This window comes from Mesocricetus auratus, unplaced genomic scaffold, assembly GCF_017639785.1.
Source record: "Mesocricetus auratus isolate SY011 unplaced genomic scaffold, BCM_Maur_2.0 Super-Scaffold_2245, whole genome shotgun sequence".
NCBI lineage: Eukaryota > Metazoa > Chordata > Mammalia > Rodentia > Cricetidae > Mesocricetus > Mesocricetus auratus.
Window position 1 is genome coordinate 30726123 of NW_024429180.1, and position 72089 is coordinate 30798211.

General features: G+C 35.8%; 1 long non-coding RNA gene across 3 annotated transcripts; it reads right to left on the reverse strand.

Annotated features, from left to right (window-relative positions):
* Nucleotides 1–6980: 6980 nt before the first annotated feature.
* On the reverse strand, nt 6981–21437 carry LOC121137992. Of its 3 annotated transcripts, XR_005875282.1 has the most exons (5): nt 21353–21416; nt 20666–20685; nt 11413–11541; nt 7775–7835; nt 6981–7065 (listed from the first exon to the last, which is right to left on the reverse strand). It is a non-coding gene; the product is annotated as an uncharacterized LOC121137992 (long non-coding RNA). The 3 variants fall into 3 exon arrangements; XR_005875252.1 differs by lacking the exon at nt 20666–20685 and having other exon boundaries at nt 21353–21437; XR_005875269.1 differs by lacking the exon at nt 20666–20685 and having other exon boundaries at nt 21338–21420.
* Between the last annotated feature and the right edge of the window lie 50652 nt (nt 21438–72089).

The following is a 72089-nucleotide window of genomic DNA, read 5'->3' on the forward strand; positions in this document are numbered from 1 at the left end:
AGTGAATACGTTCAGAATATTCTGTATGTAAAGCACAAAAATTATTATTATATTTCATAAGACATATAATGTATATTTTAAAATAAGTGGGTAAGTTGATGAAATATGTATATAAAAATACAAATTGTTTATTTAACCTTATTTTTTAGTCCAGCTGTAATATGAGAAGCAGGTATAATGTACCTCTATAATTTTCTTGCTTAATTTAATTTTTGAAATTGGCAAGTGTTATGGAATGTGTTTATGACATGGGAATAAAATTATTATGACACTTAAATACATGTATGCTTTCCATAATCATTAAAAAAACAAATTATAAATTTTCTGTTTCAACATGTTTAACAAATACAGAGATTTTTATATTTTTCCCAGGTGAAAAGACCCTCATTAAACATTTATTTTGAATCTATAATCACTGCAAACTAAGATAAGAATGTGAGAGGAGGACATGGGGGAGCAGGAAGGTTGAGTCAGGGGAAGGACAGAGAAGAGCAAGATGAGTGATGCCTTAACAGAGGAAGCCATTATAGATTTAAGGAGAGATCTGGCACAAGTGAGATTTCCAGAGAACTACAAGGATGATAACAATTGGCAAGCTAAGCAATAGTGCAGAGTCTACCTTAAATGCCCTTTCTCTATAGTGAGATTGATGACTACATTATACGCCATCCTAGAGCTTCATGTAGCGGCTGATGGAAACAAAGGCAGACACTCATAGGTAAACACTGAAATGAATTCCTGGAATCCAGTTGCAGAGAGGGAGCAGTGATGAGCAAAGGGGTCAAGACTAGGTGGGTGAAACCTAAAGAAACAGCTGACCTGAACGAGGGAGAGATCATGGACCCCACGTGCTCTTGCAATTTTGTGCTTCACATTTTTTTTTTTTTTTGGTTTTTCGAGACGGTTTCTCTGTGACTTTGGAGGCTGTCTGGGAACTAGCCCTTGTAGACCAGGCTGGTCACAAACTAACAGCGATCTGCTTGCCTTTGCCTCCTGAGTGCTGAGATTAAAGGCATGTGCCACCACCGCCTGGCTCTGCTTCACATTCTAATAATGTAAGTATACACAGTTAATAAATCTTGTGCATTTGACGTAAGCATTACCATTTTTAATTAAATATACATTTTTACTAAATTTTCTCAAATATTCATGATATCCATCTATAAGTGACATAAAGCTCCAATTGCACATGTATATAATAAGCCATATTCCAGAGAAAATTGGCCTACTTGTCTACATTGAGCCTTTACATATGAAAAATACATATAAAACTGTAAACCTAAGCCCCCTTTGGGACCAAGGTAAACTGATGAAGTCATGCAGCAGAAGAAGAATGTCAAGTGGGAAAAAGTTGCTCCATAGACTTTTATTTACTCAAGTTCTTATATATGCTGAATATCAAAAAACACATAATCATGGAGAAGTATCTAAGGAAAACAAACCCTATACCTATGTTAGGTAAAGAAATCTTGAATTTATTATTCATGAGTTTAAACATGAGGAGTATTTTCAAACATTCTCAAGAAGCACACAGGACTGTTGATTAGGAAGGCTGATTATTATAAATTAATATACTACATTTAAAAGATACCACTTAGGGATCAACACAGTACCCCTTTAGTAAAAACTCAACTGAACACAAACTAGTTCCACTACTGGAATCCTTGCCAGCTAATGCAATCTTTTGTTTACTGCCTGATTTCATGCCGAGCTAGTCCCAAATAAACAAACAGGGACTATACTATTAATTACAAACTGTTTGTCCCATGACTCAGGCTTCTTATTGGCTAGCTCCCCGTTAAATATTAACCCATTTCTATTAAACTATGTATTGCCAAGAGTTTGTGGCTTACCCATAATGCTCAAGCATATTATTCCTTTAGCAGCTACATGGATTCTCTGGATAGACTCCTCCTCTGCCTTTCCTATTCCCAAAATCCTCCTAGTCTGGTAGCCCCACATATATTCCCTACATGGCTACTGAACAATCAGAATTTATTCATCAACCAATAAGAGAAACATATATTCACAGAATATATGAGGATATCCCCCATTTCTTGCCTAGTTATAAAAAATGTTCAGTTCAGACTCTGTATCCTCTGTTACTAGGAGTGATCACTAGGATTAAACTCAGATTCCAAGAAGTCTCCATTGCACCAGGTTTCTGCTCATCCCAGATACCTGCCAATTCCAACTATCTCAACCTGCCCTCTCTCCCATCATCCTGTTCGACACACCTTGATCTCCACAATTCTCAACCCCAACTGCTTCCTGTCCAGTTGATGCTAAGACAAACGGTCACTCTCCAAAAACAGACACTGGCAGCCATTTTGACAATGACAACATACAGATTTTTGAACATAGAGAGGTTAAGTGGTGTCTGAAGGTAGCTTTTATCCCTATATTCCAGTCTTATTGGAGAGGAAATGTACACATTGCAGGCTACTAAAAGAGAAACCTCGACAACTATCCAGAGACAAATCCCTTGTCCTACAATCTGTCCTGCCTGAAAGAATTGCTTGTGACATGTGATGTCCTTCTTTATGCTTCAGATATGTTTTGCTTTTATTGGTTGATGAATAAAACTATTTTGGACTTTGGCATGGCAGAATATAGCTAAGCAGAAAATCCAAATGATGAAGCAGAGAAAAGGATGTAGAGTGGCAGAGTGAAGGAGACACCATGTAGCCACTGAAGGAGTTAAAGATCAGAATGTTATTGGTAAGCCACAGCCTACTGGTGATACATAGATTTGTAAAAATGGGTTAATTTAATTGTGACAGCCAGTCAGTAATATGCATGAGCCACTAGCCAAACAATTATACTAACAGTATACATGTTTATTCTGGAACTAGTTCATGAGAAAGAAACCTCCATTTACATATGGCACACAACATGGCTCACATACATCCACATAAAGCCTAAATATGTTTTTTAAAAAGGGTTTTAAACACCAACTTCCTGGTTCATGTTGGCAGCATGCACAGGTCTTTCAGGAGGTTCTGCTACAGAACACTTAAATGGGGTGTGTGGGCAGTGTGCTGCAAGTTATTTGGCAGATTTAGCCTTTGCTCATACAGACAAAAAAGTTTGTAGTCCAGCTGCACCCTATTTAGTAACAGCATTTCGGAGTAGGCATGCTACTTCTCCCATGTAGAAAAGCCAAATGGGGAGAAGCCAACAGTCAAAGCCACTGCTTTGATGCTAGCCATGACAGCTTACCATTTTAAAAGCTGTCATAATGAGAAAGATTACAGATACACAATAACAAGACCTTCAGACAAAAAAGAAAGAAAAAAGAAGGCCTCTAAACAGGTCATGGTGTGTTTGATAAATGTGCATGGGCTTCGGGGAGAGTGGATATAAGATAAACAGACTCATAGATAAAAAAATAATTGAAAGGTAATTAACTGAAGTTTTTAAAAGACAGAGTAAAAAATATACCATGTAACGATGGAAGATAGAGAGTCTAGATTATGTATATTATTTTGTTTAATTTGTTTGACTTAATGTGCTAACTACAGAGAGACATTTGATTGTGGAGGCCACTAAGCTAGACCAAAATATGTGTTTTCAAGATATCTTGACTTCAAAATTTGGGTCTAAGGATGTGCTGCTCTTCTTTTGTTTCCACAGAAAATGAGAAGCTGTGGGTTCTTCCCACACTAAAACAGTTTGATCAAGTAAGACCCTCTGAGAGTTCTCCTATGAGAGTGATGGTCCAGGTTATCCAACGTCTATGACAGCCTCAGGGCTGCTGGCTGAGATGGACCAACCACTCAGGCTACTTCATCAAGACCTGATGATTGTCAGTGCCCCCAATCATCTGGTAGTAGTTTAAAACAATCTATACCCAAATTCCAGAAATGGTTTCTTATGTTTGTTTTCATTTAAAGGGGGTTAGTTATAAATGATTAATGGTCACAGTCAATCTCTTTCTAAAGCAAAAGGAGATATGATATAGAAATGAATTCATTACATTGGTATGGATTTTGGTTTATTAATACAAATTTAAGGTCAATTTTGTTTAACTATATCTGTATTTCCACTCTTGTTTAAGGTATTATGCTTATGAAGTTCATTTATAAATTACATTTATAAATGTAATGTATAGTTAAGAAATAGAAATTAATAGTTATCAATAAGAGTAAACTTAGAGTTATGTTAGGTTTTCTAGACATACAGAGAAATATTTCAGATGAATAGGTAATCTTTAAATACTTCAAAGACTTACAGAATATGGTATTTAAAATATTTAAAACCTTAGATTTGCCGGGCAGTGGTGGCGCACGCCTTTAATCCCAGCACTCAGGAGGCAGAGGCAGGCGGATCTCTGTGATCTCTGGTAAAAACAAAAAACAAACAAACAAAAAAAACCTTAGAGTTTCTGAACAGTGAGACAGGTCTGTTCTTGACAGCATCAATTACTTCAAGAGGACGATGGGAATCAAAGAAGTTCCTTATTGAGTTTGCTTTTAATGTGGCAAGGATAGCCATTTGGGCAAGAAACTTTTGTTGTATGTAATTTTACTATATTAAAATTAAAACCATTTTTTCGTTAGGAAGAAAAGAGGACATGATGTGGGAAGTCCTTCTGTATGATGCAAATGAGTGTTGCTTTTATTGGATGATGAATAAAGCTGTTTTGGCCTTTGGCAGAGAAAAACTTATCTAGGTGGTAAATCTAAAGAGAGATACAGAGAAAAATATGGTGGAATGCTGAAGACACCATGTAGCTGCCGATGGAGTAATATATCAGAACATTACAAGTGAGCCATGGCCAAGTAATGGTACACAGATCAGTAAAAATTGGATAATTTAATTGAGAGAGATAGTCAGTAACATGCTTGAGACATTGGCCAAACAAGTGTAATTAATATGAAGCCTTTGAGTGTTTATTCATGAACTAGTGGGCAGGAGCGAAACATCAATCTACATGCTGGGAAAATGGTGGCACACTAATTATAGGAATACAAAACCAGTATTTGGTTTAACTGGAGAGTCACAACATCATAATAAATCTGTGCACTACATTGCTTGTCTGGATAGACAGGAATCTGATAATGGATAGCCCAAAGACCTAGGGCTGAAGACAAAAGAAAAAGAAAGAAAAGATTTCTGATAATATTGTGCTAAACTCATAGATTAGGGCCTTGTCCAGTCATCAACATTGAGGCTTCCTTCAGCATCAAATGCAAGAGGCTGCAGAGACTCAAAGCAAGGTCTTATGCAGTAGACATTATGCCAAGAAAGATTCTAAACTTGAGTTGTCCATTGGATCCCTCCCTCAGAGCTCTGGGAAGCTCACAGAAAATGGGCAAGAAAGACTGTAGGATTCATAGGGGATGGGAACACAGATCACTGAGTTAACTAAGCAAGGCTCATATGGTCTCACAGAGACTGAAGTGGTACAAGAGACAGCACCAGATCCTCTGTATATAGGTTATGCTGTTGCGTTGGTCTTCTTTTGTGAAACTCTTAATAGTGGGAGCCAGTGCATCTCTGACTCTTTGACCACTCTTGTGACTCTTCCTCCGATTGGTTTCTTTCTCCGGTGACAAAATGAGGACTTTTGCTTTGTCTTGTTGTATCTTGTTTTGTCATGGTTGCTTCTGATCTCTTAGAGGCCAGCTGTTTCCTGAAGGGAAACCAAATGTGAGTGGATTTAGGAGACAGGGAAGGTGCTGGGAGCTGGGAGGAGTAGAGGGAGGGGAACTATGATCAGGATGTCTTATATGAGAGAAAAATCTATTTTCAATTAAAAATTACAACTATTTTTTCAATATATGTTTTTATTTAAACTAGAAACATGCATGCTTCACATGTCAATCTCAGCTCCCTCTCCCACACCTCCTCCCTTGTCCCTCCACGAACTCCCCCAAGCCTCCCAGTCAATCACCCAATCCCCACATCATTCCCCAGGGACAGTGAGGCCCTCCATGGGGGATCTTCAGAGTCTGTCATTTCATCCAGGGCAGGACCTAGGCCCTTCCCCATGTGTCCAGGCTGAGAGAGCATCCCTCCATGTGGAATGGGATCCCAAATTTCATTCGTATGCCATGGTAAACACTGATCTACTACCCAAGGATCCAGAGATTTCTGAGGCCTCCTCACTGGCACTACATTCATGGAGTCTGGATCAGCTCCTGTTGGCCTCTTAGCCATAGGTCTGGGGTTCAAGAGCTCCCCATTGTCCAGTCAGCTGTCTTTGTGGGTTTCACCAGCAAGGTCTTGACCCCTTTGCTCATCACTCCTCCATCTCTGTCACTGGGTTCTAGGAGTTCAGTTCAGTGTTTAGCTGTGGATATCTGCCTCTGGTTGCATCAGTCACTGGATGAAGGTTCTAGGATGGCATATAAGATAGTCATCAACCTTATCATCAGGGAGGGTTTATTAATGTAGTCTCTCTGCTATTGCTTAGTTTGCTAGTAGGTGTTACTCTTGTAGATCTCTGGAAATCTCACTAGTGTCAGCTCTCTCCTCAAACCTATAATTACTCCATCTATTATGGTATCTTTCATCTTTTGTCCAATATATTTGTAATATATATTTAACATTACACCCCTGTAGAGCACTTTGAGCAAAAGAACAAATAATATATTACACAATAGTTAATTCATTGTTATTTTCAACAAAATAATTTCACTTACATTGCATTTGTCATTAGAATGCATATTAATATTTATCTTAATAGTGTAATGAAGATTTCTACTGCTACATCATGAAATAATTGTGGTACAAGATTAGTTTAGTTAAAACAAGAAACAAAGCCGGGCAGTGGTGGCGCACGCCTTTAATTCCAGCACTCGGGAGGCAGAGGCAGGCCGATCTCTGTGAGTTCGAGTCCAGGCTGGACCGACAGCCTCCAAAACAATACAGAGAAACCCTGTCTCATAAAACCAAAAAAAAAAAAAGAAACAAAGAGCAAACTTTGTTACTTAATGCTGGAGGAAGAATTCAGGACAGTGTGTCAAGAACAATGAGAGGTTTGAGATTTTATTGGATTTACAAGCTAATGCCTTAGCTTGACAGGTCTCTTAGATGTGAGCAGAATTTTCAAGACTCCTGTGTCAGAGATAAAAAGGAGTTTATTAGTCATTCAAGTAGTTCTAACCAGACCTTCAGCATTTCTTCTATTCTTTATACCCATTTCCCACAGTTTGATAACAAATGTTACAATGATTCCTGGATAAGATTCTATACAAAATGATTCTGTGCACTGTAGAAAACTCCAAGCCTAGAAGGTCCCAAATTGTTAATAGCAAAAACTTTGACATTGTTCTACCTTGGGAGTGAATATGATATTTCTCAAATAGAAAACCAATGAACCTAATTTGTTCTCTGCTCAAAGAGGATATTCCATCTTCTAGAATGCAGACCACCCTATAATTATCTATAAAAGTTAATCTATAAAAGACAATTTGAGTCTTCTTTTTTTCACAAAAATACAGACCCATTGAGAACTATCATAGCTAACAAAATTTTTGACTATTTAAAAATTTCTAAATTACTCTCATCAGAAATAATTTGATCTGTCTCCTATCAAAGACAGTTCATTTTAATTTTATAATAGGTAGTTTTCAATAGTAGTCTATGTGAAAGTTAAGTTTCTCATTTAATTGATGCTTTGCATACCCTACAGTGACAATATCGTTTCTCCTTACATTTTCATATGTCTATGACTCTCCTACCCAACAGTTACAATTGGCTCAAACGTTTCTAAAGTTCTAATGGATCAGTTTTCACCTAAGGACATTTTTAAAACTTGACACACCTTTAGGTTTGTTTGGAGACTTTTCATCTCCTACCTTCACAGGCCTTCTTGGCTTTTGTTCCTGAAAGAAGAGTATGCACTTCTTTTGTTAACTGTGAGTGTAGAGGGTAGTTACTATTGGAAAAGCTCCGATTGTCCTTATAAATAATGAACTCTAGTTACTATAATGACATGACATAACACAACCAAAAAAAATTCACACACATACACACACACTATATATATATATATATGTATATGTATATATATATATATAGTACATTTTTCAAAATAGTTTACTTTTGTTTTCTTTTATATATTGGGCATGGTGGCTCATGTCTGTAATCCCTACACTGGACAGGCTGAGGCAGGAGTGTCATTGCCCGTTTATGGAGACCTTTGGATATAGAGTAGATTCTAGGCTATCCTGAACTGCACAGTGAGACCCTATCTCAGAAAAAAAAAACAAAAGAAACATTAGTTGAGACATTCAATGATAATGATTTTCTATATGATATAACTCTAATAAAGTATGAATTTTGCTAAGAATTTTTTGGCACCCCAACAATTCTATTTTAGATATTTCTTCTTTCCATTTGATTTGCCAAGTTTTAAATCCCAGAACTCATCATACATGAGATGTTGAGAGTTGAAAGTAATTTAAGTTCTTTCCAAAGGGAAATAAGTGTAAGTTATAGGGGTAAAGCTATATTCACATATAGATATAGAGACCTAAAAAGCTCCTGTGTCAATATGATCTATCCATGTGATTTTTACCAAATTAATGAAGTGAATTAAAAATAAAAACACACTATCACCCTTCTTCTTTGATACAAATATAATATACCTAAGATGTCCTTTATGTACTTACCTATCTTCTATACTACTAGTAGTAATTTTTATAAATCTTTTATTTATATAAGTCTTCTATGAATGTCACTTATGCAAACCTCTTTTTTGGAAGTATTTGCATCTGCTACATGTCAGGGAAATTTGTATTATATTTTCCTGTTTCTTAATCAGTTTCATAATAATCATCTGGCTATTTAATATTTTATTTAGAGTTCTACATTGAACAACTCTATTGAATTGTCACAATTTTCATTATCCTAATTTATGTGACCAAAATTCTCTGCAACTACTATGATCATCCTGCAGAGTATGTGTAGACAGTTTTTTTTCTGTTACCAGAATCTGGGTTTCTTGACTGTTCCTTTGTTTTCAAACACTTATTAACTATATTTTAGGATGGTAGAACAAATTTCCATGTCGATGTCTTAATAATTCTTCTACAATTTTGATAGAGGACATACCAAAAGCAACTTGGGGAGGAAAAGTTTTATTTCATATTATAACTTGTAGCCTATCACCAGGAAACAAATCAGAAACCCAAAAGCAAGAACTAAACCAGAGATCATGTAGGAACACAGACTAATGACTCAGATGGCCTGCCCTTGGAACATCCATAACAATCATCAATCAAGAATATGTCCCAGGGGCTTAAACATAAGTCTATCTGGTATGGTCATTTACTCCTTTCACATTTCCTCTTCAGACATGACTCCAGCAAGTTTCATGTTGGCAAAGTTAACAATAACAACAGCAACAAAAAGTCAGCAGGTGCGGTGAGTTGAGATAGAAATAAAAATATTCCTCACAAAGGCATTTGAACATTTGGTCCTTAGTAGGTGGCATTGTTTATGGGAGGGGTAAGTGGGTTGCTATTTCTGGAAGGAATGTGGCCCTGAATCAGGACATGAGATTAAACATCTTCAACTCTCCAACCTCCAAAAACTATATAATTCATTAATTTATGTTTATCTTTTGTTTTCCCCTGTGTGTGGGGGGGGTGGGATGCAAGTGTACATGTGTATGTGCAAGCATGCAGTACATGCATGTGGGTATCATTTTTGCTAGTCTTTCAGAAAACAAAAACTGTAGTTGTTGAACAAAGCACATGCCTCACACACAAGAGTGGGAGGAATCAAACTAGGATGGGCTTTGAAGATTCTTCCCTGAAGACTAACTCTTCCAACACTTTTCAATTGTCTCCTGTGATTTTTGCGACCGTACAGTCACTGTTTCCTGCTCCTGGCTCCATGCCTGCTGCTTGCTGCCATGTTATCCACCCATTTATAGACTATCACGAGGTTCTTTTTTCTAAAAGTTGCCTTGGCCATAACTTTTCATCACAGCAACCAAAAAGTAACTAATGCAGTTGGTATTCTTGGACATCTGAAGTCATTTTCAAATGGTATTCTAACTACTCAAATAATGCTATATATCCTTTTCCTTCCCTACAAAGTACTACTTCTAAAATTCACTAAGAAATTCATTTCCATTATTTGTTGATCACTATAGTAAAGCACTGTTTCTCAAGGAAAAATAAAAGTTAACATTTTGTGTTGCCAAATCATGTAGTAGTTGGACCAGAGAATTGAATGCCCTGTATATTTTACTTCCAAATATGGTTAGCCTCCTTGATTTGAGACAGGTTCTCATGTAACCCAGGTTAGTCTTGAATTTTCTATATAGCGATGATTGCCATGATATTCTGATCCCACTCCCTCCTCCTACATAAGGCTAAGCTTAAAGTCATATGCCTCCAGTTTATGTACTATTGACAATAAGTCCTAGGGACCCTTTTATGTTAGACAAGTCACTTCATTATCCCTGAAAATTACTAGGCTTCTGAAATCTGGTTACTTCCTAATGCTATATACACCACTGACTCAGAGATCATGTTTCCTCTGTGATTTCTCTAGCACATAAAAATGCTAGAAAAATGTGTGTACCCTACAGCAATATTGCTATGGTAAACTAACATATATAGAGCTCGGATGAGATACAACATGAAGCTCTGATATAATTTTAACTAACAAAAGTGTATGCATATCTTTAATGTTAATTTATTCAATGGGAATTTTCAATAAACCATTTTTTTCAGTTTCTGGAATTTCTGTTGCAAGCTATACCTGAGCATTTTTGAGGTACATCTTCCAATTGGAAAATCCAACAAATATTCAAATGCGTTTACAGTACTTAGCATAAACCAGTTGCATATTTAAATTCCAGAGGTTATTCAGCCCTAATGGATACCTTCGGACTTCACTTTAACTTAGAAATTGGGTAACACAGTCTATGGTTCAGCTTCTAAATTTTTTATTCTTTCTTTACTATGTTTTTTAATTTCTAAAGAGTGTTAATATTCTCTTCCTTGTACTATTTGAATCTTAAGATCTTTTTTCCAAAGAAGTTATATAGTTCTAAAGCAACTGGAAACCTGATATAAGATATTTATATTATTTATAATTTTCATGGATTTTTTTATTTAAATAAAAATTTTATTAGCACTGAGAATTTGACACTATGGTTTATTATCCTATCTGGACCCACTCTCGCAGCACTTTCTGTTCTTTCTCTCCTTTAACAAATGATGTCCAATTGGTGCTCCCAAAATTGTGGCAGATGTAGAACATGTCTTAGCACTTGGTAGGCCTTCCAGGAGACATGCCTTTAAGGAAAATTGAGGCTCCCTCTTTTAAAAGTTAGTAATAGTTCTCCAGGCAACATGCCTTTAAGGAAAATTGAGCCCCCCTCTTTTAAAAGTTATCAATGATTCCTTCTCCAATTTGGGAATTTGTATGGCTTGGACTTACCAGACTTGCCTATGATGCCTCAACAGTGAGTTCACATGTAAACCTTCATTGTGTCCAAAGAACTATTTTCTTGTAGTCATTAATATTGTGGATCTTACAATCTTACTTTCCATTCTTTCACCATGATTCCTGAGTTTGGAGGATAGAGGTATGACATACATGTCACAATTATGGCTAAACATTGTGCAACCTCTTTTTCTCTCTGACTTTACTAGTTGTGAATATTTGTATAAAATATTAGGTTAATATTATGTCCATTTAGCAGAATAATAGTTGGGAGTCCTTCCTGGGAGTCAAAGATCTTTCTAGTCGCAGGTTCTTGGTTTTAATACCAATTTTAGATATGGGTTCCCACTCTTGGACCAGATATTAAATTCAATAAGAAAGTTTTTGGCTCCACTCTTGGTTATGTTTTCCACTTCTGTGATGAAACATCATGACCAATAGCAAGTAGGATAGGAAACATTTATTTGGCTTACACTTTCATATTAGCTCATCTTGCTTTCTTATAGAGCTTACGACCACCAGCCTAGTGATTGCACTACCTATAACAGGCCTGGCTTTCCCCTGTTTTCACTGATTAAAAAAATGCCATAGAATGGTTACATACATCCTCATTATTTGGAAGCATTTTCTTAACCGATACTCTCCCCACCCAGATGACTCTAGCTTGTGGCAATTTTACATGAAACCATGCAGCAAAACTGAAATCTTGTCAGCATGAAGCATAGCACTGTTAAGTCAGAACTTCCTTGCTCATTCCCAAGATCACACAATAATATCAACATAATAATATAAAAACTTTTATGAAGTTAAAAAGCCCAACAATCTTTAGATATCCAAATACTTTTAAATTGAGTTTCCTTAATAACTATATTCATAGCAGCATTATATGTAATAGCTAGATCCTGGAAGCAACCTAGATGCCCCACAAGTGAAGAGTGGATAGAGAAAATGTGGTACATTTCACAATGGAGTACTACTCAGTGGAGTAAACAATGGAATCTTGAAATTTGCAGGCAAATGGATGGCACTAGAGGAAACCATCCTGAGTGAGGTAACCCAGACACAAAAAGGTAAACATGGTAGGTACTCACTCATATGTGGATATTAAATATGGATCAGGGGAGTGTCAGCCTACAATCCCAGTTCCAGTGAGTCTGGGAAAAAAGGAGGTTCCCAAGAGAGATGCATGATACCCCAGAGAAGTGGAATGAGGCAAGATCTCCTAAGCACATTGGGAACATCGGGGGACGGGAGAGGAATCCAAGAAAAAGAGAGGGGGATAAGAGGAAGGGAGAAGAAGGCTTGGGGGAGCAGGAAGGTTGAGTCGAGGTAAGAATAGAGGAGAACAGGATGAGAGATACCATAATAGATCGAGTCATTTTAGGCTTGAGGAGAGAGCTGACACTAGTGAGGTCTCCTGAGATCTACAAGGACGGCACCTACTGGCAAACTAAACAATAGTGGAGAGACTACACTAATAGCCCCTCCTTGATAATAGGGTTGATGACTATCCTATATGCCATCCTACAACCTTCATCCAGAGACTGATGCAACCAGAGACAGATACCTACAGCTAAACACTGAACTGAACTCATGGAACTTAGTGACAGAGATGGAGGAATGATACACAAAAGGGTCAAGACCATGATGGTGAAACCCACAAAGACAGCTGACCAGATAAGCTCTTGAATCTCAGACTGATGCCTGAGAGGCCAACAGGTGACTGATCTAGACTCCATTAATGTAGAGCCAGGGAGGAGGCCACAGAAATTACTGGGGCCTTGGGTAGCAGATCAGTGTTCACCATGGTTTATGAATGAGCTTTGGAAGCCCATTCCAAATAGAGGGATGCTCTGTCAGCCTGAACACATGGGGAAGGGCCTAGGTCCTGCCCAGAATGAAATGACAGATTTTAAAGATCCCCCCAACCCTCCCTGGGAATGATGTAGGGACTGGGTGGGGGGCTAGAGGACAAGGGAGGAGGGTTGGAAGAGGGAATTGGGACTGACATGAAACATTCACATTTCTAATTTAAATATAAACATATATTGGGAAAAATTATAGTATCTTTTAAAATCCAAAATCTCTTTAAAAATTCAAAGTCTTGTAAATTTTTGGTTGTGAGCCTAGCCTTTAATGGCTGAGCCATTTCTAGGCCCTGCCCTGAAGAAAATGACAGACTTTGAATATACCCCATGGAGGGCCTCACCCACCCTTGGGAACAGAGCAGGGATTGTGGGACACTAGGAGGGTTGGTAGGAAGGCATGCGAGGAGGGGAGGGAGAGGGAGGTGGGATTAACATGGGAAGCAACCTTGTTTCTAATTTAAATTTAAAAATTCAAAGTCTCTCAACTGTGGACTGCTAGAATGCAAAATATACCATTTCTATTTATTTTTTTACTTCAAGATTGAAGAGCCAGTACACATTTACAATCAGTACAAAACAAAACAAAATTCCAACACTGTAAATAACAGAATTCCAGTATTTGGAATTTACTCAATATCTTTTAATCTTCATTAACATTAATGGTGAAAGAAGAAATGTAGTTACATGTTCCGTACTATATAATTACCCTACATCCTTGTCTTACTGTTCTTAAAGAAAACCACCAAAGTTGTTTTGGAAGCAAAAGAGAGAAAACATGTACTGGGTTTAGTACAAACTAACCTGAAATAAGAGGCAGACCTGATCTAAAATTTCCAGTCTACAGAAGCTCTTTTATAATCCCCCAGAGGTTCAAAGTACAAATTCAGCCTTCCTAATAGTCCAGAAAGAAAAGGAGAGTTTGTTGAACCTGATGTTATCTTTTGTGATAGTGAATTGGTATCTGTCTTCACTGCACTGTACTCTACTGCCTATTAAATTCGTTCTGCTAATTTCTATATAATTTCTGTATCTTCAGATTTCATTCCATACTAAAATGTTTCCTTCCTAGTGGCATTGTTTCACTTATTTTCCAAAAGGATATTATAAGTGAAGCAAAGAGACCATGAGAAGCTGAGAGTAACAAAAATACAACTATATTAGACTTGACTACAGCTACTGCAGGAGTGGACATCTGCTTAAAACAAAATAAAATTCCTGTGAACATATATTGTCATAATTAAAACACATTTCAAAGATAGTGTAGTTAGAAAAGATGGCCCCAAAGAATTTATATCTGAAAAACTATTTAGGATTATATCATCTTATGCTAATATGTTCCCTACGATAAAAATATGTGCTTTAAAGCACAGCACCTAAAAATTCCCTCCTGACCACTTATCTCTGTGTTAAATGAGATTTCTGGATGATAAGCACAGAAACTAGAAATAATTTCATTATTTGGCCTGGTTTGCAGGACAGAACTTGAGATCAGTATTAATAAATACAAATTAATCCCTGAGTACTACTTCCATGTGGGGATTTTAAGTTTGCTAACAATGTCTAAACAGCAAATTTAGAGTTCATTTAAAAGCTATAATCAGTGTGTTATGTGGGCTTACTCATGAGTTAAAGGTGTGAATGTGTTTTCCTGGTTGAAAGGTCCTCTGACACAGCTCCTGCTGCAAATGTTCACTTTATCACTCTTGCCAGTGGCTGTGCATGCAAGAAACTAATTTCTCTAATTTATTTCTAAATCCACATTAGAGACATTATCTCACTAAGCTTCCCCAAATCCCTATTATATTTATATTACTGATGAGGTAAGTCACGCAGAAATCACTAAAGGACTTTCCAAGGTTACAGCTATAAAAGTGGTGCAGATGCCGGCCCCCACAATGTCAGGTGCCTGTTTTAGCAATACAATCTCTTTGGTTTAGTTATTTTGCCCAAAGGAAAAGGTGTCCTTTATAACAGACACCTAAACTTTTCCCAGGAGGGAAAACAATTTAATAGCCTCATTTTTTAAAATACTGGTGCTTTCAGATCCAACCTTCCCATATCCTACAGGAGAATGCGTTATCAAATGTCTAATCTTTCCATCATGCCATCAATCAGTGGTCTGACCCTCAGCTTTTGATCCCATTTTCAACAAAGCAATGGTCTAGTAAGTAAATACCTGCTCAAACTTCTCTTTAAAACAGCTTTTATACACTGCTTTCTTTTCCTATGCTTTTTCATAATTGAATGTAAAAAATGATTCCAGCCTATACATGATTATTACTCTCCCACTCTTCCTCATATTATTGTATTAACATAGTCTCTGTGGTTTACAGTGAAAAATTTCCAATAGAAACACCTCTGAGCTCTTAATCACTAGTATTATTAGTTTTTAACATTTCACACATCCATTCCCTTTCTTTCATGTTTTACCTTTCTCCTCCTAAAAATCTTGTCTTCCTTTTCACCATTCCATTTATTTATTTAATAACTGCTTGTGAAATTGAAAATAACCTTAAATATTTGGGAAAAAGTATGATAAAGTGCAGTTAAAAATAATAATTGAAATCACAAGCCAACATATGTACCAAAAGTTGAGTGACCAATACTGCATTCATCAGTCCAGTTCCTGTTTTCATAATACATTCACGGATGCTGTGTACAGTATATAGTCAAAGAACTTCATAGAGGCTACAATCCCAGTTCTTGAGCGATGTCCAATGCACACATTCTGGAGAGGCCTGCCTTGACTGGCTCATAAAGAGGGTTGAAATACAAAGTGAGGAATTATATGAACAGGGATTCATGTGCATGCACTTGTCTAATATCATCTTACTATTTTGAGACATGTTAACCCAATTACTGCTAAGATAAAAAATAATTGTCAGTGAGGAGGCCTGGGCAACCTATGGGGCCCTGGGCAGTGGATCAGTGTTTATCCCTGGCATACAAACAGACTTCGTGTGCCATAACACAAAAGGGATGCTTTCTCAGTCTGGACACTAAGGGGAGTGCCTGGACCCTGCCCTGAGTTAAATGACAGACTCTAGATATCTCCTATGTAGGCTGGGGGGTGGGGGGTGCGGGAGGAGTGGAGGGAGAGTGAACTGGGTTTGACATGTGAAGCAAGCTATTTAAAATTAAAATAAGAAAATAAAAAATAATTGACACAATAAACTAATGGAAAGGAGAGATTTATAAGTCTTGGTAATAGAGACTTCAGTCTATGATTGGTTGGTTATCCTGTTGCCTTAGATTCTGTGACACAGCAAAGCAGTGTGGTTGGTAGAAAAAAATGATAGGACAAACTTCTCACTTGTAGAGGCCCAGAAAGGAGAGAAAAATTAGGCTGTGTCAATTTCTTAATGAGTATGGTTCCTTCTACTATACTCCAATTCATAGAGTATATCAACTCCTAATAACATAAACTAGAGAGCAAGATTTTAGGAGATAGCCTTAGGAGAGATTTTAGGTTTAAACTGTAACAGAGACGTAGTATTGCTGTTATAAGAGCTAACAAAACCATTTTGTCAATATTGTCTATGATGACCTTGTTGTGTTCTACTGTGCCCCCCCAACTAAAGAAGTGTCCACTACCTACCAACATCGCTGTGCATAGGCCACTTCCAATAAACACATCCTACAGGACACAGAAACCATGACAGGAAGATGAAAGTAAAAGGCAAATAATTGAAGCAAAAAGATCTAAAATAATATCTAAAATATATCTAAACTTAAAGGGATAAATATGGGACATTTCTTTGGGGACATGTTGGGGAATAAAAATTTCTAAAGGTTGTACCAGTATTAAAATGATTCTCTCACTTAAAGGAGACTCGTTTTCAGAAGTCTTAAGAGGCTGTAATAGTAAAGTATGGAGAAACAGTACCCCCTGCTTTGATCAATTGGTTGAGAGAGACTATCATTTTTAAAATATGCTTTTTAGAGTGTTCTACCGCCTGTTTAGATCATACCCATCTTCCCTCCCAAACTCTTCACAGATGCTTCCTTCACCACTCATTCAACTTTTTAAAATTTTAATCCCTAAAGAAACAATTTTTAGTGCCCAATCTATAATGTGTGATCTTCCAAAACGGTCAGCTTACTAGGAGCTACACTCATAGACAAAACAATTATAGTTTTTCCTTTCCCAGGATCTAAAAATTGCCTCTAGACAGCTGTTATTTCCATAACTTGATTTAGATTTAGACAGGCTAACCACTTCAACCATGTGTTCAGCTGCTCAGAAGTCTCTATTTCCTTGTAATTACCAATGTTGTCTTTCTCTTACACTCTCTATACCTTATCTCTACAATGATGACCAAGGCTTCAGAGGAGGAGGGGAAATGAGCATTCCTCAGTCTCTTATTCTCTATATCTTTGCCAGTTGTGAGTCTCTGTTAATCACGATTCACTTCAAATAAAATTATATCAGACAAGGAATGAGATGTGCATTTAAATAGGGATATATCATTGTCATTGTGAGTTGGTTTAGAGGTCTTGGACTAATAATTCTCCAAGTCATAAGTTTCACATTACAAGGTAGGACAAACTCCATTGTGAAAGTGGTTGGTGATGCCATTATTGCTCCAGTGAACATACCTGCTCCCATACCCTGCAAAGTTATTATAGTAGCTTCCAGGGTTCATATCAGAATATGACTAGGTATTATTTCCTCCTCTACTATACTACATAACACCATCCAGCACTATGAAAGCTAGTAAGCAGGGTTAAGGGTTCCAAGTCAGTACCAGTTTTAACACTCATATTCTATGACTGAAACTCTGATATCCTCAGCAATAGAGTTTTACATTCAAGTTACAAATGGTAAACAATAGTAAGTTAATAGGTTTTTATGCTTGTAATGTATAAGGAATGGTGCTGACACCAACAACTCTGAAATAATTAACACCTTCATAGAAATGGACTATTTATTTATTAACCTATTGTGTCTAGTGGGGGCATTTTTGCCCTGGTTTGGAGACCTCATTTTAATTCTTGTGGTGATATCTTGTTTGTACTGTATCAAATAAAGCTTGCATGAAGACCAGAGGGGGGAACCAGCCATCAGCAAACCATAGAGGATGGGAGGTCTATACAGACAGACAGGAAGTGATGTGGATTGATGGAAAGAAGAATATAAGGTGGGAGAACACAATAGGTTATGTCCCCTTTGGCTGAGAAGTTGGTGATGTAAGGTGTGGGTATGGCTTCTTCCCTATATTTCCCTATATCTGACTCTGGACTTTTATTATTAAAACTAATTTGAACTCATGCTACAAATTCTTTATATATATATATATATATATACATATTTAACTTTTTACACATGTCACTTTCAGTTCCCTCTCCCTTCTCTCCTCCCCCAACCCCAATACTCCCAAACCCTCATCCCCACTCTGTCCCCCCTCTGATCCCCAGGGAGGGCAAGGGCCTCCATGAGGCATTTTCAGAGTCTGTTACATCATCCCGGGAAGGGCCCAGATTTTTCCTCATGTGTCCAGGCTGAGAGAGTATCCCTCCACATGTAGGGGTTCCCAGAGTCCTTTTGTATGCCAGGAATAAATACTGCTCCGCTCTCCAGGGACCCACAGATTGCCAAGACCTCCTCTCTGTCACCCAGGTTCGGTGGAAGGGATGTCTGGATCAGTCCCATGCTGGCCCCTCAGCCATCATCCTGGGGTCTATGTGTTCCCCCATGTTTAAGTCAGCTGCCTCTGTGGGTTTCGCCAGCCCTATCTTGATTCCTTTGCAACTCTTCTTTGCAACTCAGTTCCAGGAGTTCAATTCTGTTCTCAGCCACTGGATGAGAGTTCTAGGATGGCATATAAGGTAGTCATCATTCTCATTATCATGGGAGTGCATTTAAGACAGCCTTAATGCCAGTTGGTGTTATTCTTGTAGATCTGTGAAGATCTCACTAGTGCCAGATCTCTCCTCCAATTTATACTGGTTCCCTCTTTTATGGTATCTCCCATCCTTTTCTCCTCTATGCTTACCCATGCTCAACCTTTCTGTTCTCCCATGTCCTCTTCTCCCCTCCTTCCTTCTCCATCTCTTTCTCCCATCTCCTTCTACCCTCCCCTTCTCCCCCCCCCATCCAATTAGGAGATCACATCCCCTAACCCTTCTTCGGGTTACCATGCATATCTCTCTTAGGCTCCTTCTTGTACCCCAGACTCTCTGGTAGTGGGATTGTGAGCTGACAATGCCCTACTCCATGTCTAAAATCCACATATGAGTGAGTACATACCATGCTTGTCTTTTTGTACATACCTCACTCAGAATGGTTTCTTCCAGTGCCATCCATTTGCCTGTAAATTTCAAGATTCCAATTTTTTTTCCTGCTGAGTACTACTCCCTTGTGTAAATGTACCACATTTTCTCTATCCACTCTACAGTTGAGGGGAAAATAGGTTCTTTCCATGTTCTGGCTATTACAAACAATGCTGCTATGAACATAGTTGAGCAGATGTCCTTATTGTATGAGGGTACATTTTTCGAGTATATGCCTAAGAGTGGAATTTTGCTGGATCTTGTGGTAGACTGATTTCCATTTTTCTGAGGAATCTCCAGACTGATCTCCAAAGTAGCTGCACATTTTACTTCTTTTTATAGTAGAGGTTTCCCTTTGAGGCTTTTCAAAAGGAATTTTATGCAATTTATCCCTTCACATTCTCTCTTCTATATACTGCTCTATGATCACCCAAAACATTTTCCCCTTTAACTCTTTATGCCAGTGTATTCTATATCCTCTCTCTTAAAAGACTCTGTCCATGGTCATTTAGTAAATCCTGAAAAATATGGTAATTCCAAAAGAAGTATACCTGTCTGTAGACTCAAAAAATAGCATCTATAACTCAGACAAAACATGTGTTGTCTTTTCCGTTGGCTCAGAATGATCACTTCTAGCTATCTTGACTTACTTAAAAATTTTACTTTTATTTTTAAAATACAAAAGATACTTTTATTGGATATGATCTGACATTCATATTCTATAAAAATAATTATTTGAAATACATCACCTTAAAGTAAGGAACAATGTTATCAGCTATTTATTTAAAGAAATGTCAAATGTTTTACATGATTCTGTTTATAAGTATGCCAGATGAGAAGAGTTAATTAAAACCATACAGGAATATTACTGTTGCTCTTGGTATCTCAAGAGGTATAAAGTAAGTTCCCATTGCTGAACTGCTGGACTGGAACTGACAAGAATGCTTCCTTACCAGGAAATACTTTTCTTGGTACCAAAACTCATCATGCAAGCTTCCAAAGGAAGAAGACAACTAAGAGTTCTATGCAACTATTTTACTTCTATGATTAACACCAATGACCAGAATGGCACAATAATCTTCAGGGTGAAATAGTGGCATACATACCTTTGTGGTAAACAACAGTTCTTTGTTGGAATTAAGATACTCTCACAAGCAGGAAAGCACTCTTAGTACTGGCAACCTAGCTAACTACTCAGTGATAGTAAAATCATTTCTATTAAAAGAGAACTTATAACTCTTGGCTCTGATTCCCTTCGTAGTCTCTGTGAATCACTGGTCAATCAACAAGTACATCCTGTTTTCCAGTCCAAGTGCATCTTGTTATCTAGTTCAGGCTTACTGACCCGTCCTTGCCCCACTGACATCAACATCTAACACGAGGAAAACATGATCTCTTCCACCTGGGGTTTCTCCACTTTGCTCTAAGTCTGCATACAAGGCTACTCCCTCTCTACAAGGAGAGAGACCTCTTAGCACTTCCAATAAAGATGTACAGACACAAGCATTCTCTTAGCACAAACGGCCAGTCATCTTGTCTTTCATTTCCCAATACTTTGGACTTGCTCATGGCATGGGCGCCACATATAGCTGCCATTTTACTAAATGAGCACAATTCCAAACAGCATTTATAAACATTTGTCACTATAGTTACATAAAAGTGTCATCTTCAACCCTTATCTGGGAAATTTCTCTTTGCAATAGATGGAGACCATTACAGAAAACTACAATCAATCCAAATGCAGAGTTGTGGAGCTCACTCCCAATGGACACACTTACAAATTACTCCTGTACCTGAAGCTTGGGGAACACAGCTGAGGAGGGGCAGAGAGACCATAACATCCAGAGGAACAGGGAATTAGTTTACCAAGATAGTCTGTCTCCTAGCAATGTCAGAATTGTAAGGTTTCACCAACACAACTGCCTAATTGTGATCTGAACAGGGGCCATACCAACAGACATTCCAAAGGGGATGGGGAAAGGCCCACTTGGTCTCAGCCCTATGTAAAGACCACCAGGCAACTGATGAGAGCTGGGTGCCAGAGAAGTGGTCAGTCCTGAAAACATGCATAGGCGTAACATTATACAGACTGATTAGGAATATATATGCATATACATATGCATGTAGTAGCCATTAATGAAAACTCTCCAGGAACTTGAAGCAGTTTGGTTATTGGTACATGGAGAGTTTTAAAGGAAGAAAGGGGAGGGGAAAATATAATCATATTATAAACTCAAAAATAAAATTAAATGAGAAAAATATGATGTACTAAAATAACTAAATTATGAACCATATAATACTCAAACATACATCAACTTAAACACATGCAATACATACCTTATTTCAATTTTTTCATATATTTTGATTATATTCTTTCCCCTTACCCAATTCCTATCAGTTTCACATAACCATCTTACCCATTCAAGTTTAAGTTGTTTATCTCTTTCAAAAGAATGAAAACTGAAAACAAAGATTAAAAGACCAAATTAAGTCAAATCAAGACAAAACCAAAACATACAAATGAAAAAAAAGAATGCATTCCATTTTGTTATTCACCTAATCCTAGACATGAGACCTGTCTTGGTCTTTCAATTGATATACCCAATTATACTCCACTGGAGAAAACTGATTTTCTCTTTCCCAGAAGATATCAATCACAAATAGCCTTTTGGTTTGGAGTGGACTGTGTCTGCTTTACTTTCTCTGTGGTGAGACTCCATATGTTTTGGAACTGTGGAGGTTTTGTGTATACTGTCAGAGCATCTGTGAGTTCATATGTGCATCACCCACTTGATTCTAGAAGATGCTCTGTCATTGGCTCATGTACCACCTATGACTCTTATAACCTTTCTACCTCCTCTTGCACACAGATTCCAGAGCCTTGAAAGAAGACCTTTGATAAAGACATTTGATTCAGGGATGGATGCTGCAAAGTACCTTACTTTCTGCACATTTTCCACTTGTGGGTCTCCGTGTTACTTACTACATACTACAACAAAGAAGCTTCTCGGGTGGGGGTTGAGCAAGACACCGTCTATAGAAATAGCAATATCTCATTAGGATCCATTTTGATGTTATGTCCTTTGACTAAATAATAGTAGAAGGTTTTCCTTGGGCCTATGACCAGGGGAAATCATTAAGTTTATCTAATGTTTTCTGAAATAACATCATTTCAGAATAACAAAATTGTTTTGATTAATAACTTTCTGCATAAGTCTAGTAAACACCTGGAGTCCATGAAAAATAATGAGTTGGAAAACTTGAAAACAACACCAATTCAAGCAAACTTTATCAAAGAATAAAACGATTTCACAAAACACGAATAATAGCAAAAATTTTGCTTATTTCTGCTAGCTAAGATACTCAGTTACTTAGGAGGTGATATAATATACAACAATGTATATAGCAAACCTACACTGGTATTTTAGGCAATACACTTGAATTAAAAACAAATTCATCCTTTAGAAACAACTTTTACTTCCTTCCCACATCAATTCCTTAATTTAAATTACAAAGAATCAAAATATTTCAAGCAAGATAGGAATAAATCAATATATGAAAGCATATTTTCAACCATCGCAAGCTTTGAGATAAAATAGATGTCAATTCACAGCAAGAAATTACTTGTAACTTAGTTATGACTGACGACAATACTTCTGACATGTAATAAAATAATCATTATTTTTTTAGAATCACAAACCAATAGTTGGATTACGAGGGTTTAATATAAAAAGTTGATTAGAAAAATATCAGCAAACTCTGAAAATATTATACTAAAGTTCTACTAAATGTATAATTAATAGGTCTGGGTTTAATGTCTTTGATACTATAAATTTCATAACTAAAAAACAAGTAATAAGCTTAAGTATAGAAATATAGCCAAAGGCATTGAAGTAGATTTGTGGAGAGAATGAGAGTCACAGTTCAAAAGGAACTCTGAAGCAAGCAATGTGCAATAATAATTTGAGAAGAGCTCAAATTTAGGAATAAACTAAATTAAGAAGCAGAGGCAACAGTAAAACTCTGAAGTATAACAAACAACAAAAGGCAAATTATAAACGTAGTAGACTTTGGTCCTCTCGCACTTTGTTACTAGTCAGTCACAGGGGGATTTGTAATACCTTTAAGAAGTACACAGGTGATGCATGCATTATAAACTCTTAATTTGCCTAATGTGTTTAATAAATCTCAGTGTTATGTAATGAATTCTAAGTTAATTCTGGAAAACCTCACTTGATAATAAAAGGATACAGAGGCAATTAAGACAGAGCAGGAGACACTGAGCATCACCACCTTGGGCAGGGAGGGGAAATATGAACTTTCTAAACTCCAGTAATCCTGAATGGTAGAAGAAGACCCACAAACCCACCCAGGCCTCCACACCAGTGACAGGGAGGAGAAAACACTGCAGTCCCCAGTGGCACTAATATTGAGCAGTAGAAGACTGACAAGCATCCTAGCCAGGGAGGAGAAAAAAATATCTTGAATTAAAGACAGAACAGGAGAAAAAGACCAACAGACATGCCTGAGCTGTGTACCCTAGGTAGGGAGGGGTAAATAGGAGCCTGCACACTGCCATTAAGACTAAGCAGGAGGGAGGAAACATGGAGGGATGGACACTTAGCTGGCTTTTGAGAACCTGTTCCCCATGCTGGATTACCTTGGCCATCCTTGAGGCAAGAAGAGGAGCTATTTCAACTGGCTGTGCCATGCTTTGTTCAAGCCCAGGGGAGGCCTGCCCGTTTCTGTATATTGTGCTGAAGGCTGGAAGTGGAGGCCAGAGCGGGGCTGGCAGGAGAGAAGAGAGGGAAAACTGCTGTGATCCATACTTAAATACATGAAAACGTTTTTTAAATAAAATAAAATAAAATGAAATAAAAGACTGAGCAGAAGAACCACATGCTCTCCTATGGTTATCTGCCCTGGGCGAAGAGGAGAAAATACAGGCCTGCCTAGCAACTATAGATGTGGATAAACTTACCCCTCTGTATACAGATGTTTCTACATCCAACTACCATCTATCCACTGAATATTCCAAAGTCTGCTTCCCTTACTGTCATGAAGACAATATTTCCCCAACAGTTTTCTCAAGAGGAAGTTAACATTTTCCTAGCTTTAACAAAGATCACTATTATAATGAAGACAAGCATAATGAGAGTTAACGGTGATTTATATGTGTGTTAGCCATCTATAAAGTGATGTTGGAGGACAACCACAGTGAGGAAACCACAGAGTGGTAAAATTCCAGCAAGGAAATAGGGAATGAAGTGAGAAATCTTCCCAGCCTGGAAACAGAGGAATGGAGAGAATGGCATTGATTTCCTTTAGTTAATTTGGTGCATCGGATATAATTAATAGCCCTTTCATTAATGAACCTGCATGTCTACAAGTACATCAGAAAATGCACATTAAAAATTTAAGGACACAAATATTTGCAGTCATTATGATTCTTAGTGCATTCTTGTCATTGCAAGTATGACTTCTCTTGCCATCTTCAGTTTGTGTTATAGAATCCTTAACAAAAAATATAATCATTAAGTTAAAAATAAAAAAGGTAATTTACCTCCAGTGGAAGAGTGTTAATTAGAAGCAAATGAAATTAAACATAGCAATTGCAAAATACATAATAGAAATAAAATGAAAAAAATAGTACTATCTTGTATTAGTAACTAAAGTCTTAATATTTTAAATATTTTTATATAGGAGAAATTATTATTGCAATGAATAGCAATATGAGTGGAGATGTCAAAAAATATACTATTTGAACAAAAGTCAATTATACTTTGAAAATTCTTGTGATTTTATCTAATATATGGAAATAAAATGAAAACTACTACCATGATATAATTTAAACTTTGTAATAGCAATTATATATGCAAGAATTTGATAATTGATTAGTGTGAATGTAAAATACTATTGTGAAAGAAATTTTTCCACAATTTAGTCAAATAGAATCAAAATATAAACTACAATGTATAGTGGTGTTTCTGGAAGAAAATGTGTTTATTTATTTTTATTTTATTTTCCAGTTTAAATTTAGATAAGAAACAAGGTTGCTTCACAAGTCAGTTCCAGGTCCCCCTCCCTTTCTCTCCCCTCCTCCCGTGCCCTCCCCCCACCCCCCCCGTTATCCCTCATTCCTCCAGGGAGGGTGAGGCCCTCCATGGGGGTGTCCATAGTCTGTCATTTCATATAGGGCAGGGCCTAGACCCTTCTCCAAGAGTTCAGGGTGAGAGTGCACCTCACATTGTTCTATGGGAGTCCAAAGTCCGTGTGTATACTTGGGATGGGTACTGATCTGCTGCCCAAGGCTCAATAGATTACCTAGGCCTCCTCACTGACACCCAGATTCAGGGGGTCTTGGTCAGTCCCATGCTGGATTCCCAGGCTGATGCCTGGGATTCAAGAGTTAACCTTTGTCTGGTCAGCTGTTTCTGGGGGTTAAACCAGCCCAGTCTTAATCCCTTTGATCATCAGTCCTCCCTCTCTGTTACTGGCTTTCTTGAGTTCAGCTCAGTACTTAAACGAGGGAGTCTGCCTCTTCCTCAATCAGCCACTAAATGAAGTTTCTGTTTCCCAGACTCTCTGGCCATAGGATTGTAGGCTGGCACTCCCCAGATCTATGTCTAAAATCCATATATGAGAGAGTATTTATGAAGGTAAAAGAATCATGTCATCAGTGGTATTTCAAAGGAACATAGAACATAAATACTCTCAAAGTTAATTTTACATATAAGAAATGAATATTGGCTATGTTGAATAAACAGGTACTTCATGGTATTGTAGAAGTATACCATATGACTAAGTTCTTTCTAAATGAATCATTACTTACTATTTTTTATTTAATATTTTTATTTATTTTACATCTCTAGTATAGTTTCCCCTCCCTCCTGTTCTCCCATTCCCTCTTCCCTCTTCCTTCTGCCCCTCTCCTCAATCCATTCCTTCCTTGTTTCTGTTCAGAAACTGGCAGGCCTCACATGGGTATCAACAAAGAATGGCATATCTAGTTGTGGTACTACTAAGCACCTTGTCTTGTATTAAGGCTGGGCAAGGCAATCCAGTAGGAGGAATAGGATATCAAGAGCCAGACAAGGCACTAGGAACAGCCCCTTCTCATCTTGTTAGGAGTAGCACAACTAGATCATACCACACAACTGTCATTTATATGTGGAGGCCCTACGTTGGTCCCATGCAAGTTTCTTGATTGTTGGTTCAGACTCTGTGAGTTCCTATGAACTATGATATTTGTTGCTGTGGGTTTTCTTGTGATGTCCTTGAATATTCTAGCTTATACAATCCTTCCTCTCTCTCTCTCTAGTAGGATTTCCTGATATTTCCCTAATGCCTGGCTATGTGGGTCTCTACATCTGTTTCTGTCAGACCCTGGTTGAAAGCCCTCTGATGACAATCGGGGTAGTCACTAATCTGATCCCAGAAGATGGCCAGTTCAGGCTACACATCCACCATTAGTAGGAGTCTCAGCTGGGGTCATCCTTGCAGATCCATGGGTGTCTCCCTTGCATTAGGTTTGTACTTGGCTCATAAACCCCCCCCCCAACCTTTCCAGTCATCTCATCCCAACTCAATAAAATAATGTTTCATCTGACATTTGGCTTACCTCTTCATCTGAAAAGTATTTTCTTCTTTTCATCAAAAGTTTAACGTGTTTGACACACATAGGAAATATGCATATGAAGCTAATAGCAAGAACATGTTAGACAAGGCATCATGCCTGAAGCAGAATACTTCTAACTTGGCCATTCCCTTCTACCTGGAATAATTCATTTTAATTAATTACCTGTCTGTTCTTGACCCAAAAGTAAGTCTTCTGAACAAAAAGCAAACCACCTATGTAACTTATTTCCTTCAATCTTGGAGTAAAATAAGTAAATGCTGCAGGAAGTTTGTGTAAATAATTGTGATGGTTGATTTCACATATCTTCTTGTTATGTTCTTTTATACCATAGAATTTCTGAAGTCTGAAAACTGCATTCTCTAAAACTCTCAGATCTACAGTAGTGAATAAAAACTGGACTTTTAACAATGAAAGTTGTAAAAACTGGAGGGATGGAAGACATAACTGTTAGGGATTAATTTAATTACTTTTGAAAATTTCTGAGGGCTAGGGGGATATTTCAGTGTAACTGATCTTGAATTAGACCTGAGAGTTCATTCCTTGCCCCCACATTAGATGGCGCCTAACCGCCTGTAAATTTATCTACCGGGGATCCAATACTATCTTCTGGCTTTTGCAGACTCCTGCACTCATGTTCACATACCATACGTACACACTCCTTTATTATAATTTTAAAGTAAAACAAGTATTTTTATGAGAAAATCTCTGTTGTTATTCAATGCAATGTTTGGTATCATTTATTCTATTACAGTTAAAATAATGGTGATAGAATTGGCTTATGTCTAAGTTTTGATTGCTTTATAGCTATAATAAAAGGCATCTTCAAATGTTATGTAGGCTTGACAATTAGTACGTTGCTAAGGCAAAATACATTTTACAGGACAGATTCATGGGATCATTGCCTAAAGCCTAGTCCTTTGTCATTTTAAACAATAATTTGAAATTTACAATGCAATATTTTATTCTGAAAATCCTTAAATATGATGTATAAAAATTGTTTTGGTTTAGCTTACTATTTAATAAATAATACTAAGCAAGCTGAAATACATAAAAATGGCTAATTGTGAATAACAAAAAGTATCAAACTCTAGTTTGTTATCGAAAGAAAGTATTTGGTGTGCCATAATGGTAACCAATATTCTAAGTGGCTACTCACAATACTCAGAACTTATTTATAATAATTGTAATAGAGGGTAAATATAAAAATGTAGTCCTTTACTGGCTAGTTTCCTTGTTCAGAACAATTTATCATGAGGAAATTGTGTTAATAAACCTAGGGGATGTTCAAACTTCATGGGTCTTTGCAGGAGCCTGTGTAAGATTGACGAACAACAGGAAACAGTCCAAGGTGAAACAACAGATTTCGCATGATGTCTTCCTTCTTATCAATGCCTGTAATATTCAGAGTACACAGACTCACTACCATAGGTTTAAAGGGAGTAGAAATCAGGAAAAAAAAAGTTGTTCAATTAGTGCATTGTCTAGAGAAGACCTCAAGCTGTGCTAACTGATCTACTGAGTTAAATCAAAGAAAACAGGTTCAAAGCCAAGTTAGTTTCTAGAGTCTTATACTGCCAAAGAAACCCCAAACCTGGCCTGGAAATTAGGGTGGTGGTTCAATTCCTGACACAAATGCTGGGCTCCAAACCTGCACCAGATGGAAGCTGTTTGTGAAGTCTGTGCCTCTGTCTTATACTTCTGATGTGCTTGGAAAGAGACTGAATAGGGAAGCTTGAGTAGGTATTGCCAGAGGCTATAGAACACAATACTATGTCAAGTCACCCAAGGAGCAAACCTAGTTTGTCCACAAATACACAAATATCTTCCTTTATATGGCAAGAACTCCTGAAAATTCTTGCCCAAGGATAATTTTAATTCCCAGTGGCAGTGAAAGGCTGTAAATTTCACATAAAAAACTTAATCTAGGATTTTACTGAACCTGTATACAGTCAGTGGATGCTGGCTATTGTTTTTGATACAATTTCTATATTAGATTTTGAGTTGCAATTCCACAATTATTCACGTTCACATACATAACAACTTCTGCTCAACATTTAGATGTGTGTGTGTTTGTGTGTTGTGTATGTGTACTTATGTCTACATCCTAATATGTGAATGAAAAGTACTCTCCTGTAAGAATGTATTTGTCAGAAGACATCAGGTGTCGGGTCTCCTTTTTAAGATTCTTTTGAGACACGTTCTCATTGTTGTTTTTCTGGTTAAATGGGAAAAGCTAACGAGTTAACAAGATTCTATGGATTCTCCTTTCTTTGCTCACCATTTTGCCAAGGAAACTTAAGATTATAAATATTCCTTCCTTGGGACAGGTTTTGTATGTGTTATGGAATTTTAACTTGGATCCCAGTCTTATGGCTTTCAGTTAAGATATATCTCTAGCGCAATATTTTGAGGCTCTGTACTTAGACAGAAAAGTTATTCAAAGGAGATTAGAATAACTTTATTTCAAGCTCAGAGATTTCAGTTAAACCTAAATGTATTCAGCAATCTACAAAGGTCTCCTCTCTCACAAATAATAATGAAGCTAAAGATATCTTGTGATTTTTCCCTGAGAGTTATGATCAAATTATGATGTTTAAACATATTGTTAATATTTTAAAGATAAACATATAATTATACTTTCATTATGATATTTCATTAAACCTGTAGCAATATTTAATCACTCAAATGACTCATAAAATACTTTGTAAATGATCTATTTTCTAATTTTGTAGATATGTGGTAATGAATGAGTTAATAGTGAAAGATAGGTACAAAAATTGAGTAGGAAATCTTGAATAGACTTTTTGATATGTATGGGTATATGTATGTACATATGTGTACATGTTTACCTGTCTGCAGAAGTCATTTTAACTGTGGCTTCATGTGGCTGCAGAGATGACTCAGAGGTTAAGAGCACTGGCTACTGTTCCAGAGGACCTGAGTTCAATTCCCAGCAACTACACGGTGACCACAACATCTACGGGATATGGTACCCTCTTCTAGCATGCAGGCATACATGAAAATAGAACACTGTCTATATAATAAAGGAATAAGTCTTTTAAAAAAAAGAAAAAAATGTGGTTGCATGTTCACTTGTTAAGGGGTACAGGTAGAAACCAGAAGACAAACTCTGGAGTCATCATAAGGAATACTTTCCATGTCTTTCGAGACACTAGACATGGTTCCTCCATGACTTGGGGTGGGTCATCAATGAGGTTAATCCCGATATTCACTGAACACCAAGGATCAATTTTTCTCCATCTGTACCTTGAAGTTATAAGCTCGTGCTACCATGCACAAATTGTGGCCTTGGATTCAAGATCCTTTGCCTTTCAAGACAAACATTTTAGCAATCGAATTAGTGTCCTAGCTCTGATAGCAATTCTATTATTATTATCATGGGAGCCTAAAAGAAATTTATAGACAAAAGGAATCTACTGAAGTATAATTTTGGGGGGAATTATGGAGACTTACCTTTTAAGATGAAAACTGACATATTTAAATCAGAGTGCCTGCCATATAATGATTCATTGTTATAGATGTCATGTATAAGGTGCAAATTAAAAATTCTTTCTATGTCATTTTTTATTCCTATTGATTGAAGCATAAAGATTTTTATGGCATAATTATATTTGTGGCAATAAAGTACAAATCTTTGATGTCTGACTTTTCTTGCAAAAACAAATACATTTTCCTGTTTAAAAAAATCTGATCTATGCAAAACTTGGAAATAAGAAGGCATTTTAATACCCATAAGGGTGTTGTGAATTTAAGGTATGAATATCATTGTAGTTCTGAAGAACAAGGATGAAAGAATGGCTTATCATTCAATGCCACTTAGCAAATTCTAACATAATAATGCCAAAAAATATAAATTGTGTGGAAAGTGACTTGTATTCTTGACAGAAACTGCAGAGCATTTACTAGTCTGTATATATGTATAAGCAGCTTAAAGTAATTTGTGGTAAAAGCCACAGTGCTAATAAATTTCCGTATCTTAAAAGATTCCATGCTGGTAAATTTGTAGAGTCATTTTTAAAATTTCAAGTAAAAACAGTTTTATCTGCTCCTCGTTTCTTTACTCTATTCCCAAGCTTAGTATATTTATTGTTTTGCTTCTTCACAACTCACCCTTTATTTCTGCAGAAAGCCTAATGGATGCTTAAAACACCACAATAACTATGGAAAGCTAAAATGAAGATTTTTTTTCAGACTAGCCTAGTGAGCACAGCAATTGTAGTAAATCTACCATTTCTTTAACATTCTAGTGACTCAAAAATATTCTCACAGGGACATTTCTTTTAATATATTCTGGTATGTGAAGAAAAATACATTTAAAAATTTTATTTATCATGCATTATTTGAGTGAGGATAATATGCAATTAAATATTAGCAGTTTCACATTTGTCTATTAGAGTATACATGAACTTCTGTAACCCAACAGAAAATCAAGAGGATAAAATGATATAATAATGGATGAGAGATCAGAATTTGCATATGTTTTATCCGGTGGCAGGTTAAGATGAGGACAATTAAAAATGCCAAATAACTCCAATATCAAGTCAAACAAAACTGGAGTCCTCATAAACTATTGTTAAGTATGGACAAAAACTTGTATAAAAGAAGGAATGCAAGCCGGGCGTTGGTGGCGCATGTCTTTTTTCCCAGCACTCGGAGGCAGAGGCAGGTGTATCTGTGTGAGTTCAAGACCAGCCTGGTCTACAGAGCAAGCTCCAGGACAGTCACCAAAACAATACAGAGAAACCCTGTCTAAAACCAAAAACAAACAAACAAAAAAAAAAGAAGAAGAAGGAATGCAAATGAGCTAGCACACATAGGAATGGTGCTCAAACTCATTAGCGATCAGAGAATGTAAGACAAAACCACAATGTGTAATGAGCTGAGCAAGCCAATTGTTTACAACCATGCTGATGAAGTCAATTATAAGCTTTAACACCTTCTCATAGGTTACCAGATGAAGAGTGGGTTTGAGTCTCTGCAAGTTCTCTTGGTGTCCAAATTTAGGGATTCGGAGTTGGAAAAGGTAAACTGACAACAACACATCAAAGTTAGACAGTGGTCACAGTAACCTTGAAACAGTCATTCTTGGCAGAGCATAGTAGATATTATATACAGAACACGGCAATTATTTTGGTAGATGCAATTATTTGGTTCATAATCTGGACCATGTTCAAGGCCATAGAAACATCAAATGAGTTGCCAAGGCAGATGTAACCATGATGGGTGGAGTGGAATAAAGGGCTGAGACTGTCTAAGCAAATACAAATGGAGACAGAACATTAAAATGTTACATTAGTTGTTTCACTATCCTACTTCTTTAGTTATTTTGGAATCTTTCATCTTTCAAGAAGTGAATACTGAATTCTGAGGATGATTCACCTAACTGAGGCAATTCTGTTTCTGATGAACTTTAAAAGACTGTTTAATATAAATGATTCCAGAGCAAGACCTGTAAAAGGACAATGGCAGTAAAAATGATCATGAGTCAGGATTCTAACTGAACATTTTATGGCACCAGAAATTATTTGATTTGTGTTCTTGTTGTCTTTTATCTAAGTTATGTATAGCTTTGTGTAAGGTCTCTTCGCTAACTCCTGATTTGCAAACATAGGAGAAACAAACCTCTCCCAGCATCACACAAAGTCCTCCACGGAATATGAAAACTAATTATCTAACCCTCCACAGTTTTGGAGGGCTACTTCTGCCAGAGACACTGCCTGGGAATGAAATTTATCAAGAACACACTGATGGTGTCTGATATCTGCATCCTGTGACATATTTTTTAGATCCATTTATCTTCTAATTATGTCCATTGTACACCAAGTCGCAGTTCTAGTCACCCACATTCCTACTTTCACTGGAAAGAGGAAAGGGCCAGCCCTCTTGTACCATTAGTGGGGAACCCAAAGGTGAATAACCGATGCCCCCCCTCTGGTCCTGAATAAGCAAACACTTGGGGGAAGTACATGTCCAATCACATATAAAACTAACTTATTACACAGATGTTGTGAGGTCATACAGTGGGTGATACTGGTGTTGCTGGCAAACCAAGTACCTGTGGAACAAAACGAGCTTCTGAGTTTAAAGCAACCATGAGACTAATATGCTAAGTAGAAAAGGGAGGATTTGAAAAAGGGAAACTGCATTTTCAAGACATAATGTGTTTCTCATCATAAAGCAATACAAATTTCTGGGAGCAGACAGGCTGACAGACTGAAGAACATGATCACTGGGAATTTTGCTCATAATATAGTTGGAGGGCAGAACTGTTAAGCGGATCCAGCAGTCTTGTGATAACTCAGGCCAGGTGTATATTAGGATGTGACACATTCACTTAAGCATGGTACAAAGATGCCCGAGACCTACATGGGAGTATAACCAACTAGCATAGATAGCCAACTAGCATAGATAGATGGGAAATACAGGGGGCAGAGCAGGAGTTTGGACTCCACTTTACTTGAAGGAAAGGGGACTGAGAGAGAGGAGGCAAGGATGAAGGAGAGATAGGAAGGAAAACAGAGGTTTATATGAATGGCCTATCTGCTAGACCACTAGGGAAGAGAAATGTCCAATACAGTCTGCTTTGAATGATAGCACCCTGACCATGCCTAGTTTAGTATAATCTCATTCTTCTGGTGGATTCAACAACCCAAGTAAAATGCTGGGGATTATTTTTTATAATGATATGATACAGTATTACTCATTGCAAGGTTGGAACAAACACTGTAGTTCTCCTCCAAACTGATAAAAATGTGATGTCAATTTAGACCCCTGAGTAGGTCCCAATAGCATCAAATATCCATCTGGGACAGAAGTATTCCTCTTTTCCATTACACTCGACCTTTTGTCTGGGGCATTTTTTTATCTTCTTATTTACCAGGAAATACACAGAAGTCTGTCACCTTTAAGCTTACACAATGATATGGGATGCTAGAAACATTCTTTCTAAGCTTGTCAGAAGATAATCTCCAGCCAGGGTTTTAGGTGATCAGTTTTAAACACAGGCTTATTTTCTCTCTCCATACAATTAGTCTCTGCTAGGATTTTTCTAGTGAGGAGAAAGGTGACAGTAAAGGAATAAGTAGACAGCCAAGTAATATTAAGATATGAACAAACATGAGTCTTATTTGTGAAAGAATCTTAGATTGAGTAGATCTGGTCCAAGTGATATGTCCTCGTCTGGAACAGATTTGTCAAGGGAGTGATGAATTCAGACTACACTATCAAAATATGGGTTTTCTGGATCATAAATAGCAGAATATGTAGTCTATGTTGGATCACTAAGTAAGACATGCATATAGTATTTTCCTTTCTCATTGAAATTCAATCACTTAAAATATTCCTGTGTCTTACACATACTGTTTCTATATGCATTTTATTCTCTTTATACCCTTTTGTAATTATATATGGTGTAAGGAACAAGATCCGTAAAGTAATACATTTTATCATTATTAGAAAATTTAAGCATAAATGTAAAGAGTTTTGAATGAGGAATGCTGTAAATTTGTTGACATCCTAATAATTTTTCGCAAACTAAAAAGATCTACTACCTTAAATTTCTGTGATAATTAACTGGGAATCATTTCATAGTTGAAGTAGTTTGAAGTGTGTGTGTGTGTGTGTGTGTGTGTGTGTGCGTGCGTGCGTGTGTGTGCGTGCGTGCGTGCGTGTGTGTGTGTGTGTGTATGATACCTCAGTGTGCATGTATATATGTATACATGCACAGTGCAGGTCAGCTTATAGAATTGTCTGATCTTTCCTTCCCATTTCTGTGAAGGAACACTAGGATTAGAAAGGTATGTGCTGTTCTCAGATTTATTTGGGTTTCATCTTTGCAACAAAAATTCTTGTGCTTATTACATAAGTCTACTCCCGGGTCTGGAAAGTTGCTGCTCATTTGTATTGTGGAGTTATTGGACAGAGGGTTTAGCAGCTAAGATTACTCAATGCTCTTCCAGATGACTATAGTTCAATTCCCAGCACCCGCATAGTGGCTCACAACCATTTGTAACTCAAGTTCCAAGAATTCGATGTCCTCTTCTGGCCTCTGAGCTACCAAGAATTCACGTAACAGGCAAACATAAATGCAAGTAAAACACTAATAGACATAAAATAAGATAAATGCATTAGTTTTTTTAAAAATTTAAAAATATACACATTGTGGAGAAATAATGAAAATACATGGAGCAGAAATTATTACATTGGATAAGCATTTTATATGTGAATAACATTAATTTATACCTTCCAAATTTGATACAGTCATAGTTATACCTTTATGTGAATGTCATGTTCAGAAAAGTAAAGGGTAGTAACAAAATATTTTTACAAGTACAATGATTTGCCTTAAAAGAACCTAGAATTAAGTTTTGAAAAAAATTGCACAATGATCATTTAGTAAAATAGAAAAAACATGACAATAATTAAAACTTTCAAAAGGGATAAAGAGGCAAGTTATTTTTCTATCTTTTAAAATAATTTACTAAATAAGATATGTCATTACAATACCACTTGATGGCTTAAATCAGTGAATAAATAGCAAAAAGAATCATACATGCACACATACACATATTCGTATCCCCACAAAACATAGTTAAATTTAAGAACCACATATTTTGTAAGCTCCCAAACTTTATGTCTGACACTATAAGCTGAATATAAATGTTATGTATGAAACAACACAAAGGAAAGGTTGAACTGATTTTTCAATTAGTGTATACCCTGGATAATAGTCACATCAGAGGTAAAAATTCTGTGTGATATATTTTTAAACACACTACCAGATTTATTTTAAATAATACCACTTGAATAAATAAATTATCAAAGTCATGCTGTAGGATATATTTTCTTTTATTCACAATATTTAGAGTTTACTTTTGTTTTATGAAATTGAATGCTATACTTAAAACTAATTGGCCATCTGCTGCCAAAAGTATTAGATTCTGTTCACCTGGAATTCTTTTTAAAGAAGATCTTGGAGATGCCATGCCAGGATGCCCCTTGGCAGTACACCTCAATATTACCAAGGCAGTATCCTTAACATTAAAGAGAAATAAGCTTTTACTTTTGGTGCCTGAAGGTGCCTTCAACAAGCAAGAACTTTTTCTTATGAAGAACCATTTCATGTATTTTTTCATTTCTCTTTTATTCCATAATATGTGTCTTTGTCTTAAAATATTCCCATGTTATAAAGTAAAGGTTAACAAGAGTTTATTAGAAACATTTAAAATTTTTAAATAATGATAGGTTGAAAAAGTCAAAGGAAAGAGAAAAAGATGTTTACACAGGCAAGCATGATTAAATTCACACACACACACACACTAAAATGAATAGCTGTAACATTGGACAAATGTTTCTGGGTTTTATTTAATACTGGTACAACTATGCACTCTTTCCTTACAAGGTGAATTTATGATGAGACAAGAAACAAAAGCTGATTCCCCAAACTTCAGCAATCACACACAGTCTAATTGGTACCTTGGAACCTGACTCTCATTGATTTAAAAGTTTCTCATTTAGACAACTGAGCCTAACTGCCAATGAATAGTGGAACCTTCTCCAACTCCTGTTGTAAAATTTACTATGCAACAAGAAAGTGAGTTGCCCAGACATCTATGCAGATATGGATCCACAAATATAGCCCAGGATATAAGAGAAGCAATTGCACTCTTATCTGTTAGGAAGAATTCTTTCTCCCTCTCAGCCTTGTAATAGGAGCTGTATTACTACATCTATTACAATACATTAAAACAGACTCTGTCTTGTTCTCTTTTCCTGCCTTAGGTTAATTAGTTACATCACCCAAAACAATGGTCTTCCAGATACCAATTTGGGTGGTACACTAGCATCCTCTCTAACCTTGACCTCTCTTCCTTCTGGCTCATGTAGTGGTTGACCAACTAGCCTTTTGGCTGGGATGCAGTTCTAGACTGCTCTCACCTACAAGGGTACAAGCTATTGAATGTCTTTGTACCCCTTTTGTAAAACCATTCTTCCTTTTCACAACTGACTGGGATCACAATGACTCTTTGGTGGTACCAAAGACAAGAAAAGGAGGAGAACCTGCTATAGTCTCTGGAAGAAGGGCTCCTTTCCTCCCTTCTGAGGGTCTTCTCATTCAAAATGTGTAGAGCAATTTGGCATAGGAGCACACGGATCCACATATTGTGAGGACACATTCTTTACCTTACCTGTTTACTTCTAGGTCTCTGAGTCAAATGACCAGGAAAACTTGTGAGGTCAGTGTTTGTGCCTGGTAGTCTGGTAGATGTTTCTCTCCTAGTATTTGCAACCTCTCAGGATGCAATGACAGATTTTTACAACCAACCTCTATGGGATTCAATCCCTGTTCCCTTGTTTTCCTAACCCGTCTTCCTCATGTTAGAGAATTATGAATGGTCAAGGTATCACTGTTACAGGTTGGTAAGTCTCCCATTTCTTCTAATTACCACTTTGTGACTCAGTTTTATTTGTGAATTTACTGTTGAGTAGTAGTCCATTACAACCCAATAGGTATCTTAGGTTCCACACCAATCCCGTGTAAACTATGTTCATTTACCAAGCTCACTAAACTTGCTTAAGGCATTCAAATTAGCATTTGGCCTAACCTCGGATGCTGGTTATATTATTCTAACAACAAGGCCATGCCTCTTAATACTGCCACTCTCTTTGGGGGCCATTTTATTTCAAACCACCACATTCCAATCTCTAGCCCCTAAAGACTATAGTTGTATCATGATACAAAAATGTTTTCAGTTAAACTTCAAAAGTTCCCATAGTTTATAACAGTCCCAACCTTGTTTCAGAGGCCAAAGTCCAAAATCTCTTCTGAGACTCATGCAATCTCTTAACTGCAATTCCCTGTAAAAATAAAATAAAAAAGCAGATCACCTACTTCCAACAAATAATGACACATAATATACATTACTGCTCCAAAATACAGTAAGGTAGCATACAAAGGAAATACTTGACTAAACCAAGACTGAAAACCAGCTGAGCAAATTCCAAACTCTGCATCTCCATGTCTGATGTCAAAATGCTTTTCAGATCTCCAATTTCTTTCAACTGTGTTGACCGGAGCACACTTCTTTCCCTTGGGCTAGTTCCACTCCTCTCCTCAGAAGGTATCATATGACTCTGGAATCTCTAATATCTTGAGTTCTCCAGGGTGATTCAGGCTTCTATTTCATAACTTCACACAATGACTTCTCTACTAGACCTCCATTCAGGGACATCCCTGACACATGCCTGACGTCAGTAGCTTTTTTAGGCACTGAGAACAATTCCATAATCAGTTTCTTTTATACTAAAGACTGAACTATATGACCAAAGCTGCCAGTTTTGCTGCTTATAGGGTCTGGAACATGGCCCCCTCATTCAATTTCATCTTCACCAGCATTTTGTCTCTCACTGCCTTGGTTTGGCTGTCCTGAAAATTGCCCTGTAGATCAGGCTAGCCTCAAACTCATATCTGCTGGCCTCTGTCTTCCTAGTTCTGGAATTAAAAGTGTGCTCCAATGCACCTGGCTCTAAGCTTTTCTTTAGTTCCTTTTCACAAGCTTGAAACTTACCTGGGTACCATCTTGCCTTGAGGTAACCACTCTCTGTATTCCATTTTCTTTAACCAATTATCTCCTTGGTCATAGGATTTAGCTCCATTCCACTTCCTGATTCTCTTTTTCTCCACAAAATTTGAATTTTGTAATTTATTCAGCTCAGTTAGATCCTTTTCATTATATATTTTCATTAGAGTTATGATTAAAAACCACAGGAGAGAGTGTTTTGAGATTTCTTCTGCCAATGGAATTAATCCAAAACACTTCATTTTTAGCCTCAGGCAGACTGTTCAAACAAGGGCAAAAGGCAGCCACTTTCTTCACCAAAATATCACCAGAACAATATTTACACAAAATACTAAAATAATTTTCCTCTGAAATTGCTTAATCACCACAGTTCATCAAATCATATTCATCAACATTGTCTTCCATGCTCCTACTAGTATGGCCCATTAAGTAACACTTAAATCTGCTTAATAACAGTGTTATTAAGTACAGTATTAAGTACAAAACACCAAATTATGGTCAGACCTATCACAAAATACCAAGTCCCTTGTACCAACTACTATCTTAGTTTTAGGTTCTGTTGCTGTGTAAAGACACCATGACCATATCAACTCTTATTTAAAACAAATGAAAACAAAACAAAAACAAAAACAAACAAACAAAAACGTTAACTGGGGTGGTTCACTTGCAGTGTTAGAAGTTTAGTCCATTATCATTATGACAGGGAGCATGGCAGAAAGTTGGAAGATATAGTAGCTAAGAGTCCTACCTGTTACAGACAACAGGAATTCAGTTGACTATCACACCAAGTGAAACTTGAGAAAAGAGACTTCAAAGGCTATCATGGCAGTGACAAGTTTTCCCCAGCAAGATTACACATACTCCAACAAGGCAACATCTCCTAGCACTGCCACTCCCTTTGGGGAAAATTTCTTTCAAACCCACATTACCCAAGAATAATTTTGAGTTAAAAACCTTAACACATTCTCCTCTGTGCAGAGGGCTGGATATATATATATATATATATATATATATATATATATATATATATATTTGTCCCAGAGGAAAACTTAAAATTTGAGCCCATGACTATAATAGTAATCAGTGCTTTCACAGAGACAGATTAAACAGCTTATCAGAAATCCACTAAGTAATATGTTAAAACCCTGAATCTTTGAAGTCTTAACATCATGCATCATCTCTAAGTTGTATAATCATGATTTTTATTTTTCATAGACCCTTATAACTTACATAAACCTCAAACCATTTTTATTCAGTCATTTACTATGAAACATCAGCAGTTGATTACTGAAAGCAGTCTTTGCAAAGCAAGATTTTTCGAATAGGAGAAGAGTAAAAGTTTCATGGATTCCTGTTTTGCTAGTTTTGTTTCCTCACCAGGAAACGTAATAGCTCTAGAAAACACAGGACATGCTTTCCATATATGAAATGCATTGACCAAGAGTCAGCTGCTAAACTGATAAAGCTATAGATATCCATGAACACTACCAGAAATCTGAGGACAAATTTGAGCAGAAGCTTTAAAATGTATGACCTTTGTACCAACAAAATGACCAAGACCAGCTACCCAGGATCTTCATGGATGGTCTCAGGAATGTCCTCTAAGGCAGAATGGCTTCAGTCTCTACCAGTCACACAGGACAACATTAAGGGAAGCATTCACAACTGCCTGCCAGACCTAAAAGATAGGAGACTTTCCTATGAGTGAAGAACTTGAGAGGTTGGCCTACCTTTGCAAGACAAATGGGGTTGTCAATTCTCCAGTGTCCTGCTTATTTATAGTTTCAGTAAGGCATGGTACAGTATTTCCCATTGATTGGCCTCACCATAGTCCATGTAGAGTAATCTTCTTTGAAAGAAACCTTATGTATGCCTCTAGAATCTGGCTTTTGTCTAACATTGGAAGCTTTTCTCATTAAGTACTATCAATGCCATATTAAACAGAACTCTGAAGAATTTTTAAAGCCTATTTAATATGTACATCTGACTTTAAATAAACTTTTCTTGCTTTTAGTTACATGTTTTAAGCTTAACCTTGGAAACATATAATTTAAACGATCTTATTCCTGTCAATGAATAACATTTGTTTTTAGCATGATTACATGCATAGTTCTGATCAATTATAGTGCGAGTGACTTAATTTGCATGTCTTAATTATAGCCTTAAACATTATAATTCTTGAATTGCAGCTTTTTTAGTAACAATGTGAAACTTCATATCATAAATTCAGACCATAGGTTGCAAATCTTAATTTTTGGTTCCTTTTAAATTCATCATTATAGAATATCATACTTTCTTGTATGACTCAATTTATCCAAGTAACTAAATGTTAAAGTTAGCAAAGACAGAGAGGGCAAGCATAGATTTTTCAAGCTGGAATATGGTAGCCTAAATAGACCTTAGGTAAGAAGAGGTATTCCATAGTGGCTTCCCAAAATGCTTAGGATACATTATAAAAAAGGACTCTCAAGTTTTGGTGGTCATAGCTGTGGCATGATCTCCTTAGTTTCTCATGTCCTTTACCATATTTTTAATTTTAAGTTTTGTGTCTTTACATCTTCAACCTATTTCTCAAACTGCTGTTATTTGTTATCTAGAATAATACAACTCTGCCATCTTAGTCTGTCCAAAACTGTGGTCAGATTTTATCTCATGACAGCAAACCTATGCTATTTTTTAACTCATATTTTTAATCAAAAGATCTAAATAAGGATGCACGGGTCTGATAGTGATTGTTATGTTGGCATCAAAACCTGGCCAAAGGCAAGTAACCCTAAGCCAGGAGATAACCTGGCCTGATTTTGTTTTTCTAAGACCTCTTCAGTATGATGCTTTCCTACTTGTTTCGGCTTCTTGCAGTATTTTCTGCCTTGGTCTTTTTGAATAAATTTCTCAGGCCTAGTCCTCTGTGTCTTGAGCTGGTATATTCTATTAGGTTCAGAATGTATCTGGTCATAGTCCTTTATTTAAAGAAAACCTAGAATTGGCAAAATTAATAGAGGAAATTTTGCATATCTCAGAACAATGAAGTTTTCCGACTCAATGACTTTTGAGAACATCTAGAAACAAGCATTTTTCCTTAACCCATGAAACTATTCTGAGCTAAAGCTGACATTCAGAAGACTGGTATTTAACCATGTTTTTAAAAAGAGTTAATGAACACAGTCAGCAAAACCTCATTTATGTTGCCTTGATAGAGGAATAAAAAATATTTCACTTTTAATCATCAGAGACTTTCCAGTGTTGCTTCTCTTAATTTTTTAAATAAATCTTGTTTTATGATTTCTTTCCTCTTCTGTTATTCTTATTCTCAGGGCAAGAATCACCATGCAATAAATCATCCAAAACCAAAATATCTTGTAGACACAAAATTATTCAAAAACAGTCATTTCCTTTAAAATAAGAGTTGAATCTATGTTACACATACAGTATGCTGTACTGAATTAAGATTACCAATGCACACTTTTTCAACCATCAACCTTCTTGCTGCAAGTTTTAACTCAACTTTTTGTTAAAGATTGTACAGCCCTTTAACCATATTAAATAAATTTACAATATCTTGAGATACAGAAACTTTACATAACAGTCTTACAAACCTTGAGGTAAGACCCATACTTTAGCAAAAGTTTTAGGGAATTAAAACAGAACTGAAAGGAGTATGAGATGAATAGCAATAATCCTCAATTGGAATAATCTACCCTTTTGTCTTGCTTTGCTCTGCTTTCTCTGTCACACAGTCAAATTGCCTGCCTGACATAGGGTGGAGAACTTGGAGGAGACCTTTAAACCAGGCAAGCTTGGGGCTAAGGAAAGGGACCATAATCCAACACCAGAGCAAGCTTTTCATTGAAGTAGAACAGCATAAAATAACAATTTAATATTACCCATACCTAACACACACAAATCTCTGTAAAATTGAATCCATTAAGCAAGGAGAGGGAGCAGAGTAAGTTGAGAACAAAGAAGGCTTACAGATAAGAAGAATTTAAGCCTTGGATATAGACAGATTGAATTGCACGAGGGTGTTGAAAGATGAACCAGACAGGGAGAAGTGTGCACCAAGTGTGTGCACACCACAGTAGGACTACTCCTTCACCCTCTGCCTCGCCTGCTTGTTTGTACTCCTACACCTGCAACAAGCTTATTGCCAGACCAAAAGAAATGGATCCATAAGTCAATAACTTAGAACAATCTCACAGTTGAGAGAACCACATAGAGACAAACATTTGTTGGCCACATTCATTCATACATTCCACAGCCTGGTTTCCATCTTGGCTTTTCCAAGAAAAGTCAGTGATGTCTTGGTGGTACCTCCAACTTGTAAATTGACACCATGTCGAACTTTTCCAGGAGTCCCACTAATTCCTTCCACAAAAAGCCAAAATCCTTACCTGCAACTCCAGAAGTTTCCTGATGCCTCTTTTTCTCACAGTCTAAGCATTGAGAAGTGCTGGACAAATAGGATTTTTCAGCTCCCAGCCGGCTAGGCTAGGTGCCAGCAGGGTCTCAGCTCTGAATAGGACAGATAAATGTGTATCTTACTGACCTCCAAAATCCCGTTTGAGTCCCCAAGTGTTACGGTTCTGGAGTCCTTCAGAGATTTACCAGTATGATTATTAATAAATTTTAACAACAGCAAAAATTAAGCTTTTATTAAGGTACTGACCTCAGATCTACCACACCTGGGATTTGGGAAGCCAGAATGCAGAGACCATCCGGCTCTGTCAGGAGTTTCTAAAGGCAAAGAATACTAAGTCACAATTTGTTCTTGTGAAAGCAGAAGGTCCTCTGGTGCAAAACAAGCTTGCTTAGAGAAAGCCAAACAGCAGTAATTTTTAAGTTTTAAAAGTACTTAATATCTGTAGGTTTTATAGAAATTTTAAACTTCTAAACATAAAGTAAGCCATCAATATAACTTTTGCCATCAAAATGGCTTTTCTCTTGTTGCCAAGAAGTCTCCTGAGCAAAAGTAACTTAGGTGGGGGGAAAGGATTAATATCATTTTACATTTCCCGGTCACAGTTCATTTTTGAGGGGAGGTAACACAGTGGCAAAACCATTCCATTCACAGCAGCAAACAAATCCAACTATATATATATATATATATATATATATATATATATATATTGGGTTATGTTTAGAGGATTTTTTGATTAACAGATGATGTTAATAACAGAGGTAAAGTTTAGGTTTCACTATTCAACTTACAATGTTGTTTTTTTCTTTTTAATTAAAGCATTTTGCCATTGCTTAAAGTACAGTAGGTCAAATTATGTGTGCCCATATAGAAAATCTTAAAACTATACGCATTTAGTGAACTACTTCTAAACATGCACAGCAGATGCGATGTAAATATGGATGAAATCATTCTCAAGTACTACAACCTTTTTCACAGTATTTAACTACAAGTAGGAAATTATCACATCCCATCTGCTCTGTGTTATATCTATATGCCAGAGACGCTAAAGTAAATTGTTCAAGGTCAGTGTTTCTGTAGGTTCCATAATGATCAAAATCTAATATAAGCTTAACATTTGCCATGGAAAGGCAATTAGCATTGCTTGTATCAGGAAAACGCAAAACAAAGTTTAAATTTTCAAGCTCTCTTTTCTCAACACTTTTATCATTTATTATGGAAAAAAGCTGTCATTGAAATTATGGAGTTGAAGAAAAAGACTTTTATTTATCTAAGAATTTGTGACAACAGAAATATTTTACATTTCTCTTACACCTCTTTCATATTTGAAGCAAATAAAAATTTGTCTTTTCAGTCCAGCAATATCATATTGTTAATAATGTATTTAAAATTTTTATAAAGATCTAGCCGATTCTCTACATATGAAACAAGATTTCATACAACATCAAACATTAATTTACCACATTCTCTTTTGTTTATAACTTAGAGATTAAGTTATAAATAACTTATAACTTAAGTACTGTGTCATCTGTGAACAATTTTGATATAGAAATTTTAAGATAAATTGAAACAAGTGATAGCTTCTATGCTAGCTCAGATAGATGAGGAGGTGGTCACAGAAATACCATTAAAACAACATAATTTGATTCTCAAAAACTGGATTTTATACCTTAGAAGAACCTAAAATATTATGGAATTAAAGCCGAAGTATCACAATGGGAAAATGACATATTTTCCCCCTGCGGTTAAAAAAAATAGCAATAGCAAAAGGGGCTGGAGGGTTGGCTGTGTGGTTCAGAACACTTTTGTTGCAGAACTATCAGTTTTTGTTGTTGCTGCCGTTTTCTCTCTGCATCTCCATGGTGGCTCAGTACCCAGTTCAGTTCCAGAAGTTACAGAGCTCTCTTTGAACTCCACAGGGATCAGGTACTCATGTACTCTACATACAGACAGGCAGACAAAATGGATTTTCAAATCTCATAACTTTCCCTTTTACATATATAAGGATGATCCATGTAATAGAGTTAATCAAAATGAGAAACTAAGATAAAGAATGAAAGATACAGAATCAGTAGTATATAATGTATCTCCACTGAAACAGAAATTATCAAGTTTCTGGCTCAGAAAATTTCAGTCAGAGACACAGTTTTTGGTGGGCTCAGTGTTGGAGAACTTCAATAACTCTCATGAAAGTGGCATTAAAATTGCAAATATTGTCTTCCGAACAATTTTGTAAAGTGCTACAAAGTATAAAACCAAGACAGTTAAAATTTAAAAGCACATTAATCAAATTATTGAACTCGATAAAAACAAAGCAATCAAAACATCAATCTGATCAGAGAATATAAGCATCTATAATATTTTTAAATATCTATGATTAGTCAGTCGTTCTAAGAAAAGAATCATAACCATTACTAATGTAAAGATTTAATTCGATTTCCCTAACATGGGGAGGCTTTGTGTTGTATCCACAATCATCAGGACTTTTTGCCTGATATTTTTGTTGTTGTTTTCAGAATCTAGTCATTCTTTATAATCACACAAGAGAAGGGAAGGTAGGAACACACCATTTGGAATAGCATTTGACTAGATAATTTAAAGAGCTGGAGAACACTTGGACCTGGTGGGTTTATCAGGTGGAATTCATATGATATGCATAACCACTCACATTCCAGATGCTATTGTTCAAGTGGACAACAGTAGCAACTCTGTCTGGGCTTCCTACTCAACAGTTGTTTTACAGGATCTTTTGTGGTAGTTAAGCATTTTGTAATGGAGAATATTAAGAACCATGTATGAAATATCTTCAATGAGATTGTTCTCTGAATGCTTGGTCCCCACCCCATTGAGAGCTGTGGGTGGAAACTTTAGGAACAAGCACATAGCTTGAGTAACTAGGAAACTGGGGGCAGATTCTTAAGGTTGTCTTGGGAAGATTCTATTCAGTACTATGCTTACCCCTCTACTATGAGGTGTGCATCTTTCCCTGAGTACATTATTCTACTGTCGTGCTGTTCTGCTCAAAACACAGCCAATAACAATTGACTAATATCTCTCAAAGTATTCATCAAAGTAAATTTTTCCTTTTTCAAGTCACTTCGGTCCAATATTTAGTCACAGTGACAAGAAAGCTAATCAATGCAAGAAGGTGCATTTCTCAAGAGTTGCCATTGTGTAAGAAAAAAACTGTAAAAATTTTTAAACAAGAGATTTATTGAGTGAAAAAGAAGGCAAGCCTGGAACACCAGGAGGCAAACTGAACCCCCAAATGGCAACACCTATCATATATTCTAACATGGGGGGCTCAGGTAAGAAAATTCTTGGATTACAACATTGTTTTCTAAGAAAAGTTCACCCATCCCAGTGAGCTCTTTCCTAGCTAAAGGATTTTAAGTTTTGAAAACTGGTTTTTGGCTAGTACAATTGACTTGTTTCTTCACAGGGGAAACAGCAAAACTCAGACAACATGTTTTCCCTATTAAAAATGGACACAGAACAGTAAAACAATGGTAATTGGAGGCTTTGTGTAGCAGAGTGGATTGTCTTCTGGTGGTGACCATAATAGACTACCACTTGTGTGTAACTCATGCTTTATTGGTACTATATAATTTCCAAAAAAGAGTCCACCATTTTCTTGAGCTGCTATTTTTCTGGAGTAAGTTTAGAAAAAGAATTAACCATATCCTTGTCTAATAGAGCCAGTGTCATTTTCTCCCCCATAACTCATCCTAAATTAAACTCACTTCCATAAATCTACATTGATACATTTTGTTATCTAATGGTTATTGGGGAATGTTCTTCTTTGTATGTTTGTCTTTTTGGTTGATGAATAAAACATTGATTGGCCAAGCAGAATGAAAGGTAAGACTAGGAGACAAAGAGGACTCTAGGGAATATAGGCAGAGTGGAGTAGTCATGTGATCACAGGAAGTGACTTTGCTGGGTAGAAACTGCCACTGGCCTACCATAAAGGTCTGAAGGTCTTACAGACAGGAAGGAAGTGGGCAAAATCTGATTATAAGCGCCCTTCTCTTCTCTGTCTAGACACTGAGCAGTCATGTTGTAGAAGGCAAATAAGTTGCAGGTCTGGCATACCCAGTAATCCAAGAACACATGGAAATACTTATGTTAATAGAAATTGTTAATAATTAAGACAGATATAGCCAATAAGAAACCATAGTCACTGGCCAACAGATTTATACTAAGATAGTTTCTGTGTGTTTCTTTGAGGGCAGAGAATGGCAGTGGGACCTGCTGAGTCAGAAACATCCATGGTCCAGAGGGTGTGATTCATAAATTAATTATTGTAGGATGTCTGTCTTTACAAATAATGTTCTAAGTTGTGTTATCAAGAGTACAACAAAGAACTATCAGGACTACTGGGTCCTTGAGTTCTGTAGCTGTTACCCTGAGAGTATTTAGTCCAAGATCTCTATATCTTCTTATTATTCTCAACATATAGCTTCATTACAATGGTAGTTACTGGGAAGAAAGCAAAGTGCTTGAACAGTATTTGTTGTTAGATAGAAATATGTTATGTCCCAATACAAAATGAGTCCCATTTGTGGAAATAAATATCTAGTGCCAGATTGTGAAGGAGAAAACTACTCCTATGTATCACTAGGTTTAAAGGTAACTGGATGTCAACCTGTATGACATTCTTGGTAAGTTTTTCAGATCCAGTAACTTATCCTATGGAGATAAGAGATGGATAAATAAGCAGAAAACGAAAATCTGTATTTCTCAGATGATTTCTTTAGAGGTTGTGCTTAATCTGAGGTTGAATTTAACTCTCTAACAGCCCTTCTGAATAGTACATTCTAGAAGATGTTATTCACATGGTTACAACTCCTTGTGTACAACATTTGGCCTGTTAAATGAGATGTGTGGTTTTATACAATATTGTCTGTTACATCTGGTAGTAGCAGAATTGCAATATGGTCCCAGAGATTCTCCTTTTCTGATATGTGCAAGATGATTAATTCAAAATATATGAACATTTTTGTCTTATGACTACATGTATGTCTTTTGAGAAACAGCTCATGTTATATTAATTTCTACTGGAGTTGCTATGGCTTTCTTGGGAAAGGAAATAATTTAATAGTTTAATTTAGTGTTCTATGCCATGTTAGTTCATAATCCAGCCACAAGAATCAACTTAATTTACTCCATTTGGCTATGACATCTCCTGCAGCAGAAGTAGATTTCTTTGTTTATTCCTTTTTTAAAGTGGGGTTTTTGAAAAAGTGGATCTGGTAATTGGATTCAGATTAAGTTGTAGGTATTTAGAGGGAGACCAGATGCTGATCTATTGAATATGAGAAAAGAAATGCCCATTTACAAAGTGACATGTTACAAAAATTGTAAGGCACCCACCCAAACTTGGGGTAATCCAGGTGGCAGTTTGCAGGGCTTATTATTCTTAAACTACAAGGAAATTTAGTTGGTGAATTGCATCAAAAGAGAAGAACCTCAGCCCCATCAAGAGTGCAGTAAGAAAATAGTGACCTTATGTAGTATACTTGCTACCAAATACTTTAATGGCATATGTAAGGAATTGTGATCCCTCAGTTTTTTGGAACAAGTCTGTATAGTAATTTAATCAGGCTTACTGAAGAAGTAGGTAATATCCATGTTATTGAGAAAGTTTGTTATCCCTATCATTGCAAATACACTCATAAGAAGAGGCTGATTGCAAAATAATGATAAGACAATATAATGAAAATTTTTACAGATATACAATAGATTAGAAAAAATGTATGTAACATATTAATGATAAAATTTAAATAAGTACATATTTGCAACCAAAGACTATTTATGATGAAGGCTTGACAGACATTAGAAATGAGCCTAGCTTATAATCAATTTATTTCTAAGCATCATGGAATAATGTATTTTATTTTCATGGATCAGAAATCAATAATACATGCATGGCACATTTTGAAACTGGGGATCCCAGAATGATATTTTGGCTAGAGATTAATATTTAGTTGGCCAAGCAACACGTTTCTGCTGGATAGCCAGTTATAACATCAGAAATCTCTAGGGCCTCACTGAAATCAGGTGCAGACCATCAATCTCATTGGTATCAATACACAATCCTGGCAAACTGGACCGAATGGTCCACATACTCTTTCACCCCAAAGTTACAAAGCAATACTCTTTGTTAGTGTGTTTCATGCATTGATTGAACATTGCATCCATGCCCAATCAATAAGAAACCCAAGTGAATTCCAAGTCTGTTGTAACTGACCCTCGTGACACAGATGTGCTCATTTTGTTTGTGGAGCTGGACTGCCATACTCAATGAATGCAAATAACCTTGGAAAGCATGATTCTTTGTTTTAGTACAACTAGTCTAGAGCCTTGTGTGGAGGAAAATGTGTACAGCATTACAATATTCATTTAGGTAGTACATTTTGAGGATAAGTAGATTTTAAAAATAAATATTTAAAGTCAAATTTTTAAAAAATGAAGTAATGCTAGCAACGGCCTGATGTATTATTTTGCCTAAGGTATTTTATATGTAAATTTGCTTAAAAAATAAAAGAACATGGGTGGTGCATGATTAAATCTCCAAGTCCCAAAAGGAACACCTGAGCTTAGATGCTACGCAAAGCGCTTTACAAGCAGTCTTATGATGCCTTATGAGACCTAGAATATGTTCATAATGAAGAATCAAGTCTTTCTCACTTGGTACAAAATGTACTCATTGGCAGTTGTCTCTGCCTGAGAATTAGCGAGTGACAATGGCATTAAACAAAAAGAGACACCAATGTGTAGTCTTTCTCTGCTTTCAGACAATTGTTGAACTTTTCTCTTAGCCTTTGTACTGAACCCCTACAAATGACTGCAAAGTTTCGGTTGAAGGGATGCTTGGGTGAACCTCATCAGCTTTATTTCCCTTAGAGTAGTCCCAGTCTTCAGTACCACCCGGACGCTTCTACACAGGCTGAATTCTGCGGCTCAGCAACTAAGTGGTACAAGCCACAGGGAGTGCATAATACCAATTTTCCACAGCTTGCACTGCCTGCCCATTTGCTTAAAATTGCCATTTGAAGACACTGACGTTACTCAGTAAAGCTCTGAATAGTTAGGGCTATGGCTCCCTTGGAAAGCTCTCTTCCTCTGCCATGTAATGACATTCAGAGTCAGCCAGTGAGCTCCTGAAGAGATCTCACATTTAAGACATATGGAACCTTATTTAAAGTGGGAATAACATTCCACAAGGCCAATCTCCAGCTTTTGCCTGGTGGCCCAGGGCTCCAGTATTAACCTTAGACAGTGTCCTAAGGTCGGTATTCTGAGACCCTTTTTCTAATCCCTGTAATTAACACAGATATGGACATTAATGTTGTCTGACAGTTCTACAAACTACTGATTATTGAATTTTTTTTGTATTTGGAGCAATTTTGTAATTGGAGCAATTTGTTATATACAATTTAAATATATTATTTCAATTCCACATTTTCATAATCTTTCTAGAAATCATCATAATGACAAGATTTAGATTTTTAAAGACGATTTTAGAAATTTTTCGTTAAAATTTTTTGATAAGTGATTGCAGTTGTGTTTTAGAAAAATGTTATGACTGAAATGCAAAGAGTCATCAAAACATACCATGGAAGGCTGGATAAATCATAGAATCCTTTGACATATGCCAAGAAGCTTCGTGCACACATTTGTGATCCTTTTGTGAACAATGTTTCAAATAGAATTGTTTTAAAAAGCTAATTTAAGGAAACAGTTTTTTTAAATTACACATATGCATTCATTTTCATTATATTTAAAGAATATTCATCACATAAATCCAGCTCTTGCTAATATCTAAGAAGCAATTTTAACCTTATTTGTAAATTACTCTAAAATTTCATTAATTTTGCATTTATATAGTTATAGTGGAGCCATAAATGATTGCCATTTTACAGACATCACTTCTTAACATTTGTTTAAAAACATACTTTTTCTACTGTTTGGTAGATTTTGAAACTAAAACATTGCAATATTTAAAATAGACACCTTTAATATAATTTGAAAAATAATAGTATTTAGATCAAGGACATGTTTATGAAGCTGTTCTAAAATGTTTAAGTTTAGAATGTTACCTATTATTTATTATTGCAAATGATAGAATTGGAGAAATGCTGAAGCTCATTTAAAAACAGAAGAAAATATGCAAAGATCTTTTGATTGTGGTAACTTGTAACTCAGCGTAGTTGCCTAAGTGAAACTCATGCTGCATTGTAAGCTTGCTGCCCCTGCCATTCCCTCATTCTCAATAACTAAAGATGTTAGATTTCTTCATCTGAAATTTCATGGAATTAGACATGTGCTTTATTGGGAACTGACCATGTTTTATTTCTTCTACAAAGTTCTAACTATTCTGTACAGTTAAATACATTCATAAATTTAACATATATCCATCAAGGACATTGTATGTCACTCTTGTTCTAACTCTCCATCTTTTTTCAGTTATTTTTTTCCACAGAGGATGGTGCTTGTAGCTGGTTCTTCCTGTCATGCAACTTTTCCATGCCAATTTTGTTGATCAACAAATTTGCTTTCAGACATCCCTTGATGTAATTTCATGTTATGGTTAAAAGGGTTTGCCTGTTTCTTAGAATTCATAATACTTCTTAATTATCTCTCTGTGAGCTGAAACTTTTTCAACAAGGAAAATACTACTAATATTTCATTAACTGTGAATAATAATATTTCTATTACATTTGTGTAGGTGGCAATGTTGTGCTTGAATAGGGGAACTTGGGTGTGAGCATTCAAGTATGTGTAGATGTATATGGAGACTGAAAATGGAACCTAGGTACTGTTCTTAGCCCACAATGTTAGTTAAGGTAATATATTCACTGAGACCTATGATTAGTTGGATATACAAGGCTGGTTTGCCAGTAAGAATCAGAAGTCTTTCTCTTTCTAATTCTACAACAATGACACTGTAATTGGGGATACCATACTATGCTTTTAGTTATGTGGGTGCTAACTATCATTGTCAAACCTTCATTATCACATGGTAAAAATTTCTGGAATTAGCTGTCTCCTGAGACCCAAACTATAGTACATTTTAGTTTTCTAGGAAACTATTAAAATAAGTTTGCCTATGTTTTCAACTGTACTGACTTTGTCAACTTTTATAATGTTCAGATTTTTATAAAATTATTTTAAATTTTATTTTTACTTAAATTTTTGATTTGAATCTTTTAATTACTGGACCACTTGACAAACTGTTTAAATTATCACTTGACATATGTTCCAATACATTCTGTGAAGTGTGTGTGTGTGTGAGTCTATGTGTAACAATATTTAAAATAAATTAAAATAAACCATTCACTCTTCTGCGTTCCTTTACAATAAATATGAGAATGCAGCATTTGCAGTGTTGTCTGTAGTACTGTGGAAGGAATGAAAGAGACACCAACATATATTGCACCAGTTGCTAAACAGTGACTGAGGATTTCAAGAAAAGGTGGGAAATTAAAGTAAGTCCATGTCTTCTTTATGTGAGAAAGCCTTTCCACCTCACTGACCACAAGCTCACAATCATCAAGATGACTCTGGCTTGTTCCATTGCCTTCCAACATCAACACCAGCCATCCATTATGCACAAGTTATAATTTTCACCAGATCAATATTTCTCCACCAAGTGAATTAGATCCTTTTCATTCTGATGGTTTAATTTGTGTTTGTGTTTTAGATGCCATATATTTTAATAAGTCACTATTGCCTCTATTTTGAGTATTCTTTCTTCTTGGAAAATTAAACTTTTTTTCTAGTATTTTAAGTTTTTTTATAACAAATTCTCATCCAGTTCAGTTCTGACCATATTAATGACTAAGAGAGAGATGTCATGGTCAAGACTGTGAAGAGGAAGTGAAAAAAACACAAAAAGAAATGCCTTTAACAATTTTTATTCTGATAAAATGAAGTGGTGTACACAATTTTTTATAAATTAAAGGTAACATTTATAAATAAAGGCTGTGTAAGAAATTATAAAAGACTCCAATAACACGGATCACAGAACTAGGTATGCACTCAAAATAGAAGAGGTATTGAAGGTTCTTTCATTACTGATATATTTTCATCAGCAGCTAGGAAAAAATACATGAGGTCTGTACAGTGTTTTCTTGAATTGATAAAATTAAAATAATTCTATTCATAAACTTTTGCCTTAAGACTTAGCACACATCCTTCTTTCTGACAGGAAAAAGAAGCAGAAAACAAGTTATTAAGAATAAATTGGTAGATGATTGTTAGGATAAAGATGAAGAAACTCATCTTTTATCATTGCTCCTGTGAATTCAGAACACATGCTAGATCTTGTGGTTGTTTGCATATAACCTGGGAAATTTCCCCATACTCTTGCAAAAGTGTAACAAGCCTAAGAATAACAGGGCTGTGGTGTGGCATGTCTTTAATCCCAAGCTTCCATATGCCTAGAGAGGCAGATCTTTCAGTTCAAGGACAGCCTAGTCCACAAACCAAGTTCCAGGACAGTCGGGGCTACACATAAAAATACTATCTCTAAAAAACAAAAATAAAACCAAAACAGCAAAACAAAATAATATAAAATTGCAATGTAAGTTAGACCAAGCATTAAGTATTTCAAACAAGACAGCAGTAACTTACTTTGCATTATAATAAATACATATTAAAGTAGTAAATCAAACAATTTGTAGTAAATTTTTACACTGCTATCATATTAAATTATAAAAACATTTAATTATTTCGTGATGATTTCCACAAAGCTAACATGCTTTTCATGAATTACAGATCTATAACGTCCTCTGACTCAGATAACTCAGCAACAGTTTGTTGCATTTGTTCCTACCTGGAGGAAAATTTATATTTTGGTTAATTGTTAGACAAGCTATTCTATGTCGTTTTCCCATGATACTTTATGATACACTAGGGACACTATACTAAAGAAATTATATGGTTGGAGGAGGAACTCAGTCTTTAGAATGCTTGCTACACAAGCACTGGGATCTGAGATTGATTCCCAATCTCCACAGGAAAAGCCAGGCAGGTTCAGATGTATCTGTCTGTATTCTTATACCTTGAAGGAGCAATAGTAGGTAAATCCCAGGAGCTCACTGGTGAACCAGCTTAGCCTAATTTGTGAGCCTTAGTTCCCAGTGAGAGTCATTGGCTCTGTAAATACAGTGGAGGACTCCCAAGGTGCAATACAACTGATGATTTACCTCTGGTTTCCATATGTGAAACAACATGCAAGCCATTGACTCTGCATGAATGTAGGCAACCTCACACATACATGAAAATTCACACACACATACAAAACCTCTGTGGAAGGAACCAGGGATTATTTAGACAAAAAGATACAAAACTTTTGTTATGGCAAATGAGGGATGAAATTAACTATTAATTTTTTAATTCTATTATTCATGGGATTCAGTTTCATACCCTTCTCTTTTCTAATGATTATATATTTGATATTTTAAATATAAGCAAAACTGGCATTTATCATAGCAACTTTGCCATTTACTTCAGGTGCAAGCCAGCTATAACCTATCTATCAAATCTTTAAATGGCTTGATTTTGCAAACAACTCTGTACTGAAAAATACCACACTCATTTAGGGAAGTATTCATATGATTGATTTTGTGATTGCTTTACTATGTTAGTGTTAAATATTTTTTTATTTAACCCTTAGTATATAGTTTGCAAAACTGTAATCTAAAGAAATGTCAACAAATCTGTTTGAGAATTCTCACTTAAAGCAATATCAAGAGCAAAATTCTAACTACTGTGTAGAAAAGTAATGAAAGTAATAAGAAAAAAATAATAGTAGTAAAAGCAATAAGAAAGCTAATAAAGATTTTAAGAGGTAAAAACTTATGAAGCAGTGACTGCCAATTATAAGACCAGTTACTTAATATTTTTCATCTGGTAGATTAGTGAAGGTCAGATTCTTGATGTACCAATCGCACATATATTTGGTTATGACATCCAATACTCTGATAAATTAACGTAAATGGAAGAGATACTCTAAAAAGAAAGTCTGGGTAAATTCAACTTATTGAATGACTTAATCATTCTACTAGATATTACTAATATCTGTAGATCACAAGGAGTCTTAACAAAGAAAGTAAATAATTGTGTTTATTATAGAATTGTTTGTGATGATCCATTGTTTTTAGAAAATCCACATACTAACTATAGTATAAATGAGAGAAAGAGTAAAAGTATTTATTCCTCTCTATAAAATAAAAGCCATAAATTACTCCTACAGCATTGGCTGTAAAAGGAGTTCTTAATTGGTCTAGACAATAAAAGGTCTCATTTAGAAATAGAGAGAAATGCTGAGAGATCAGAGAGAAAGACCCAGCCACAGCACACCTTAAATCTTAAGCACCTCAGCAGATGCTTTTTCTCACTGCTTATATCCTGTTTCTGCCCAGCTATGTCACTTCCTGTTGTACAGACTTCCCGACCTGTATGGTTAGCTGGGGCAAGCTCCATTCTCTGACCCCCAGACATGTGCAAGAAAGATATCATCACAGTAGACTACAGGTTTTATGATTATAAATTTTAATGAAATTTAAGTGTTATTTCTATAGTAACAATATTTTATAAATTAAAATGAAAATGTACAATAATATGTGCAGTGTAGCCGGGCAGTGGTGGCACACGCCTTTAATCCCAGCACTCGAGAGGCAGAGGCAGGCGGATCTCTGTGAGTTCAAGGCCGGACTGGACCGACAGCCTCCAAAACAATACAGAGAAACCCTGTCTCGTAAAACCAAAAAGAAAACAACAAAAAACAAACAAACAAAAAATAATATGTGCAGGATAATTTAGGCTAAATATGTTGAAATTATGGAAGCTATTAATTGAGAAGGAGAAAATGTAATATACAGCATGGGAAGGAGATTTAGGAATCAAAACAGTGATTGTTTTTGAGTCACAGGCATTTTATTAGCATAATAACCAAGAACAGGAAACAATTTTATGCAATTATGATGGATTTATTTTTTCTATGCTCCAAAAGTACTTAACTCACATACTCAGAAACTTGATTAGTAATTGTTTTCACTGAAGACTCAATTACTCTTTTTCTCAGGGACTTTACAACAAATTAGTATAGATTTTTAAAAATATATTTGTTTAGGGGGCAGCTATAATAACTTCAAATTTCCTAATAAGACAAATGATCTCCTCAATGAAAGAGAGGGTTGATTTTAATATGTGATAAATTATAAAATATAGTCTTATGTTAATGTTTTAATAAGCCATCATTTTAAGGATTTTAAAGTTACCTTAACATACAAACATTTAAATTTCAACATCCTAGTGGGAAATAAATTGTGTAATTGTTTCTATATGCTTACTTCATTATTTGAAACTGTTGGAAATTAACTTATTCATTAAATAAGCTGAAGATTTGAAAGAGGTGAAGCTTTGAATCCATGATGTTTTCAAACTTTGTATTGATTTTCATTGTTTACTCAGAAGCACACCATTTCTAAGACTACCCTTAAGTATAACAGATTTGATGTAGCACATTTCCTACTCTGAAAAGGTAACATTTTCTATAAGTAGGATTCAGTTCTGTCTTCTGAAAGGCACTTTGAAACTAAATGAAGCTCAGTCCATGTGTTGCACATGATTGAAAGGATAAGCAGAGTCATTAACTAAACTGACTAATGGGCTACAGAGCAGTTAATACTCCCAAATGCCATCGTGATGAAAGGAGGGCATTTACTTATTAATTTTCCTACATCGATCTTATTTTGGTAGCAAGTGAGTAGGGCCATTGTTCTGCATACTTTCTCAGATTCAGTGTCACTGATGTGGAATGATTCTACTACCCTCCCTGTCATATGAAAACACTATCATTTGTGTATTACAGGCACAGTTTCTGTTCTTTCACAATCATGCTGTCTCTTGAAGACTTCAGATGAGGCAGCAATGTAAGACAGAATTTTATTCTCCAATACTCATTAAGCTAGTTAACCACAGATTCCTATTTGACTGGCCTCTCAGAGAAACAACTAAATGTAACCATACATCTTGAGACAGGGTCTTGTGTCCCAAATACAAACATGTCTGGATCTATAGCAAAATGTTCTGTGTTAGCATATGAGATTTATACGTGAGGAAGTTATTTCCTTTTTGGGGGTGGGAGGCAATATGACATAGTCTGCTTAGATAGCCCAAATAGACTTGAACTAATGATCCCCTGACTCAGACACCAATGCTTAAATTATAGGCAAATGATACTAATCTCACAGTTCTTATGTCATATCTTTCATTACTTCAAAGTAAATGAATATATATATTCATTCTATCCTTTTAAGACATTAAAATAGACTGTTCAAGAAGCATAAAAATCTTGTACATTTATGTATATTTGTATGTCACTAATGAGGAAGTGAAACTCAGTTTCAGAGATGTAGAAAGTATTAGAAATTCATTGATTTATAGAATCAGATATTTGTAAGATAACGTATTTTTTTTCCACAGAGGAATCATCTGCGTAGGAGGCTTGTGATAATATTGAGAAGATAAATCCCGGAAGATTCTCAGTGAAGTGTGTGAAATATAAAATAAATGGAAGTGAGGTAACCATACCCAAATCTCTAGAGATTTATGAAATATGTCAAGCTGGGTCACAAGCTTGACAAAAACTCTTGAAAATAAGTATATAAGGAGGTCAATTATGAGTGAAGATAACTTTTTTGGGTAAGTGAAGTTGAGTAAAATTGCAAAGGTGTTAGCAAAAACAGAAAAAAGCTCACAAACTAGTTTGATATTAGTTAGAGAAAATGAAATTAATTAAAAGCCAGAAAACCAAAGCATTTTTTTCATTCTTCACTCTTAATCATTTGGGTTTACTGTCCTGAATGAGCTTCACTGTTTCTCATTTTTGCTGGACCAGAATATGGAATCTAATGTCTACATAGGTAAGTTTGTTGTTATTACTAAATACTGTATGTGTGAAAGACAGAGGCATAACTTAAAGTACTAGGTGATTGTGGAGATAACTTTATTCATAATGTAAAAGCAGATGGTTGAATAAGAATTCTAAAGTTAGAGAACTTAATATAACTCACATAAGAATTCAGGAGACTCATATCCCATTTTAGAGGTTATGTACTAAGGAGTAGATTCTAGAGAACGGGGATTTGTCCACAAACCAGTTGCTTTTAAATTGCCTTGAAAGCCCCAGTGACACAGCTCTTGTTGAGGCTGCCATTTTTTCATGGATCAGATACTGGAGGCTCACATGTTGCTGTAATCGCAACAAACAAAATGATTCACAAGGTTAAATTTAAATACAATTTTTTCCTGTAATTCTTTAGCTGCTGTTTCTTCAGTTGGCTGTGGATGTCTTATCTAGTGAATAAACAAGCATTTTATCCACTCAAAAGATACAGCACAATATTATGTGTGGCAACCAAATGCCAAATATTTCACTTTCATACAGCTTCTTTGTGCCTTCTGTGTTTTTGCTACTCTACAATGGCAGCCTTCTGTTAGCTTTAGAAAGTTAACAGAAAGGACATGATCTGCTCACACTGGTGTGTTCATGTCCCTAGAGTGTATTGAGATTAATAAGTATCTGCCTGGGCTGTAGTGGTCCTACCCTTTTCATCAGGTATCCCTGAAATGTGAATATGTGCACTACATTCTGAGTAAAAGTCATGGGATTTTGTGTTAATTAATAATCACTTTTGTTACATATTTGTTTTTGTGTAATCTAACGTTGTCAGAAAAAAACTTTAAATATCCATTTATATTGTTTTAAATTTATTCTTAAAGATTACTACATTCAGTCTTTTATAAATAAAAATAGGAAACAGTCATGGGATACAAATTTATCTTTTAATAATGTTTGAAATTTTCAAATGATTATATCATTCCCTTCCCCCTTTCCTGTTCTCTCCACAATGCTACTGTGCACTCCCTTGCTGTCTCAAATGCATGGCTTCCTTTTCTTTAGTTGTTGTTATGTACATACACATTCCTATAAGCAACTTGCTCGGTCTGTATGTTACCTGTATGTCTATGATTTCAAGGCTGAACACTTAGAGATAGATAAACAAAGACCAAGTCTGGCAGGACAACACCAACTGGACCCCATAGTTAAATACATTTAAAAAAGAAAAAAAATCATTTCAAAGTTTGTAAGAAGGGATGGTACAGTGGGCAAAATAGTTATGGAAGAACTTGGAGGAATGAATATGTCAAAAATTTGTATGAAATTCTCAAGAATTAATGAAATATGTAAAAAGGGAGACATAATAGGATTCCTTAATTAATTTCACAAATTAAGGAGGTAATAATTTCTCTATATAAACTAAACATCTGAAATTTTAAAATGTATATCATAATTACAGCATATAGACAAATATGAAATCATCAGTGTCCAAACTCTGAAATTTCCTTCTACTATTCACATCTGGGTACATTGAAATTAGAAACATGTAAAAATTTTAAGATGAATATATTCTGGAAATAAAGTTTGTCTGCTGTCATTTGTTACTTATATCAACTAATTTATATTTTACTTTCTGCTTTCAATCATCTAAAGCAATGATAGCTCAAGACACATTCCTGAATGATATTAATGTAAAAATGTTAATTTTGGTGCTTATAAATAAAACTGAGGCAAGTTTTTAATATTTTAAGGATCTAATTTTTGTTTGTTAGAAGCAGGAGTCCAACCTCGAATAAAGAAATAATCTAAACTCTGATTTGCCTCTGCATAGTTACAAAATGTCAGCTGCTACCAAAGAAGCAGATATTTGCTAAAATGTTTGACTTTGTAATCCATAATTTATTATTTTGTATAATTTGTATAGATTAATGCTTTTGCTTCTTGAAGCCATGTTTATATAACAAGACACTGAAAACTTATGTGGGCTCTTTATTATATTTCAATAGTCACTAAATGTAGTATACTGGCATGTTTTATTTCCCAAGCTACTTGTACATGGTGTGTGGGTTTTACATCAATGCACAGTAATCATAAGTTATTTTTCATAAGAAACAATAGCGCATGTAATTGACAAATAGTGTTTACTAGCAGAAACAACATTGCATTATATCCTAATAATGCAGTAGCTAGCAAATCATTGCTGATCAAAGTCTGTGGGTTATATAAAAAAGGAACAGTACATTTTATAATTCAGAACCGGTAATTATTAGGGCTCAAGAATATATTTAATTGTGTTGTAATAAGTCCCAGAATGGGAAACTTTGTTAAGTCTGATGCATTCAGGGAAAAGGTCAGTCAGTCAGAAAAATCCAATTATTTTCCTATAGTTGAGCCCGCATTGATTTTTCCAGCTGAGGTTGTGTAGTGGGTGGTCCATGAATATCTAGAGCTTTTATTTTCATTTGGGACTTAACCTGTAACAGAGAAGATAGATAAACCAAATGGTCAATCTGAAGTATCCATGAATATTTTCTAAAAGTAGCAAAATTCAAGAGACTTTCTTCCCAAAAGGATCCATTAGAAATGAGAACAAGAAATAACATAAATAAAACACAGAATTTTACACAAAATATATCTCTCATGTAACATCCTAGGATGTTAGCTTTCTTTCAGGTTGTCTAAAATTATCCTGCTTATTTATAAATATAATTTGGTCTGTGCCATTGTGCTTATAAAAACATGAAATGTTGAAATAAGAAAAGTGACTTGCCTAGGCCTCAAATTTTTTAATATCATCTAATTCCAGCAATCAGTAACAACTACAATAATAAATGAACACAAAGAAATCCTATTTAATAATAAAATATATCATTATGTGACCCTAGAACTTGGTTGTACATTTCAAATTTGTCATTTTAAATCTCTAAAAAATTTTCCAATTTGAAACAAAATTCAGAAAATTAAAAAAAAATCACATACAACCAAACCTAAGCCTTATTTTTAAATGATATTTTGTTTCTCGTAATAATTTGACAAATACTACAAATAAACATGTCACCTTCAAGAAATATTTCTATTAGTAGAACAGCAAAGTTTAGCACCATTATCCCACTGTTTTGTAGATATTTAAATGTGCCCTCCTGCTATTGGTTGGTGCAAGTATATGTCAAGAAATATACAGGTTATCATGAGTAGTTGCTCATATATGTGTGTATTCCTCTGTTTTGTGTGGGTGGAAGGAAACAAGTTCCATGAATAGCTTAAGTGGTTTTATAGGTGCTTTTTAAATTTGAATTACATTTATTTCATTTTTTGAGAATTTCATAAACACTATATTTCCATCATTTTTCTAACGTAACCTTCCCCTTAAAGTCCTTCTGTGTTCCCAATTTCCACTCAAATGTTTGATGATATATTGTTCATGATTTTTAAAAGTTTGCCTGAGGATTCAGAAAGCAAAGTCAGTCAAAAACCACAGAAATCAGGCACACACCTTTAATTCCAGCAATCAGAAACTAGAAAATGATGGTACACAACTTTAATCCTAGGACTCAGCATTAAGAGATAGACAGATCTTTATGAGTCCAAGGCCACTCAGAGCTACACAAGAATGAATTGGTCTAAAAGAGAATTAAAGCTCACACCTTTAATCCCAATATTAGGGAATTATATAAGACAGAAGCAAGATCTCAGAGAGTCATTCATTCTCCAGCCACGCTGAGAAAAGGCAGCAGTTTGAGACTAGATAAAGAGTTCCAGGATCAGTCCTTTCTGTCCAAGGTAAAGGAAAGAAGCTAGTATCCAGCTGCTTTGCTTTTATGATATTCAGAATGAAGTTTGAAATACAGTATCTCCAGGTCATTTATTTTCTGTTACACAAATGCATGGCATCTTCTTTTTTATTATTGATTAACATACACAGAAGTGTATGTGTGTGTGTAAAATTATGTATATGCCTATAAAGGTGGACCTGCTGAGTGTATTTTGCTCATATGTAAATGGTGTTGGGCTTGCCAACTGATGTAGCCAGTAATAAAATCAGTGTGACAATTCTCAAGACACTAAAGATGGATCTACCAATCTACCATAGGACCAAACTACACCATTAATTTGTAACCTCCTCCAACACAGAGTCCTTAAGCAAAATTAAATTTTGTGATTCTGTAAAATTTAGGAATTTTTTTCAGAAGGAAATGCTTTATTTTGGAATAGGAAAGCAGATGTATCAGAACATAGTACCATATTTATATTTGTAATTTCAGGTATTAATAGTATGATCTTTACATTTCTAGCATATGTACCTTCTACATTATTTTTCCTGTTAGAAGTCCTAGTTTTTTTTAGAATGATTGAACCATTGATTTTCTTAAAACTTTAACTGGCTGTTTTTTGGTAATTTCATATCCACGTACTACATTCGCATCATTTCTGCTCTCCCTCTCCCTATCTGATTCCTCCCATATCTCCCAAATTCCTCCCAAATTCAAGGCCCTTTCTTCTGTAACAAGAAGTCCTCTTCTATAAATAATTCTTCAGTAATTTATTATAAACATTATAACTAAAATATGAATAATGCTAATATCAGCCTATAACATATCATAGTAATGGAAACCTAATGAGTCCATTTAGTGTTGTCCATACAGAATTAGATAACTTATAAGGGGACTGTTCCTATGGAAAATTGGTTCTCTGTCTCTCAGTAGCCTGTAGCTCCCATGTAGGAGGGGGGCTTATTAAAATTTCTGTATACATGTTAGCATGTCAACTAGTGATTTCATTATCCAAGTGTTTTGGCAACTATATTGCTGCACTTTTCTGGGTGTAACAATATCTCCATTAAGTCTGGAAGACACTATCCAGAAACATATGCCCTGTTCCTCTAGGTCTTACGATCTTTTTCTTCCCTCTTCTGTGATGTTCCCTGAGCCATAAGTGTAGTGAAGGGACAGCAGATATTCCTGTGTACCCCACAGTCACTGATTATAGGAATTTTACCCTTGTGGATCTTTAAAATAGCTTCCACTTGTTGCCAAAAGAAGACCCTTTGATTAAGAATAAGTAGCTCTTGGTGAAGGGCATAGTCGTGAAAGCATTTGGAATTTTACAATTTATTTTTTTGGCCTCTACTGAGATTACACTCTCCATTGGTAGGTAGGTGTGGTAGAATATTATTTTAAGGTGTGACTTTTGTTTATGCTTCATTTGTTTAACTCTGTGGAGCTGTGATTATTTGTCTGTCTAAAACACCTGATGGTCTGCATGAAGATTTGATTGGCCCACAGTGATGGAGAAGCAAGAATCAGTGGGGCTGGCAGGCAAAGAGGATAAATAGAAGGAGAATTGAGGAAGAGGAGGAGTAGCAAAGGAACAAGGAGAGGATGACGCTAGGGGCCAGCCACCCAACCACCCAGCCAGCTATGGAGTAAAAAGGAAAGTAAGATATACAGAAGTTAATTTGCATATTGCCTCTCTGCCTTTTCGTTAGTTTGGATAAATGTTTGTCTATTCTGCTGGTTTTCTCAAAGAACCAACTCTTTGCTTCATTGATTCTTTATATTGTTATGTTTGTTTCTACTTTATTGAATTGAGCCTTCAATTTGATTATTTCCTGGTTTCTACTCCTCCTGGGTAAATTCACTTCTTTTTATTCTGCAGGTTTCTGGTGTGCTGTTAAGTCTCTAATGTGACTATTTCACAGTTTCTTTAGGTGGGCACTTAGTAGGACTGATGTTGGTGTCAGTTGGGGGACTTGGGCAGTCTATGGGGCATCTGGCAGTGGAACCAGTATTTATTCCTAGTGCATTAATGGGCTTTGAAAGTCCATTCCCTATTGAAGGATACTCTCTCAACCTATATTCATGGAGGATGCACCAGGTCCTGTCCCAACTAATGCCTCACCTTGCCTGGGGAGTGAATAGGGGATGAAATGGGGGGGTTGGGTCATTGTGAGGACTGGAGAGAGAGGAAACTGGGATTGTTATATAAAATATGATGGTTTTTACAAAGAAATTAAAAAATATGTACATAAGTAATAAAGATAAAAGCCCACAGGGAAAAGGTAAACAGGCTAATAGAAGATATTAACATTTTTTGATGTTCCTGTCATTGATTGTATGATTACTTTTTAAACTCCATTTTAGTAATTTTTGACTTAGCATGCTACTTAATAATAATAATAATAATAATAATAATAATAATAATAATAAACCTACCACTTCTTTCTTTTGGTTTTATAGTCTATACTTATAAGAAAAAAACATACAATAAATTGTATTTATTACATAGTTAGACTTTTTTCCACAGACAGTATGTCCTTATATTGGGGAATTTAATAAATCTATATTAAACATTTATTTTTAATGGTTTGCCATTCTTATATTGTTAACTATTTTCATAATTTATTCATTTTATGGTCCTATATTGATAGTTTATTTGGTAACTGAGTGTGTGTCTGATATACTTTCATTCTTCTGTACAATATTTTAATGTACATAGTGCAGACATTTTTGTTATGACATATAAAGTTTTTAAATTGAGATTTTTGCTGAAGTTACAGATGGTACTCCTGATTGATACTGTTAAGTGGACCAGATATCAATTCTGAGTAGGTTCTGCAGGCCACAAGAAAAAAACAAAACAAAACAACAAACCTATTTTTCCATAAATGGTCATACTATCAAACTTCACTCAAATATTTATCTATATACTCATAGATTAGTGTAAATATGAACTCCTATTTTTAAGTAGTCTTCTCATTTCTTTTACAATATCTGTATGCAGTTTTAATACCTGATGGATTTAATTTATGAGCATAATGTTTTATTAATCCTTTTAGCTTTGAGCATTATTAAATTTCCTTTATGTATATACCATGTACCTTGACTGTGAAGAGAACTTGAGGTTCCCCTGACTCAGCCCTTCTAATAACTGTGGATATAAGCCTCTTCCACCTAGAAACCTGAAATTTAGCAATATGTGTACCCATTGAACAGTAAATAGAGCCTTCCAAATTCATTTCTAGGAGTCCGGTTCTCCTCACCCTTTCATTGCTATCTGTGTTCCTTAAGAAGAGGCATATTTGTTTTTATATATATCACACAGATCTGAAAATAGCGTGTTATCCTGTTGTTTTCAATAACTTGAAATGTATCTGGTGCATTTACAAGTACTACTCCTTCATTTATACAGGGCATGACTGACTGGAAAATTCTGTTCTGCTTAAAATGGTTTTATTTACCTTTAGAAAGTACTCTCAAGCAGTTTCTAATATATTCCACATCTGGGACTGGATCATAGATGGTACATCTTTCTCTGCATGAAGGAAATGATTGGTCCTATCATATTTGAAAGTAGCATCACTTAGAATGCCTTGCACACCCTGGGGACACTCTTTCTGAACAAGCATAATGTGTCTAAGTATGCTATCTTTATATTTAAAGAATGTTCTGCTTGTGAAATACAAGAAGAAAATATGTCATTGTGATAAAACAAAAATGGAAGCTGTTGTATCTGACTATTTTCATGTGGCAATTAGTATTTGCAACTTAATTTTTTTTGTTGAATAGGTAAATGTGTTATCCTAAACTGGTCCTTACATTATCCTGATATTTGCTCTTAATATATCAAATTTTTAAATGACATAAAATAGGTATACTGAATTGCTTGGGTTGATTTCTTTTTCGTGTATATGAGTCTTCATATGTTCATACCATTAGTCACAAGTGGACATAGGAAAATTATAAACTTAATAATTCAATTTCCAGTGAAAATGTTATTTATCTTTTGTGGGAAATCTCTCTTAATTGAGGCATTACATTCTTGTTTTATTGAATATGCCAAGCAATGATCTGCTGATGCTGCTGTCATCATAGACTCATTTACAGCCAGTTTAGTTTTGAGAATTAATCAAATCAATTTGTCGTAATTACTCTTCATAGCTGTATCTCACTTATTCAGGATTACTGGACAGGAACATAGTTCATTTTATTATGATCCAAACCTTTGAGTTTCCTGGGAAGCCTTTTAACAGGTATTTAAAATGCTATCATATGCAATAATACATCCATTCTGAAACAAATACTTTATGTTAAATTAATATAAAAGAAATTTTATTCAATTAAGAAAGCACAAAGAAGCTTCCTAGAGTAGTATTCATGTGCATTGTTGTATCACATTTTATCTTTTTCAGTCAGCTTTCTAGCTGCCACAAGATCATGCTGGGAGGAAAAAAGACTCAGAAACTGAAAATTAACCCTGAGCCCTTCCCTTTTTAAACAGGAGGAGTTACCTTCATTCATAAAAGCATGCATTGTTCTAACTTAGGTACAGAGAGAGAACTTTATTTACTAAGACAGAAATTACAAGGCTTTGTAATCTTCTCTATTTTAGTCAACTCAATACTCTTGCCTAGGATTTCTCCCTCTGTCTGAACTCAAGCCTCCCAACCAAGTCATCCCTACAAAACAAACATTGTCTTTATGAGAGCAAGTAAAATGCTGGAAAAAATAAATGAGAGCACCAAAATACAAAATTGAAGTTCTAAAATTATGTACATTTACAGGTGAAGAAGTCACTAGTGATTATCATTCATATTAAATATTTCACTGATTTATTATCCATTGTGAATGGTGGGGTTTGGGGACCTTTTCAGTTTTTTTCTCTCTTAGGTACTTTAATTTATGCCTTTAAACTATTTTTGAAATTTTCATTTATTTATTTACATACTTGTTTTCATTCTATGTATGTGGGTGTTTTGTCTGCAGGTGTCTGTTCAACAAATGCATACCTATGATCATCATGGCAGTAAGAGGGCATTGGATTGCCTGAGACATGAGTTGCAGACATTGGGACCCACCGTGTGGTGGCTGGGAATTGAAACCTAGGAATCTCTAAGAGCAGTCATTCCTATAACTTTAAAAAATTAAATAAGAAAAGACATTTGGGGATCTTGGAGGGAAAGTTCTTTGTGGATGTTTTGACCTTTACCTGTTTGTGGTTAAACAAAATTCAGAGGTGTTTACCACTTAAAAAATAAAGAAAACCATAATATTTTCAGCAGAATATAAAAGCCACTTGTACCTAGAATTCATCAGGGACTATAATTTGAACCCTCAGGAATTGGAGGATGGGAAATTCAGGCAACAATGATACTCTTGGTGGATGTGTCCTGAGTAATGATCTTTCTTATTTGATACCTTAATTCCTTTATTTCACTGTATGTACTGGTTAAATAGCAGAATTATTCTATACAGTTAAAAGTAAGACCAAAAATTTATTCTTCTATTTCTGGTAGGATGTCCTTCAGTCTACTAATCATTCAGAAATTACTAAAATTACTTTCTTATTTATTAATTTTTCATTAACTTAACCATAGCTGTGATCGCATAAAAAATAAGTGAGGGCAACAGTTGGACACTATGTCTGGGATTCAGAGGACTTGGCTATTTAAAAAGATTGCCTGTGGTGTGTAAAGGTAAATGGATATTTTGTGCATATTAATGTCTTTCCTTTATGGAGATCTACCTATGAAAATTTGAAAACAGTTGATATTTTCTTTCTCTTCTCATCTTGTATAAACTACTATTTTAAATCAAAAATAATCATGCAGTTAACTGCAAGTATATGCCACATGGAAGTAAAATATATCCCGAATGTAGGCTCTATCAACTCTGCTTCAAATAGTCACATCAGAATCACCATTTTCTCACTCAGGAACTAGTAAAACAACATCTTAAGTACTTGTTCCCTCTTCAAATTTTTCCCTTACCAACATTTAACTCTTGAGACAGATTATTCTTTAAAAACAAGAAGACTATATATAATAGGTCACTGATTTTCTTGATCTTATATCCTGCCACTGTGCTTAACATATTTATCAGCTGTAGCAGTTGCTTGTTAGAATTTTTTGGGTCACTTACATAATCTATCATATCATCTGCAAATACTGAAAGTTTGACCTCTTCCTTTCCAATTTATATCCCCTTGATCTCCTTTTTTGTCTTATTGCTCTAGCTAGAACTTCAAGTACAATATTGAAGAAGTATGGAGAGAGTGGACAGCCCTGTCTTTTTTCTGATTTTAGAGGAATTGCATTGAATTTCTCTCCATTTTGTTTGACGTTGACTGTTAGTTTGCTGTATATAGCTTTTGTGTTTACATATGTTCCTGTTATTCCGGACCTCTCCAAGACCTTTATCACGAAGGGTTGTTCAATTTTGTCAAAGGATTTTTCAGCATCTAGTGAGATGACCATGTGACTTTTTTCTCAGCTCATTTATATGGTGGATTACATTGATGGATATTCATATCTTGAACCATCACTGCAACCCTGGAAAAAAAGCTACTTGATCATGGTGGATGATTTTTGTGATGTGTTCTTGGATCCGATTTGCCAGTATTTTATTGAGCATTTTTGCATCAATGTTCATGAGGGATTGAGGGATATTTATACGAAGTTCTCTTTATTAGTTGTTTCCTTGTTTGGCTAGGGTATCAAGGTTTTTGAAGCCTTATGAAACAGTTTGGCAAAGACCATTCTGTCTCTATTGTGTGGAAAACTTTGAGTAGAACTAGTATAAGCTATGATTTTAATTAATTTCTGGTAGAATTCTGCACTGAGGCAATATGTACCTGTCTTTTTTTTGGTTGGGAGATTTTTAATGACTGCTTCTATTTCCTTATGGGTTATAGGTCTGTTTAACTTGCTTATCTGTTCTTGATTTAATTTCAGCAAGTAATATCTATCTAGAAAATTGTACATTTCCTTTAACTTTTCAAATTTTGTAGATTACAAAGTATGACTTGGTGATTCTCTGGATTTCCTCAGTGTCCGTTGTTATTATGTCCCCCTTTTCATTTCTGATTTCGTTAATTTGCATGTTCACACTCTTTCATTTGGTAACTTTGGATAAAGGTTTGTATATATTGTTGATTTTCTCAAACAACCAACACTTGGTTATATTCATTCTTTGTATTGTTTCCCTAGTTTCTACTTTATTGATTTCAACCCTTAATTTGATTATTTCCTGCTGTCTACTCCTCCAGGGTGAGTTTGCTTCTTTATGTTCTAGACCCTTCAGTAGTGCTGTTAATTCTTTGGTGTGAATATTCTCCAGTTTCTTCATGTGGGCACTTAGTGCTATGAACTTTTCTCTTAGCAAAGCTTCCAAGGTGTCCCACAACTCCTGAAACTAAGAAGCTTCTGTAAGGCAAACGACACCATCAAAAAGAAAAAAGGCATCACACAGAATGGGAAAAGATATTCAGTAACCTCACAACTAACAGAGGGCTGATCTTCAAAATTTATGAAGAACTCAAGAAGCTAGTCAAAACACCAAAGGATCCAATTAAAAGGTGGGTTACAGAACTAAATAGAGAATTCTCAATAGAGGAGTCTAAATTGGCTGAGAAACATTTTAAAAAGTGATCAACATCCCTAGCCATCAGGGAAATGCAAATCAAAGCAACTGAGATACCATCTTACTACTGTCAAAATCAAAAACACCAATGACAGTTTATGCTGGAGAGGATGTGGAGTATGAGGAACACTCTTCCACTTTGGAAATCAATTTGGAGATTCCTCAGGAAAATGGAAATCAGACTACCAAAAGATTCAGCAATTCCACTCTTAGGCATATATCCAATAGATTCAACAGTCATACAAAAGGATGTATGTTCCACTATATTCAAAGTAGCATTATTTGTAATAGCCAGAACCTAGAAGCAACCTAGATGCCCCTCACCTAAAGAGTAGATAAAGAAGATGTGGTACATTTACACATTAGAGTACTATTCAGTGGAAAAAAACAATGGAATCTTGAAATTTGCAGGCAAATGGGTGGCACTAGAAGAAACCATCCTGAGTGAGGTAACTCAGTCATAAAAAGAGAAACATGGTATGTATTCACTCATATGGATTTTAGACATGGATCAAGGGAGTGCCAGCTTACCTTCCCACTGTCAGAGAGTCTGGGAAACAGAACCTTCATCCAGTGACTGATGGAAGCAGAAGCAGCCACCCACAGCTAAATACTGAACTGAACTCCTGGAATCCAGTTATGGAGAGGGAGATTTGATGAGCAAAGTGTTTAAAAATGGGCTGGTAAATCCCACAAAAAAAGCTTACCTGAACAAGCAGGAGATCTTGGACCCCAGATTGATGGCTGGGAGGCCTGCATGGAACTGATCCAGAACCCCTGAATGTGGGTGTAAGTGAGGAGGCCTAGGCAATCTATCTGGCCTTGGGTAGTATTTATCCCTGGCATACTAATAGACTTTGGGTGCCATACAACAATTAGAGATGCTCTCTCAGCCTGGAATCTTGAGGGAGGGCATAGTCCTTGTCCTGAATGAAGTGAAAGAATCTGGAGATTCCCCCATGGAGGGCCTCACCCTCCCTGAGGATTGGGTGGGCCTGGGGTCCTGTTGCAGGCGACGGGAGGAGGGGAGGGTGAGTGAGCTATGATTGACATGTGAAGCAAGCTTATCTCTAATTAAAACTAAAAAAGAATAAAAAATCAAGAATGCAAAACTGACTACTTACAGTTTTATGGAAGGCTATACAATAGCTTGTTACCACAAAATAATATTACTATTTTATGGAAATAAAGGCCTCACAAAAACTCTTACAGTTAGGTGTAACTAGGACCATCATATGCAGCATGAAATCTGCTTTGTGTGTTCATGTATGTGTGTGAGTGTGTATGTCTGTAGACATGAGGTAGACGATAGATAGATGCATAGATATAGGATTGGTAGGTAGGTAGGTAGATAGATAGATAAATAGATAGATAGATGATAGATGACATAGAGAAAGGCAGACAGATATGTAGCTATTGTCAGTCTTATTTGCAGTTGGTACAGAGGCATTTAATATTCTAAATATTTGTTGACTGCTGCTGGATGCTTTCTCCCTGTATAGAAACTTTATTTTAACTCCATTTTGTAAAACAAAATATCAGAGATACTATTTTTCTTGCTGTCACTCATTCACCATTCCCATTCCTTCTTTCATGTATTTTCTTATCTCATTGTTTTCTTATCTATTAAGATCTAATGCTGTTGAGGATAACATAACCAGACTATTCAGACACTTGTATTCTAGATTTAGTTCGAGAAATGTTGTGTCTTGGATCAGGATAGCAGGATTCAAGCAAAATGAGAAAGACAACAGTGTGTGGGAAATAATCAGTGTATGACAGGGGAACACTAGCAGGAATGGAATTCCAGATACAAGCAAGAAGACAGAATTCCTGAATAACAGAAAAAATTAAATAAAATGGGATGACAGAGAATGCCTTCTTCTCTCCCTCCAGTTTTTTCCAGCATATTTTTATTTAAAACATGCTTGCTTGACATATTAATATTTCTTTACCAATGATTCACAAATGAAAATTAACATTTAAGTAAATCTCCCCTACCACCAATTAAACCTTCCATTTCCTATCTCTATTTTTTAAGGGACATTAATATTGAACATTTATTTTTGTGGATTTGGTACACATTTGTTGAAGGATGCATGTATATGTACATGCATGAGCATGAAAATGTCAGAGAATGATATTGATAAATAACCCATGACCCCAGAGAAGTTAGGTAGCAAGCAGAGTCCTAACAGAGATATGCATGGATGTCTAATAAACAAGATCTCCAGAAAAAATTGGGAGTGTGGGAAGAGGTTGGTTTGATGTGGTGTTGTTGGGAAGAATATGAGGGAACAGAATGTTTGAGATGGGGGAAGGACAGGGAGAGAGAGCAAAAAGTAGATACCTTGATAGAGGGAACCATTATGGGACTAGTGAGAAGCTTGGCAGTTGAGAAATATTTTTTCCATTTAAATTAGAAACCAGCTCATTTTATATGTCAATCCCTGTTCCCTCCCCTCCTTCACTGCCCCCCACTAATCCCCTATCCCATTCCCCTTTTGCTGCCCAGGGAGGGTGAGGCCTTCCATGGGGGA